Source organism: Urtica dioica, chromosome 9, assembly GCF_054948205.1.
Source record: "Urtica dioica subsp. dioica isolate 48M chromosome 9, U.dioica_male_clone48M_v1_H2, whole genome shotgun sequence".
Lineage (NCBI taxonomy): Eukaryota > Viridiplantae > Streptophyta > Magnoliopsida > Rosales > Urticaceae > Urtica > Urtica dioica.
The window spans coordinates 21,493,154-21,556,179 of record NC_142764.1 but is presented as its reverse complement, the minus strand read 5'-3'; the positions used below and the strand labels follow the sequence as shown (position 1 = coordinate 21,556,179).

Genomic DNA, 63,026 nt, shown 5'->3' with positions numbered 1-63,026 from the left:
AACTGGTGTAGATGTTGCTAAATAGTAAATAGTGTTATATTCCCCTTCTTTTACCCTTTTTTTTTTGTTCTTTTTCATTTTGCTATATGATTTCCAATACTGAGTCCCTACACTTTTTTTTTTTTTTTTTGAGATCCAACAATCGATGTGTCTGGGGATGGTTCAAATAATCAAACCCTTGCAGTACATGCATTGAATTTCTCTTTCAACCTACCAACCAATATTTTTTGATATATAATATCTAGGGTTCCTTCTAAATAAGAAGTTATGATAAATAAACAAAAAAACATATATGCATAAAAAAAATCTAATTGATATTTAACTTCAATATCGTTAAAATTAAAAATTTGTGTATCTTTCACTTTTTGGACAAAAATATCTTCCAATCCAATAAATTCTTATCGTTTTTCACAATAAAATAAAATAAAAATTCTTTCTCACAAGCATCGTTTTCCTCCCAAAACCCAAATTTAGTTTTGTACGTAGTCCAGCATTATAGTTTATACAAATTTACTCAAGTTTTATCATATTCAAGAACCAATTTCGAGCTAATACATAAAGTTTTGTCCAAGTCACGATGAATGAAAATCATTAGTAAGTTTGCTTTGTCTTTTTTTTTCATCTACTGTATCACCATATATCGAATTGGTGTACCACTAAAGATAAGATTGAATTTATTTTTCTTTTATGTAGATTTTATTTTACATTTTAATTATGTTCTTCACCAATTGGGAGTGTTGAACAGACATTTTGATATAGTGCTTGAGAGTAGAACTATCAATTAGTCCGACCGCTCAAAGACTAATTGGCTTGACCTTCTTTATAGAGGTTTTAGACTGGATCGACTCTTTTCGAAAAAAAGACGGACTAAAACAGGCCCGTTGAAGGGGCTTGGATTGGGCCCTAATTAGACATGATATGGCCCAACCCTTTTTAAATGAAAAAAATATTAGTTTTTGTTCATAATATATGCTCTTATCTATAAAATGTGTTTTTTACTCTAATTTTATTATTAATGATGTAGAATTTTTTAATTAAAATTTTATATTATTTTTAAGTGATTTTAGTTTGGATTTTTTGAGGCCTAATTTAGATCATTTTCAAACTTAAGCCCGGCCTCGATCCCGAGGGTGAGAGCCTAGTCCTGGGTTGGGATTGAATGTAAATATCAATCCATATGGTTTTTTTCGACATATTCCTGCGATTGGATGTATACTATTTTGTTTTATCATATTAAATTATTGAAAACGGCTGAAATGCCAACAGAAAAATAGAATTATTGCGATGATATATATTATGAAGAAGAAGAAAAAAAATCAGCAAAATTTTAGAAATCCCATCCAAATTTCAAATCAGTACGACAATCATCAGTTCTCATCAGCCGTCGACACTTCTGCAAAAATTAAACCATCAATTAACCATCCATCAGTGACATATTTAAATCTTGGTTCATATAACGGAAATGCTCTGTGACACGGGTCACGACAACGAACGACCCACACACATTTTGACACGTGGCATTGTGCTGCCACGTGTCAAAATGTGAGTGGGTCGTTCGTTGTCGTGACCCGTGTCACATAGCAATGCTCTTCATATAATAATGGCCTCCCATTCATTCGATTTGTTTTCCTTTTTTATTTACTAATGGACTAAATTTGTTTGCTAAAGTTTGTCCTACAAACATGACTACGTACCGTGGAAAATTTGGTAGATGTTCTTGGATTATAGTGTTAGACACGATGTCTTTATTTTTCCCTACGCATTATGACATTTTTGCTGACTGAATACCTGAGTTATGGGCTATCATTTTCTCTGAATAATTCAACCCTAGTTTTGTGTCGGTGAAATTTATTCAATTTATTTCCTTTGAATTATTGGTATTTGGTACCATTCACAATCTTTTAGTCTAGATCTTGTCTGAATTTCAATTGTCTAGTTTAATATTTCAATGGATGACATTTTCCTCCCAAATAGAAATGAGTTCAAAAGCTAATTTTAGAGACACGAACATGGTTTTTTTTTGGGGTACTATATTTAAGGTCACTTTCATTGTTGTTCCAATTGGTGATAGGTTCCTAAATGTGTATAAAAGTAAATTAGTTCATGCTAGCTACTAGCTAGCCGGGTCTTTTTAATTTTATGTGGGAAAGCAATGCGGGTTGAGAAAAAAAAATGTTCTAACTTTTTAGTGGTCTTACACTGAACATATGATTGGCATTTACTGTCAAACCAATTATTGAAATAACATTTGCAGTTAATTTCTTCCATTTTTTTTTTATTTTATGTGCGTAGTGAAAACTTGCATACATAGTCTCGTATATATGATGAACCAATAATTTTATCCCAAAGTCTAAAATGTGATTGTTAAAAAAATTAAATATAAAAAATATTCGATAAGCCCAGTCCAACAAGACAAATTTCAGCCCGAAGCCCGTCGACTCAAAAGTGCCTTGTCTGGCCATTCCCGCGAGCAACCACGTTTCCTGGCCATGACCGAGGACCAATTTTCTCTATCTTCACCCAAGAGCTATTTCATCCAAGCCTCAAAAATCCTATAAATACAACTCTCAAACACCAGCTTTGAGATAAGTCATTTTTCACCAAGACAAATCTTTATCAAAACTCTATCTCTCGCTCCTCATTTTCTCCCCCTAAAGTTCAAGAGAAAATTTAAAGCCCCGACTTCACATTTTCATTGCGACTAATGTCAAGTGTCGGAGCGCACGTCAAAGGAAATTTCTCTACAGACCACGTTTTCATTTTCTTGTTTAGGTGACGAAAATCGAGCACCTGACCACCCGATGAAGGATAGACCGAGACCAAAATCACCACCACTTCAGTCGTCCTTCCCTGGGATCTTTGAAAATCGTGGCATTTTGGATTTCACCCTTCACCACCACGGTCTTTTCGCAGACACCCGAATTGACTTATCATCCTCATCGCAATTAAGATCCTCTAGAGATTATGATATTCGGATTCACCTTTCATAGTCACGATTTTCTTGAGACCACCGGAAAAACAAAGTTGACAATCTCAAGCGACGTACCTGACAAGCCTCCGCACCAACACATGTATTATTAGTGTTATCCTAAAAATCGCATTAACGATAACTCATAAACTTCAATGAACAAGATTTTTTTACATTAATGAGAAGCTGACTTACATTCAAAGATGCTTCAACTTTGAATGTATAACCTATTGATACACTTTTATATATTTATTATTATTATTATTATTATATATATATATATATATATATATATATATATATATATATAAAATTGAAATATGTGAAGAAACTATATAAAGAACTCGATTGTTCTTCCAACCATTGATCTTGCTCTTCTTTCTTTATATTTTGTGAGGAGTTAACCGCGTTTTTTGGTTGACATTTTAGAACCGTTTGTGATTCGATCTAGAATCGGACCCTATGATCGCACGTAGGTTGGGTGTGGTGAAATTCTTCTCTTCTCGTCGTCTTCGTCTCGTTGATGAATCTTTTCTGTGCATCTTGTGTTTGGCATGGTCGTCACATTCGACACATGTATTAGCCACATCACACTTCTAAATTGCACTGGACAACCCCCAGCACATTATTTCCTTGTCAAAATTCATATTAACAAAAGAAATGATACAAGATTAATTACCTCTTGTATTGAAGACTTGATATCAAATTCGCAACTTTCACTACACAAAAATTTAATTTAATTACTTTCTCTAAAGAACATAAATTGAATATGAGAAATGAAATTACAACTTGAAGCAATCGGATCAAGGATTGAGGCTACAATCAGATGCAGAAACAAGTAGTGATGCATCAAGAAACGAAACCTGTTTTCTTCTAATTGAGAAATACTACATAATTCATTAACATATTTACTCATTAAATTAAAAACACAAAAAAAAAAAATCATAAGTCAAGATGAGTGTTTCCCATCCATTGATACATTTCAGATTCAATATCAATATCTGCTACAAGATTGGTACAATTTGTATTCAGTGACATCATGCTTGTATAACCTATAATTTAGTTTAGGTACCATTTAGAGATGATTACAAGAATTCAAAAATTAGGCATCATGCTCCGAGACTTTGCGCTCAATTTGTGGAATCTCTCTGGAGTCTTGCCTTCAACCAACCTCTCTCGAACCCTTGCCTTCGACCCTTGATCTTCTCTCCAAATCTTCACGTCCTCGTGTTCTTCGTGGTCCTCATCGAGTTTCTTCTTCATGTGGCCTTTAACCCTTTGATCTTCTCTTCGAATTTTTACGTCTTTGCATTCTTTGTGTTCTTCAATGGGTCTTCGAATCCTCACACCTTCACTTGAAGCATAAGAAAATATGAATCTAGAGGAAACGCTGAGGCTTTTCTCTCGGCGCGCGCTCCGACGCTCAACATTAGTCGTGTTGTATTGTGTTCTTGGTGAACGATTTGTGCTTATCTCTATCTTTTCTAGGGAAGAGAGAGTTGTGGTGTGAATTTGGTAAGAGTTTTGACAAGTCAAGAGAACTTACCTTGAGAGTGAGGGAGAGATGGGTATTTATAGTGTTTTGGAGATACATGAGAGGTTTGGAGTCAAAGGCAAAGGAAGGAGCTAGAGGCGAGTCTTTTCCTTGTGGCATGTGGAGTAGGTGGCAAGACCAATCCTGGTGGGCCTAGATGGCAGCAACAAGGAATGGGGGTTGGCGGCAAGTGGGTTGCGGCCAGGAAGAAAAGTAGGCGGCAAGGTATCTTGAGCTGGTTTGTGGCAAGGAACTTTGGGCAGTTTGGCGGCATGGAGAAGAGAAGGAATTGGCGGAAAGGTGGGGGTTGGCGGCCAAAGTGGAGAAAAAAGATAGTTTTAAGGTCATTTGGGTTGTCTTGAAGGTCTTTGTTTGTGAGCTTGTCTCAAGTGTTTTTCTTGAGACTTTGACATAGAGATTTTTTTCAAGGAAATGAACTTGAGAACTTCATTTTGAGAGCTTGTTCGAGAGATGTTTTTGTGAGTCTTAATCCCGAGCTTGACACGTGAGTTTGTGAACTTGATTTTGAGTCGCTTTAAGGACTTGTGAACTCGACTCGTGGTCTTGAGAGCTATCTTTTTAAATGTGGTCTTGAGTTGTCTCGTGGACTTGAGAAATGGCTCGTCGACGTGATCTCGAGTCGTGACTGGTTGATGTGGTCTCGGGATGTTATGAAGACTCGCGAGATCATTTCTCGTCCTCGTCTTCAGTCGCTTTTATAAACTCTCTAAACAATTTCTACGACTCGATTTTGAGTCATTTCGCGGATCTTATTTCAAGATTTTGACTCGAGATTTGACTTGAGCATTTTATTCATGGGCTTGGACCTTGCGTGTGGACTTGATGTGTCGTTTTTTGCTCTCGGGATGTCATTTTTACCTTGTGAAAATGACGACATAACATGAGGTATGGGGACAAATTAAGAAGTATCAATGGGATATGATTCCATGATAGTATCTAAAAAATTGAAATTAATTTGGTTGTATTAAATTTAGAACATCCCAACCATAGTCCATGATAGAGGTATGTTGTTAGAAAGGAATCTACTAAAGCCCATAATTGAATGACAAGGCCTATTCATCCAGATATCAAAGATGATACAAATCATGTCCATTATCTACTGAGACTTGTAGGACCTTCATTTTCTAGTCTTGCCTTGCCACTCTTTGTATCTTTCTTTCCTTCTTATTTTGGTTTTTGAAAACTACCTATCTTTGTTGTTTTCTCGTTATGGAAAATGACACCTGTTTCATCAAATAATATATAACAAGGTTATATGTGAGCCAAGGATGAGATTATATTTTACGGACACAATATTGATGTATCATGATGAGACATCTAATTTTAGATCTAGGTAAAATAAATTGTTGCGGAAACTCAACTTTATGTTAAAATCTTAAAATTTTCAATCTACATCAAATATTGAACACTATAAATAAACGATACTTAAATAATGAAATGAGTTTCAATACTAAAAAATCTCTACATCAAATTCAGTATTTTATAACAAAAAAAAAAAGATTGTGTCAAAAAAAAAAAAACAAAAAAAAAGATATTCAATACTAATTTTGTATTATTTAAAATATCAACTATTTATTTCAAAGAAAATTAAACGGTGTATCTTAAATTCATTGTCCAAAAAGTCATGGTATATTTTAAATGTATGAATAAAAGAATATACAATACGAGGTATATTTTTGTTTCAATTTGAAAATTAAATGTATAAAAAAAAAGTATAATTGTATATAATTAAAATGTGCATGTTTCATTTTAGGGGAAGATTTGTGTATTTTAGTCAAAAACGATGACGATTGTGTTTCGTTTGGTTCTTAAGCACTCAAGTATACATAGTATTTTATTATTCTTATAATTTAGGTATTCACAGGCATTCAACGGTTTCAACCAATGATCCCTTTATAAATAAATAAATAAAAAAAATCCTTTTTAAAAAAATAAATAAATAAATAAGTTGACTTGAAGCCAAACTATGAAAGTAGTTGAGTAAGGTGGCAAGAATGACTAATGAGTTTCTTATTTTCTTGACAATTATACTAGCGGCTATTAAGGTTCTTAATGTTATTATTATTGATATTATTGATCCTATTAGGAGATTATATTAAATTAGACTGAGACTCCAATTTTCTATGAGATTAAACACATTAGATTATCAGAGAAGCAACTGATTTTCTGTCATCAACTTCTTTGCTAAGTTAATTGACTGGCATGGCATATGTCGTCTTTTGGTTATAGCAAGCACGCAAACGACGACATAAGATTTTAATTTAATTTCCATAGCCTAAAAAATTATTTCACGCAATTCACGTTTGGGATCTAAGCAGTCTTTTTCAAATACATGAAATTTCTCCCTTATCCCTTTCAGATGATAATTTTATAATTACATTTTTGTAAGCTTTTAAGATAATTGGAATAAAATTTAGTGCGAATTTTTCACATCATACAGATTTAATGTAAACGGAAATAGACGAGGTAGATCTTTCCGATATACAACATCGACACTACTAGAATAAGGGACTTCAACGGCGTCCTAAAAGCGCCTTAAAATGTATTTTACGACCCCGGGCCCACCAAAGCGACGTAGAATCGACTGCCGTTATTGGTTTTTGAAGGCGTTTCACATTATCGCGATCAACTTTTTTTTTTCTCTTTCAAACAAAATTTTCATCAAAACAAACACTGATTTATTTTTTATTTTATATATTTCTTTGTTTATCACATTCACAGTACTGAATTTTTTTTATTATTCTCATCAAAGCTTTATTTTATAATTAACTTTACATCAATTGAGAAACTTAATTGTTCAATAGTATGGTTTTTTTTTTTTTGTTATAGCTAGCATAGTTAATTTTTTAATAATTACTCAGAAATATAATTTAATGTTTAATGAACCTCTAAAATGAATAATTTAGTGAAATTAAAATTTTAAAATATGTTCGATGTTTTAATAAAAAAATATTTTCTAAAATCATCATTAAGAATCGGCAATGTGAATAAAGGTCCAAAATAAATGAAACTTGTGGAACTTATGAAAATGTAAAGTTTTACACCACCGAACAAATATAATAGCATTGAGTCTTCTGCCAAACTCTGTCATGCAAATTCAAGTTTCTATAAAATACAAAACCAATGAGAACAAAATAATCTTATAATTATTTTTTAGAAAGTGTCGGTGGCGGGTCAAAATCCTATTTCCATCAAGTTGAGACTTCTTTAAAGTTTTAACGACGCACCAAAAGAAGTTGTTATGAATGAAAAATATATATTAAAAAAAGCCTCATGAAATATAGAAGAAATGCAAAGTTAGAGATGTTTCAACTGTCTAAGATAGTTTACAACAAATTTATGTTTGCACTTGTTATCAATATGTTTTGTATGTGCTTGTATATTTATGCCTTAAACATTAAATAAAGTTATCTTCGGAATTTGCATGGATTGTTTAATTATTACAACGTTCAACGACAATATAAAAAAGAATTCTCAAGTGCAAACTACATGTCATTGATAACAACATTTAGTTTATTTTCCACTTGCACCAAATTACGATGACTCTTGTAACTTTGTCTTCTTTTATTTCAATGGGAGATTATGGTACCGGACTTCGTCCATGAGGCAAGCCCAAAGATAAGTAAATGCCAGCCCTACTGGCGAGGAAAATAGAGAGACGGCCTAGCAAGCGTGACAAAGAAGAAGGATGTGGCAGAACACCTGAGAAGATTGCCTAGCTCGATGAGGCATATTTTTGAATTGTAAAAATCGATATAATTAATAGGGTTCATTATTTATTATGTATCAAGAAAATGAATATTAACGTACGAAAACTACACAATACTGTTGGTATATCCACATCAACAATAAGAACACACGTCTTTTTCACACACGGCCACGATGATATGAAGGGATGAAAGTTACATATATAAGATACATGAATGGTGATAATGAGAAGTGGCTCGATTCGAAAAAGGAGATCAGCGATCATCTCAACATCTCATAACTTGTTTCTTCTTTCAATCCTAGGTTTCAAATGAGTTGGAAGGGTTGATTTATCCAGTCCTCGAGGATACATGAAATGTAATATTCTTAGAGGCTTATCTCGACTATAGTAGCGGTGCGTACGATGTGAAAGATGAATGAGTTTCCGGTTGGGCTTCAACATAATGCTTCAAGCAAGAGCACAATTGTTTATAAACTCTCGGTAGTATAAACAATCATTAAGTGTACTATATATATATGATGAGTTATAAAGTTATGTGTCGAGAAGAATGATATGAAGAAACCATCCTAAACCAACCCAATTATTTTTTGTTTAGTTTTGTTTGATTTTTTCTTTCAATTAGTTAGTTTCAATTTTATAAATTTAAAAATTGTTGCAACAGTTGGAGTGATAACAAATGAAAAAATTGATCAAACCAACCCGATTATATGTATGTATCTAAAACCCCAAGAACAAAGCTAAAATCCAATGTGTCATAAGCTATTTTGTGTCTAGTGAGATAATACGCCTTTTAGGGTAGTTTCATAGCCATCTAGGCTATTAAACTTGATTCACATCGACTCATAAAAGAGCAAAAACAATACATCAAAACGCACAATCATCAGTAGTGAGGCATGTTAGTTCAAAACTCGTATTAGTGTCATGCGCTCACTACATTATGGAAAGTATAGTGTCGCGCTAATGATTGTATTGTAGCGCATTGGCACACTTATTTCTTGCATTTGTGCTCTGTGGCCTCCAAAGTGTTTCTAAGATGCTTCTAAATATTTATGTTAAGTCTCAAACACCTAATCATGTAAAAAAAACATTAAAATTAAGATAAATAAATAAAATATACAAAGAACATAAAAACTCTCTAGGACTTACTACAGTTCGAGCTCAAAAGATACTCGGTAAATGTGAATGAAATACGCTTATCACTAGACCAAGCGAGCGACTGGGGGCTAGCGCAATCTTATTGTCTCTACGCTAAAAATAATAATAAGTAATATGCGTGTTTCCTTTTCGGAAATTTCAAAATAGTGTCCAACATGAGCGAAATTCGCAAAGTTTTAATCAGGTAGTCATTATTTATACCCTTTCTGCAATTTAGATGAGGAAACACGTGCATTTTTTCTTCACAAGTCTCATATCAAAAAAGTGTTGGGTTGGAGAGGCCCTTGGATGTTGATGGAGCTTTGCAACTGATATTGATGGAAACCATTTGATACACAATTACTCTTAAGAACAAGTTCTTCAAAGAAGCAAGATGGGAGACATGTGAGTTCTTGATGGATGCAATGATAGTATTGGATGGAGTCTACGAGGGAAAGCGGAGGAAAGGACCTACGAATCATCAAGTTGGTGGAAGCCTATCCAAATTTTAACAAACTACACTAAACATGAAGAAACAATCGTAGTAAATGCGGACATCGCGTTCAAATCGCACAAAGAAGCAATTAGTATAATCGCAAATTCGCAAAGAGAAGTCTATTGCATTGGATTTGTGGCAGAGTTCTATTATAGAAATCTCGAGTTGTGAAACATATATATATTGAGAGTTTATATAGCCTTGTTTGTTGGCTAAGTTCATAAACTAATAGCTTATTGTAGTTGAATTGGGTAAGACAAGCTTGTTTTGGATAGTTTTCCACGAGGTAAAAACGGTTTTATAGTGGTATTTTAACTCCTCTATATGAATTGATTTATTATTATGCATATTATTTTCATGAGTAAATTTATTTCATATAACAGCCTCAAATGATGAATGAGTCGGTTCACCACCTATGATAGGGATATTTAACCAAATTGAAGATATATATATATATATATATATATATATATATATATATTGTTACGTGTGTTGTTGGTTTATTTTGTATGGCAAGTCTGTTCGGCAAGATGTCTTGCAAGATGCTCTAGGATATATTGAGACATCTTGGCCACTGTGTGCAAAACTGTATTTTTGTCAAGTTTCCGTTTTCGCCAGAATGATTCGCGAAAGACCTTCTACATATATTTTCTCCCCGCAAATGAATAAGAAAACCCTATTTCGACTTCTAGAGGTGTTGACTGCTATAAAAGAAAGAGGTCATGACATTAGTAGTTTTGACGCATTCATTCACACAATTAGGGTTCTTAGACGTGTAAGATCGGTGGACTGAGAAACTATTTATGTGGTATGTGTGATGTGTCTCTCTAGATGTTATTCCAGATTCATTGAGCGATAGAGAGTTGTTTTGGATTTATGCTTTCGTGATTGAGGATTCACGAGTGTTGACGCCGGAGATTACCAAACACTTGAGAGAGTGTTTGAGAGTGGAAGTGGGTGGATCTCAGATTCAGGGAGAGTCTGAGTTGGAATTCACGGGGTATTAATAGGAAAAGAGCTTTGAGACTGAGATCGTTCATATAAGACCATTGTGTACTACTGACTACTTTTCATACAGTTAATTTCCTCTTCGTTGGGCAAACTGCTCTCCAGAGTGGATAACGTTGCACCGAATTGGGTTACCATTCTTTGTGTCAGTTATTTTGCGCACTACTTTACATTTTTCATATATTGCATTGGAACATATTGTCGCATACAATGACTCTACATTGTGTGCGATATTTTGTCTCTAACTAAACAAAATTTCAATATATATGCGCTAGTGTTTAATTAAAACTATTTATTGGTTTTTTTTACAATGCATTGTCACAATGTATAGTAAGTGTTTGTTTGAGTAATAATTAAGAAGAAAAACTTAGAACAAAAAACATTCAGCATCTTATATATATATATATAAATATTAAGAGAGCTAAACATATGATCATTTTTGGACATTTTACGTTAAAATTATAGTTTAGTTAAGAAAATAGCTCAAACTAATACAATAAATATGAACACTATATCATGTGAAATATATGCATGAATTGGATTATTCTTTTAATATTATGTTAAAATTATAATTGAGGATTTGAGAATATCTATTCGACTATTTGAATTAATTTTTTTTCTAAAAATTAATTTGATTCACTTATAATGAAAGCAAACATATATTACATTTCGTCTTGTTCCAGTTTTAAGAAAAGAAAAGAAAAAGAAAAAAATATGACTTTACCAAAACAGTTGTGGCTGGAAAGATGGGACAATGTATAATTGGATGACAGAGTGAAAATATTAAACAAAAAATAGTAATAATAAAACTAATAAAATAAGTGGAAGGTGAGGTGCTGCATAATTAGGTGCTTATTTGACTTTGATTTTCGTCAATGATTGAAGAGAAGGAAAGAGCCAAAGTAAGACACTTAGACGATTAGTTAGCTTGCAATTGAAATTCTATGAGTTGTAAGAATTCTCTAATGTTCTCCTACGCTAGGATCTGGCACAACCACAACCAGGTTAATAAATTCTAACATTAACTTCATTTTATGAGTTATCCTCTTAATTAGTGTGACGGTTTCCTTGACCACGTGGAGTCCATTGGTGTTAGATCTTAACAGGTGGCAATAGCCTTCACACGTGGACAACGATTGTGGGCCCATCAATGAAAGAAATAAGAGTCGGCCCATCCCAAATCAGTTACGGCGGAGACATCTGTGTTCGGTTGAGAGATAGTGTAGTTTTAACTTTCAACTTCATTTTTTGGCGCGTTTGTTTCACTCTCTCTTTCGCTCGCTATTAGAAGTTTGCTTGATTTAATTAGCATGTGATGTGCGTTATGCTTTCAACTTTGTAAGGAATTTAATTAAAAGCTAATTTGACTCGTTAATGAATTCATCTTATAATATGATATATAATACAAATATATGTACATGTCATATATATCAAATGGTTATGAAAACCAAAGAAATAACTAAAAGCAAGAACTCTTTAAATACTAATAATTCAATACAAGAAATTTAGAAAGGAATATTGGTATAGCTTAATAATAGAGCAGATCACATTTATTCATAATACTCCCCTTGAGTTGCTCATGATATTTACGTGTTCATGTTGCATCGTTAAAAACTTAAAAAGAAAAACTCAGTATGATAAATATGATAATAAGAGAAAAATAGCACGGCCACGTAAAAACTCTCATTGATGCTGACATGTCCGCGTTCCTTTATAAATCTTGCAATTTATGCATTCCAATATCATGAACATATTTTTTGAAAGTTGAAGTGGAGAGCGCTTTTGTGAGGAGATCAAATGAGTTCTCACAAGAACGAATATATTGGATGTTGTTAACATTGTTATTTTCCAGCTCTTGGACGAATGAAAAGAACTCTAGTGGGATGTACTTTATATATTCTATCGCTCTTGATAAATCTTTCTTTCATTTGGGCAACACATGTGGTATTATCTTCATAAAGTGTGATTGGATCCTTTATTGTTGGAAGACCACTGGTGACTCTAATATGTTGTGCCATGGATCTCAACCATACACATTCACAACTTGTTTCATGTAGTGCTATAATCTCCACATGAATTGATGACGTGACGATGAGCGTTTTCTTTTGAGAACACCAAGAAATTGCAGTCCCACCACGTGTAAACACATATATGTTTTGGGATCACCCTTTGTGTAGATCTGATAAGTAACCTGCGTCTGTATAGTCAATCAAAACTGGTTTCGCATTGTTATGATAAAATAATCATAAATCAATCATTCCTTGAAGGTAAAGATGCACATGTTTGACCCCATTCCAAAGTCTCTTCGTAGGAGCTGAGCTGAATCTTGGTAATAGATTAAATGCAAAAGTTATATCATTTATTGTTAATTGGAGAAACATTGCTAGGGTTTCAGAGCGATTGCAGACCTTAAGTTATGTGATTGCTTTATTGTTTTGCATCTTCATTTATTATTTTTAATTTCAAAAAAAGAAAAAAAAAATAAAATGGCAAAATTGGAAGTAAAAATTTGATTTAATTGCCACATCATCAGAATTAGCTAGTTAAACAAAATATTGAAGCGTTGGCTATTTTATTTTTAAGGTTTCAAATGGCTTAGTTCGCCTAATTTTTCTTATTATAATCTTATCGATTCATATAAAATAATTGAAATGCGTATATTTTAGATTAGACATATAGTTAGTAAATAATTAAATTAATTACTAAAACTATAATATTAGAATAATTTATTTGATGTAAAATATAGCATATATTATAGAAGTAAAATTAAAATTTAGTATAAAAATTATACTATATTTAATATAAAAATTGCATCAAAATAGTAATAGCATTAAAGATGCCATAAATGAAATTAAATAGACTACACCGGATAGAAATCACATATATAATTTTATTAGACCGAAATAGATATAGTTAATATAGGATTATATAGTTGCACAACCTTATAAAATTTTTGAATTTGAATAATAACAAATGTTCGATTAATTATAGTTAATTAGGTATTGATTATATTAATAACAATTAATTGACAATTTTGTCCAAATAATTTCCGTCCATTTCGGTCATTGACAATTAATAAATGGGATTTATTTTGACAAAATTACCAATTAGTTATTATTAATAGAATCAATGACTAATTAATTATAGTTAATAAATAAAAATTGACTATATAATAATTAAAAAATTTGACGTAGCTTAGTTACTAATAAATTTCATTAATATACATGCGTAGTACCAAACTTGATAATTCACCTATTATAGATTAGAAGTACGCATATAATTACTTTTGCGAGCACACGTCTGGTTGATATAGTAATGTCCTTAGTATAATTTGCCATTGCATAAAAAAATCATTATTACATTACATATATTACTATACTCTATACTATAGTAAAACAAAACAATCCATAATAAATTTATCAAAGTCACGCACATATATTATGCACTCGGCTTAGAGAGAGAAGAGAAAAAATTCATGAAAGTACAAAGTAACATCAATATGAACCTTTCACTTCTAAAACGTAATCATTATTATTACCCAAAATAAAAAAGCAAATTCCATAAAGGTTTATTAATATATATATGAGGTACACAGTTTTGGTCATATAGTATGACTCATACTCACACTCACCCATCACGCGCTAAAATAAAGTAGAGAAATCGGTCATATTTACAAATTATGAAAATGCAACGCAACCAAACAAACAGCCTTTAAGCGTAGCTGTCCTCTCTCTTTCTCTCTAAAACACCCAAACACCAACTCTCTTTCTTCTTTCACAGCTCTCTTCTCTCTCTTTCTCGCTTCTTTCCTTCACACAATATAACCACTCTCATCTCAATTATCCTCTCTAATCAAAATCCCCTCTCTCTCACCAATCCCTAACCCTAAGAAACCAAAACTATCCACGATGACCGACAGGGTCTATCCGTCGGCGAAGCCAGCGCCGCCGCCGGGATCCATCGCCGCCGGCGGAAACGCAAACCCCGCGTTCCCGGCGACGAAGGCTCAGCTCTACAGCAACGCCCGGCCGGCGTACCGCCCTCAGGCTCGGCACCGCCGCGGCGGACGGTGCTGTTCCTGCTGCCTCTGGACCACGGTGGCGATTCTCGTCGTAATCCTCCTCGTCGGACTCGCCGGAGTCGCCTTCTACCTAATCTACCGACCTCAGCGACCTTCCTTCTCCGTCACCTCTCTCAAGCTCTCGTACCTCAACCTCTCTTCCTCCTCTCAGCTCTCGTCTCGCTTCGATGTCTCGCTCACCGCTCGGAATCCTAACAAGAACCTCGTGTACCTTTACTCTCCGATCTCCATCAAGGTCCTCTCCGGCGCCGGAGTTTCGCTCGCCGAAGGTGCGATTCCCGCTTTCTCTCACCCGAAGCGGAACACCACGGCACTGAAATCGCAGATCTCGTCTTCGAAGCGGACGCTGGAGAAACCGGAGGCCACCGGACTTAGGACCAGTATGAGGAGCAAGGCTGGGGTTCCGATTCAGGTGAGGATGGAGACGAAGGTACGAGCTAAGGTCGGATCGCTGAAGACGCCGAGGATCGGAGTCAGAGTTTCGTGTAACGGAATTAGGGCTACTGTACCGACCGGGAAGACTCCGGCGACGGCGTCGACTGCGAATGCCAAGTGTAAGGTTGATATCAGGGTTAAGATCTGGAAATGGACTATTTCATGATGGTGAGTAGTAGAAGAAGAAGAAAAGAAAGACAAATAGAAGGAAAAGAAAATTCAAAGGTGTTTGTTGTTGCGAGTGAAGAGTTTTTTTTTTTTTTTTTTGCAAGCTTTTACTCTTTTTTTTTTTTTTTTCCTTTTTAACTTGTGATATTATTATTGTGTTATACTTTTGTTTGATATTTTGACGTGTTTATTGTTTTTTTTTCTTTGATTTTTTTTGTAAATTGATGAAGATATATTGTTGATTTGGAATTTATTGTATTATTAGAGAGGATTTGTTGGTCGCTAATTGCTATTACATATATTATATATATTTGATTTCCAAATTTAAAATTCTTCTTAACACAATATGTCCTGTAAGTTTAATTGTTTTTTTAAATAAATAAATAAGAGTTAGAATAGATTATCTCCTTTGTATAAATTTTTATTTATGTATTATTTTTCATTCATTTGGATTCGATTTTTATTTTGTCAATAGATGTGGATAATCATTTGCATAGTTTTCAGCACTCAACTCATTGGAACTTGAAACATGAACGTCGTCGGCCGTATGAGTTTTTTCGCTGACGTAAACGTAAGGGAATATATTATTGTCTCAATATTTACAGAATTCTTGATTTTCCGCTGGTTCTTTATCCTATTCCTAGTCTTTAAAGTCGTCTAAAATTGAAGCTAATGCGAGTTTAAAGTTTAAACTATTAAATGTGGTCTTAAAAAGTGTGTATATATATATATTTGAGTCTATGAGATAATTGTCTCGTCAACTTTGAGTAGATTTAGAGTAATGTTTATTTCAGTCAGCATATTGTGCTGAAATATTTTTTGAGCAAAAAATAAAGTTTGTGCTGAAATATTTCTTTTATCATATATGTAAATGCAGTTTTTTGCGGCTCTTTTACGAAGTGTCCATGGACATTATGTTATTGACGCCTTTTTTTCGTTTGGTATAGTCTTTCACAAAACATGAGAATAATAAAATAAAATAAAAGGATGGCTCTATTAACAAATTTAGTTTTCGCATTTTGCTTAATTGAAAAAAATAATAATATGCCGCTTGAATTTGTGCAAAAGATTTTATTATTATCCAGTTGTCGGTGGGGGTATTTTTGGTGGGCAATAATTTATTATGGATGTGCATGAAGTAGGACCGTTACCCAAAATGAATTTTATTGGTGAAAATTATTCTTCTGGTGAACATGACTTTACAAAACATGTGTAGCACTTAGTTTTCTTTCCGCCAATCAAGACGCAGTGCCATGTGATAACGTGCATGTGAGCAAACTATAGTATTTTTTTTTGCAATAAGCTACATAACATAGGTTAGCTATAGGGTATTTGTGGATGCAGCCAGAAATGAAATGAAATTGTAAATTAAGAGAGGTTAATATGCAAACAGAATAAAAATAAAGAGGTTAATTTACACTTTTTAAGGTTAAAAAAAAAAAAAAGAGTTAAAACTAACAAAAAGTATTAAAACAAAAATTTGAGGGGGTTATAGTCTCTCTTGGCGTTGCATACGAGTTATAGAAAGATCTTATAGTTATGCCAAAACTTTTCCAAAGAGGAAAAACAACAACCCACAGCCAAATAAAAAACTGACAGCGGAAAGAAAAAAGCGCGAAAATGAAAAAGCCCATTCGCAATAGCCCAAGTGAAAAACCAAGCTTTCCCCTCGGACAAGGCCTCACCATTTATCTCACGGGCCATACGCCCAAAAGCCCACCCGAGAGTCTACTCGACCAACGTGCCACGGCTTCACAAAGGGATCTCGCCCAAAATAGACTTCCCACCTCGTGACAGCTGCGCATCTGGTTCCAGGAAAAGACCTTCTCGCTCGTAGGCTTAGCTTCTCGCTCGGCCTATTAAGAGATCACTCTCGCCCAACACGAAAGCTTTTGGCCCGCGAGCCCAGACTCTCGCCCTTGCGCCCAAAAGAGCATTTCACCGAATGCGAGGGCTTCCCGCCCGCGACCAGCCTTTCAAGAGCTTCTCGTCAAACACGATAGTTTCCCGCCCGCGTGCCCGGCCTCTCGCTCACGTACCCAAAGGAGTTTCTCGGACGAAGAACAAACTCCTATTTCGAGAGGAGTGTTCTCGCCCGAGGACCCAATCTTCTCACCTAATGGCCCAACAACTTGCCCAATGACCCATTTCTCGCCCACCACAATGGCAACTTGCCCAGAAGAGCTTCCATACTCGCCCTTCACCAAATCCACTCGCCGAAAAGCATCCCATCACTAATCATGGTCAGTTACGACCGGGGCCCACAAATTAACCCAAGTCTTATCAACACAACACCCCAAAACACTATAAATAACACCTCATTCACTCACTTTGAGATCTCTCTCTCTCTCTCTCTCTCTCTCTCTCTCACTCAATGCAAAACTATGCCAAAATCTATACTCATATAATTTATTTCACTCAATTACACTTGAGACAGCAAAGAACAATTAGATCAAGGTCCATCTCCTCTCATTGTCACCAAGACTAATGTTAAGCGCCAGAGAGTGCGTCAGGGGAAAAAAAACCTTCGTGCCCTAATAGTTCACTCTTCTCTCTTTTTCTAGGAAGCAATAACGAAGAGCTCACTTCCGGCAAGAAGTTGACACGAGGAGTCAACGCCACCAGCACTCTTAGATCTCTCCCTAGAATCGTTGGTTAAGTGACGTTTCGGGTTTAAGACCTAAAGTGTTCTCTCTCTCTCACATCTTCAAAAGTAGTTAACTTTTTCATTGATTGTGATTCAAAGGCTATCTCGGGACTATTGGTTATTCGGGTTTACACTCTAATCTTCTTCGAGCTCATCAAAGTCCACCAAAACAATCCAAGGCCCTCTAAACAGAACACGTGTCAAGGCCCACTCCTGTTAGGAATATTGCCCACTAGAAGATGATGATTACTAAATAAGATAAGAAGTTACTTTATTAGCATCATATGATTAGTGGGTTGAGGTCTGATAACATTCAGAATCAATAACAACGGTCATCCATAGTCTCCATATCAAACTGAATCGCATTATGGGCATCCGAGATCAGACGATGAACTAAAACTTGGTCGATGACTGATATGCGCCAGGAAAGCCTTATCTAAAGTCATATATGTGGAACATGAGTGAGGGTTGATCACTCAGTGGGAGCATTATACACTTGCAGAAGGTGTACGACCTGGACAAACTTTGGTTTGGATAGATGCGTCGTTTAAGGACCGTTACGATGCACTAGCCGAGGCCGCTTATGATGGTCACAGTGACACTTGATCTAATATCCTGAAGTAATCATGGACTTCTAGATCATGTTACCGACTTCTTTGACTCACCACGTTAAAGGCTAGTTATACGCTGATCAAATAAGTGTCTTGGGAAGTCAAGACATGATTGTAGAAGAAAAAGTTTTACAGATACGGAATCCAGCCTTCCTGAAAGAAGGTTAATGTTCTCTCACCTAAGGGTTGATTCCAGAACCGATTGATTGTGCACACTTCCGAAGTTGGCTTACGTTCGATTGAATCTTTCGCTGGGGAAGCAACGATGCTTAGGGCTTGTATGTAACGAGAAAAGTATAACGGAACAAATTGATCTATCTTGATACGGGCATAACCTAGAGGGTCATGATCACGTACTGACTAAATCAGTTGACACTCGTTACGGTGAGTAAATATAATTCTAGTATCAAAGTTGGGTTCAGTCATGGATTACACGGTGAAGTATTGAAAGGGACTGGACAATTTGATTAGAAAAGAAAGAGGAATATTTTGTCTTTTATCGAGATTGTTAAGCTTCTACTACTAGGTTCATCGTCCCCGATTCGGCTTCGATAAAGGTGGATAAGAACGTTAATATAATAGTATGTATTATTATTATAATCTCACTTACTGTAATAGTTATTGACAACATTAATTCGAAAAAAGGTATTTTGGGAATTAAATATATATTTATAGTAAAGCTGTTTATTTATTGCTAGATCAAGTAAATGAACTTATTATTTATTGTTGGACAAGTAAATAAGTGTTTAATGGGCTTAAATCTATTGGGCCTTGAAAAAGCAAAAAATCGCCTACCCCCTGCGGTGTTGGACGTTTTTTGCACTGGTGTGGTAACCAGTATTTTTTCTGTTTTTCTGTTCCTAAAATATAGGAGATATATTTTCCTATATTCTCTCATAATATTTAGGCTAAATATTAGGAGGATATTTAGGAGAAAATCTAGGAGAATATATTTTCCTAGATTTTCTCAATAGCAAAATATTTTATACTGTTGTATAAAATAAAATCCTAGATACTGATCTGACTTATGAGAGAAAAAATAGGATTCATTTGTTGAGATCCAATGGCTAAGATTTAATCCACTAGTGTGAACACAATAAAATGAAATAATATGTTTTAGAATATTCTGGAATATTCTATAAAGATACATTTTAAACTGCTATAAATAGAGGGTTGATGTGAATCAAAATTTAACCTAATGGCCAAGGAATTTCGTGGCCTCTCTCCCATGAATGTGCCAACCTAATTCATCTAGTCTTTCCACTAGGAATTGCTTCAATTCCGTTCTTGGAAATAAGAGAGAAAGATCGGAAACACCCCGTTTTCAGATCTAGTGAGATATAACGAGGCCCACTCTTTTATCTTATCTTCCTCGAAGATTACGTTTCGGAAGACTTTGGTGTCATCACATCGAGTCCTTGAAGGAGGAGTTCCAGATCTGATCGTGTGGAGGGTTGTACGTTCAAGACGAAGACGGATTGTGAAAACTTTCGGTTCGTGAACCAAAAACTGTAAGTTTTCTTAAACTCGTCTTTTATCTTATATGGTTGTTTGATGAAGTTTCTTATGATTAATTAATTAAATAATCTAGATCTTGTTTAATAACCATGTTAATAATTAGCTCTCACTTATGTTAAATATGATTTTCATCAAACATAATGGATCTATTTTTTGAAGATCTCGGCGCCACAAATCCGTAGGATTTGGAATCAATCAATTTCGAGTTCATATGAGATATATATGGATTTTTGAAGTTTTTATGAAAAAATGTAGGAAAGAAAGTATGACAGAAAAAATGACGAATTCAAAACCAAGAGAGATAAAATGGCGAATTTAAAAAACTAAAATCATAAAAATAATTTTTATTAGCTATCACTTATGCCACCTAGGCTGTTTAGCTATTTTTTTCAAAAGTTTGCAAACGTTTGATATTTCCAAAACATGAATATTTTTGTTAGCTATTAAACTACAGTGCACATTTTATTATTTAATTTTAATTTTAGGCTATTTTACTTAAAAAATTGGAAATTTAGAAGTTAGGGTACTGGTTTGGATTTGATTCGGTTTTTCTTGTATAAGAGTTAATATCAATGAAAGGGAGATTTGTAACACTGTTATCCATTTCATGGTATAATTTCGTTATTTTAGTTAAAAAGATAGTATAAAATCGATATTTTTGAAAATCAAAGGTTAAATTCGACATTTAACTAAAACACAGGGTTTATATGCGTTATTTTCCTTGTTTCTATCTAAAGCCTAAAATAAACGACGTCGTTTAAGTTGGAGCCTTAAACCCTACAAATCAAGATTTTTTTTTTTTTTTTTTGCTTGTAAAACCCAGAAAATTCCGAACTCTTCTTTTTCTTCTTCTTGAACCTTTTGTCTGAGAAGTCTGTGTATTGTGATCCTCGATAATCATGTACCGTATAGCTTCCAAATTGGCTTCTTCTTCATCTTCCTCTTCCCGCAAACTGGTAATCACTTCAATTATTTCTCATGTATTCCTCTCCCATCGCATTTCTCTCTTCGTCGCCACAATAACACTGCGATTAGTCCAATGAGAAATACTCAACAGACTGACTTTCTGTTTCCTTTCTTGGTGGTTGGTATAAGATCTATGGCAGCAGGAATTACATGGCGAAAGATATCGGATTCGGAGTCGGAGCTCGCGCGGCAATGCTGCAAGGCGTCACTGAGGTCGCCGATGCCGTCAAAGTCACCATGGGCCCAAAGGTGTCCTCTTTTCATCCTTTTTTTTTGTATCCTCGGGTCCAATTCACAGTGCCAGTCCCTAAATGTCTGGATTTAGAAAGATGGCTGGTTTTGAGTACTTTTTGTTTCTTCTTGTTCTTCTTCAGGGTCGTCATGTGATTATAGACACGAATCGCGGGATTCCGAAAATAACGAAAGACGGGGTCACCGTCGCCAGAAGCATCACGTTCAAGGACAGCTATAAGAATGTCGGCGCAGAGCTCGTGAAACAGGTCGCTAAAGCCACTAACAATGGTGCTGGAGATGGTAAACTACTAATTACTCTCTCTCTCTCTCTCTCTCTCTCTCTCTCTCTCTCTCTCTCTCTCTCTCTCTCTCTTCACTTGGATGTAAAGCTATCAGGGTAGTTCTGAGTATAGCTCTGTTAAGTATCATGGATTTCCATTTCAAAACCTATCATCAATAAAAGGAATAATCCATGTCCTAGTCGTAAAACCTTGTGCAATTTATCTGTGTCTTACTGCTTTTGAGTTTATTGCAAAAAAAAAGAAGAAGAAGTTAAGTAAGAAGATATGAGTTGATTGTGGTTTCAGGTACCACTTCCGCAACAGTTCTAACGCAGGCAATACTGGTAGAAGGTTGCAAATCGATCGCTGCCGGGACTAATGTGATGGATTTGCGAACCGGTATCAACTTGGCGGTCGATGCCATTGTTACGGATCTGAAAAGTAGAGCTGTGATGATAAGTACTCCGGAAGAAATTACTCAGGTCACGAATAATATTAGGACAACCTATTTTTCGAGTCCTCCTTCCTCAATTTCTTGTGTCTGCAATGGAGAGTGAAAATATTGTAGTCGTTTGTATGTATGCACTGATTAGGTGGCCACTATTTCTGCAAACGGTGAGCGTGAGATCGGAGAGATGATCGCGAGAGCAATGGAGAAAGTTGGAAAGGAAGGGGTTATCACTGTGGCTGTGAGAATCTTTCACCTTTTTTTTTTTTTTTTTTTTTTTTTCTCTTCTGTGCGATGTTTATGTTTCGTTAACCTGGCAGGATTCTGATTTTTCTTTTGTTAATTTGGATAATTCCAGGATGGTAACACGTTAGATAATGAGTTAGAAGTGGTGGAAGGAATGAAACTGGCGAGAGGCTATATTTCTCCTTACTTTGTTACCGATGAGAAGACCCAAAAATGTGTATGTCTTTTTTAGTATGTACAAGTGTATGGATTGTGTTATAAAAACCTGTCCTATTTGTGATGTGTTACTTCCGTAATTTTATAGTACATCATTTTATTTGCCTCGAACAACTTCACAGGAACTCGATAACCCATTGATCCTCATTTGCGAGAAGAAAGTTTCAGACATGAAATCGCTTGTTCGAATCTTGGAGTTGGCTGTGAAGGTATTTCTCGTGTCCACCGAAGAGGAATCTCCGATTTAATTATATATTGGGTCGAGCTCATTCCTCTGATATGTTGGTATTTTTTTTATGGTACACAGCACCGCAGACCATTACTTGTTGTGGCCGAGGACGTTGAAAGCGAGCCACTATCTATGCTTATACTTAACAAGCATCACTCCGGTCTTAAGGTGATGATCTGTCCAAGCTTTTTCTTTTTCTCGTTCGGATTTTTTAAGATTATGTGACGCCTTTATTAATTTGAGCCATGTTGTGGATAGGCTTTTGTTGTGTACTCTATCTCTCTCTCTCTCTCACTCTCTCAAATAGAAACAAAAGTGCATGTGTATGCATATGGGATATGCACTTGCAAGTGTAATCTGGACTTTGGGCAATGAAATAATGACCTAATTGTTTAGGGGAAGAAATACGTGTAGAATGTGGTCTATAAATATAGATACGAGCTAGTCTATGGATAAAGATAAGAGTTGGTCTATAAATAAAGGTAGGAGATTATTTTTAGGGGGAAATGAATCAGTTGGTTAAGTCTTGGCCTTTTAGGAGGGTTTCGGGTCTCTCAGATACTTGATTATCTTTAATTATCTTCTCATTTATCAATACATTTAAAAGATTGTCATTTTACATAAAGTGGAATACTTTCAGAGATTTAAGGACTCCATTTTTTTTGGCATATGTGTAGGTTTGTGCTATCAAAGCTCCTGGTTTTGGAGAAAACAGAAAGGCTAATATATCCGATCTTTCAATTTTCACCGGAGCAGAGGTAATTCATTTAAGTTTTATAGATCCACTGTTTAGTGTCGTATGCCGTGCAAGTTCTTACATGAACACATGCATGTAATGTATAGCTTATCAGTGAAGATCGTGGATTAACTCTCGACAAAGTCCAACTTGAAATGCTTGGGACTGCCAAAAAGGTATGTATCCAATAACCCTGTAATTACACGATTTTCTTCTTCATTAAGAAATGTGACATGAAGATGGCTACTATACACTATACAGGTCACTGTCTCGGTTGATGATACGATCATTCTACATGGAGGCGGGGATAAGAAGCTGATCGAAGAAAGATGTGGAGAGGTATGTTCATGGACAGCCATATAGATTTCTTGTCCAGGTTAATTTGGTTTTGTTTTCCTATGTTTAGCTTGTTTTGTTGTGGTTATCCAGCTAAGAGCGGCAATGGATGATAGTGATGCTTTGTTTGACAAAGAAAAAGCTCAAGAGCGGCTAGCGAAGTTATCCGGTGGTGTGGCGGTTTTCAAGGTATACTTTATATTTGAATTTAGGTTTTCTAGCGCAAATAATCACCGAACTAGGTTTTGGTCCCTAAATTAATATTTGATCGAAGTGGTCCTCAAGCTATAGCTTTTGTGGCATTTTACTCTTAAATTTTTTTTATTCTAATTTATGAAATCCAATACCTGCACAACTAAAAAAGTTATTTACAAACTTGAAACTTGCTTATAATTTTATAAAGCACTATTAAAAAGAAAAGAAAAAAAAAATTCAAAATTGTTTTAACTTCTAGTAAGTTTGTGCTAGAATATAGTTTTTTGTTTCATAAAATTAACAAGTTACTTAATTTGAGAAGTATAATTTGGTTCGTAAAATGATTAAAAATGCCTACAATATCAATAGTTTTAGGACTATTTTGCTATATTTGTTGTTTAGGTGACCAAAATACCAGTCATACAATCGTTTGTGGACATTAAAGCTTAAAAACCTTGAGTTTAATCATCGTAATAGCTCTCAAACTCTTATTTATAATGGGATAACGGGATCCAGGTAGGCGGGGCCAGTGAATCAGAGGTTGGGGAAAGGAAAGATAGGGTCACAGATGCCCTAAATGCCACAAGGGCTGCCGTGGAAGAGGGCATCGTACCAGGTTAATTTTTCTTTTAAAATAAAAATTAAAACCTTAGTTTTTTTGCATAAGAAATGAATGTCTTGTCATTCTGATAATATTAAAAAAGAAGTGTTTATTTTGGGTTCGATTAGGTGGTGGTGTTGCTCTGTTGTATGCCTCAAAAGCCTTACAGAATCTTCAGACTCGAAACGAAGACCAAAAACGAGGCGTAGAGATAATCAAGAGTGCCATTAAGGTTTTTTCTTTTTCCCGCTCTTTTACGGATTTTTCTAATCGGGCTTCCATAGTTTGCTGAATTCTACCCGCTAAACGGTTCTATTTAATTTGCGTGCTTAATTAAGGCGCCCACGTTCACCATAGTCAATAATGCCGGTTTTGATGGCGCGTTAGTTCTTGGCAAACTGTTGGAACAGGATGATCATAATCTTGGTTATGATGCCGCAAAAGGTATGTTTTATATTTATATTTATATTGATTTATTATTATTATCCAATACCGATGATTGGCGATTTCAATTGAGCAGGCGAGTATGTTGACATGGTCAAAGCTGGAATCATAGACCCTCTGAAAGTTGCGAGAACGGCCTTGGTTGATGCAGCCAGGTAAAAAAAAAAAAGATTTAAATACACTAACCGATGCTGCGGATCTATTTTTTTTTTATTATTTTTTATAAAATTGTTTGCTTTAAAACAGTGTCTCGATGCTGTTGACAACAACTGAGGCGGCTGTAGTAGAGTCGGCGGAGGATGAGAAACCTCCCAGTCGAGTGCCCGATATGGATGACATGGATTTATACCAATAACAACAATAATAAAAATTTATTATTGTTGTTATAATAGAAATGAGTTTTGATCGACATAACATACCTTGTTTGTGCTCGTTCTTCTTGAGGCCATGGAATACTTGATCAAAACAAAAAGTTAAAATGTTGAAAATTGACTGATTTTTTGGTGTTTTCTACTTGTAATAATCGTCAACTTGCATTACAAGTAAATGTAGACATTTGTTACTAATCAAAGAGAACTTAATTGAAACATTTGTTACTAATTTTTTCAACTTATGTGATTGGAAGATGGCAGAAGTAATAGTACTGAAATATTTGTATTAATTAATTATCTTGTTCTTAAACACTGTATAAATTAGTTATCAAATGTTCATCAATTAAGAATGTCTAGTTACTATTTTATTTGTTATATAATAATTTGTTTCCCTATAAAAACATGATATTATTACGTACAACATTTAAATATAAAGAATATTACATTATAACTGCAGAGATTTAGATAGATGGTTAACACCGTTCTGCTTATCTTTTTTTTTTCTCTAGCGATTACTCGTACAAAGTTTAGAAGGCAAAATATATATATATATATATATATATACACATATTGTTTGGCCGCAATACGAAATAAGAGTATTTTTCTAAAGTTGATTCACCGACTCATATATATTTAGCTTTTCGTAACATAGAAGTCATTTCTTTTCTTCCGAGAAGAAGCCGTTATCAAACAAGCCTTGGGTTACAAGTCACATTCACACTAAATGCTAAGGCTCAAAGTTTCACTGTATAAGCCTCGGCGTTTACATCGCTCACTCTCAACCGCCATTAATTTCCAGAGCCATGACTTTCCACAACATGCCGATAAACAAGTTCTTGATTTCTTCGACTCTCTTCTCAGAACCTGCAATTCCACAAAACCATGCAGACAAATTCACGCCCAAATCCTCGTCACAGGCTCTCACCGCTCACCCTTCTTGGCCTCTCGCCTCGTCGCCGTTTATTCCAATCTCGGCACCGTTAGCGAATCCAAGAGAGTCTTCGACGCTTTCCCAATTGAGATCGTCAGTTCAAACAGACTCCTGTGGAACGCGATCGTCAGAGCTCACGTGACTCACGCGTTTTATGAGAAAGCACTCCAGCTGTTCGACGAAATGCTCAGACTAAGAGTTTTCCCTGACGGCTTCACTTTTCCACTGGCCGTCAAAGCGTGCTCGTTCGTCGGCGATTTCGGCACGTGCAAGACGGTACATGGACACGTCATCAAGATGGGTTATCAGAACAGCTTGCACTCGGCGAACGAGCTGATTGGAATGTATGGCAAGTTGGGTCGGATGAACGAAGCCCGCAAGGTGTTCGACAGAATGCCGAGCAGAAGCCAGGTCTCCTGGAACACGATTATCTCGGGCTACGCGTTTAACCAGGACAGCAACGGAGCTAGAGAGGCGTTCTCGAGGATGGGATCGGAAGGGTTCGAGCCCAACCCGGTGACGTGGACCTCGCTATTGTCGAGCCATGCTCGGTGCGGTCGGTCCAAAGACTGCGTCGAGATATTCGGCTCGATGACGAGGTCGGTCGGTCCAACCGCCGAGTCGCTCGCTGTAATGCTCTCCGTTTGTGCCGATTCCGATTTCTCCAGCGCCGGGAAGACGATCCACGGCTACGTGATCAAAGGCGGGTTCGAACGATACTCGTTCGCCAAGAACGCGCTGATCAACATGTACGGAAAATCCGGAGACATCGAGAGCGCCGAGAGGTCGTTCTCGGAGATGGCCGCCGGGACGAAGACCCTCGTGAGCTGGAATGCGATGATATCGTCTTACTCCGAGTCCGGACTCTGCAGCAAGGCCTTCGAGCTTTTCGCAGAGATGACAAAGAACAGCAATAATCCGAGACCGAATATCGTGACATGGAGCGCGATCGTCGCCGGTTTCGCCTCCGCCGGAAGAACCCTAGAGGCTCTAAATCTCTTCCGTGCAATGCAAGCAAAGAGGGTAACGGCCAATTCCGTGACCATTTGCACTGTTCTCTCCGCGTGCGCCGAATCAGCCGCGCTGAGGCTCGGCCGGGAAGTCCACGGCCACACCATAAGAGCCGAGATCGACAAAAGCACCCTCGTCGGAAACGCCCTGATCAACATGTACGCGAAATCGGGGAGCCTCGAGGAATGTGGCCTCGTCTTCGAGGGCAGCGAAAACAAGGACGCGGTGACGTGGAACTCGATGATCTCCGCTTACGGGACCCACGGCCTCGGCCGGGAAGCCCTCGGAATCTTCAACCGGATGACCGAATCCGGGCTCGACCCCGACGACGTGACCTTCGTCTCGGTTCTCTCGGCCTGTAGTCACTCGGGGCTCGTCTCCGAGGGCCGGTCCGTGTTCGAAAAAATTCCCGATCCTCGGCCCGAGCACTACGCTTGCCTCGTTGACCTATTGGGCCGGGCCGGGCTCTTCGGCGAGGCGGGTCTGGTGGCGAAAAAGATAAAGCCCAACGGCTATGTTTGGACGGCCCTGTTGAACGGGAGAGTCGAAATGGCAGAGGAGGCGGTTCCCGAGGGTTTGGGTTTGGGTTCGGGCGGTTTTGCGCTTCTTTCGAACGTTTACGCGGCCGAGGGGAAATGGGAAGAGTCGGCGGGGATTAGGGTTTCGGCGAGGTCAAAGGGCGTGAAGAAGACTCCGGGGCTGAGCTGGATCCAAGTCAAGAACGAGGTCCACGCGTTCTCCGCCGGGGATTTCGACGGTTCGGATCGTCTCACCCGAGTTCTCCGAGAGTTGCACGGCCTCGATGTTGATGAAGTCGACATGGACAACGGATATAGAGATTGATTGAAAATCTCATAAATCATATGGAGTTATTGATGATTTGATTTATTATTACAGAAGGAGATATAGAGAGAAAGACAACTTTATGAACTAAAAAGAAGAAAAAAAAAAAGGTCTGATTAACATAGCATTAATATCCATATGTGTAATGTATAAAAATATTTATTTTCAAGTGCTACAATCAGCAAGGGAGAAATAATTCGCGGCGTCTCTGAAACCACCGTCGCCGGCGCCGGAGCCGTCGTCTTCTTGGATCGAGAAACTCTCTTCCTTCAAAACCACATCTTCAGCGCCGCCATTGCTGCACCAAATAAACAAACATTCTTATCAATGCCAAACAAAATTAAAAAACAATTATTAGGACAAAATCATGACCCAATAAAATAATTCCACTACATTCGATATAATCTACCAAACTTGTTATCCCAACCAGAGCACATAAATTAAAAATAAAAAATAAAAAAATTCGGTAAGAGGAGTGACCTGGGAGAAACGTGATCGGAGAGGACCCAAGAGGAGAGAAGAAGATCGTCGGGATTATTCAGAAACGACGACGAAGACGACGCGTTGGTCGCAGAATTCGCTCTGAGAATCGCGAGGTGGTGATTCAGTGACTGCAAATGAGCAGTGGCCAAATCGAGCTGAAGCTGCAAATCCCTAATAATCCGGTAACAACCTCCGACGGGATCGGAAGCCCTAGCGTCGGACTGAAATATAATCGATCGCATCGCGTGCTCTCTGGCCGTGGGATCGTCGAGGCTCCGAATGACTTTCGTGATGTTGCTGACTCCGAAGAGCCTGTGCGCGTTCAGGAATTGCCTCTGCCTCTCGTGAGGAAAGTACGGCGCGAGAGGACAGTCCGCCGCGCATTTCCGGCGCTGGTATTTGCACGCCGCGCAGGCCTGAGAGGAAGACGACGACGACGACGAAGAGGTTGACGATGGCGTCGCTGATATCGAGGAAGACGATGGTGAGGCTGTCGATTTTATCATCGCCTTTTTTTATAAATATAAATGTCTTATTATATGGTTTTTTTTTTTGGGTGGGAGAGATATCGGATGCGTTGCCGTCGGGTGTGGATGCTTCCTTTTATTTTTGAATGTTCATAGCTTCTTTGTTGTTGTTCTTGTTATTGTGTGTATAGTATATAAATATATACTCCTTGTTTTTCTGTGAGAGAGAGAGAGAGAGAGAGAGATTCTGTTAGAGGGATGGGGGTTCTAATATTAGAAATTTGGAATTACGTGACTTTTTGGAAATGATTTTATTTTGTTAAAATGGGTGAGTTTTTAGTGAGATCTGTTAAATTTAGGAAATTGAATTAATGGAGGATGTTTAATGGCCGCTAATATTTTAGGCTTGTTTTCGAAAGCAGTATGCGTATAAAAATAAAATAAAAAAACAAATTTGAATTGATTGCTGGGATTTCTTTTTTGACTTTTTCTCCATCTTGGGAGGGTTTGTTTTTCTTATCATCCTTTCTTCATTGTTTATCTGTTTAGTTATAATTTACTTTTTTTTTTATTTACGTGGCATTTTATTATACGATATTTGTCTAGTTACTCATGATATAAAATTGTATTTGAGTAGCATTGTAGGCAATTCTTCTTCTAAAAGAATTCTCGTTTATATTATATATATATATATATATATATATATATATATATATATATATATATATATATATGTATAGGTTCCAAAACAGAAAATAAAGTATTGATTTCGCTAGTTGTAGATAATAATATGGTTTGTAGAAAGACCGGAATGCAAATGAAAATTTAACTTTGTCTTGGAATGAGTATTATATATACCACATTATCTTCACGCGTTTCTCATTCTTAAATACCAAACAAACTAAAAAATCTAACGTTTGGATTCTGGAATGGTATTTCTTCATGAAATAGTTTATTGTCAAAGCCAATAATGATTTGAGCATAAGTTTGTTCGTCGACATTGTAGCGCAACTGTGCATTTGTCAATTTTCTATACGACTCCTCGAGTTATTATCGGAAAGAAAATTAGTAATTTGTTACGAATCTTTAATAGTTATCTCCTTGTATTTTGTCAATTATCTCTAAATAATATATCATGTGTATCTATAAAAATAATAACTTCAATAAGACGTGGAAGATAATTCAGTCACAAATTTAGATATTAATTAATCACAACTACTGATACCAAAAATCATATGTACAGCGGAATAATTTATTTTTATGAGGATGATGATTATTAGCATTTGTTAAGTAATTTAATAATAGAACGAATTTGTAAAGTCAACAGTGAAGTGAAATCTGTGTCGTAATTATATTCTACCCATTACTTTTATTCTGCCACGTATGACGATGATATTACTATTAACAACAACAAATCAAGAAGCAACTCAAAAGGTCATATAAGTCGATGTTTTATTATTAAGATGATCTTTGAGATCCTAAGACAAAATAAACATATCGCAACTTCTTTCCTCAATAAAAGGCAAACCTACTTGCAAAGATATTGATACAAATGTAACAAATCTGTGCATAAAAATGAGTATTGTTTCAATACAAATAAATGAACACCAATACACTTCACTATATTCATATATTTATGGCGTGGATTATTAAAGGGGAAAATGGACTATTAACAATTCCAAAACAAAGATAATGAAAATTGATGCTATATCAAACCAATCCAAAAACATTATGCTTCTAAAGGGTCTAATTGTTGCCACCGTGGACCAATGGTACATTATCATTAAGCCACATTAGCAAGGCTCGGAGACTTGTACACAGTTCAAATCGTTAGTTAGTTAAGAGAGCTACAGAGATCTTGAGTGAGAGAGGGAAAGAATTCTTGATATGAGGATTATCCAGAGGCTTGTTCATCCATGATTGAAGTTCTTCATCAGAGTTTTGTATTCTCTTCAATTGATTGCTTGATAGTGGTTCAGAAATAGGGTCTCTCACGACATGACTTGGATTATGATCCGTTTAAATCTGAACCAATGATAAAAATCACTGTGCATTTTATATCTCTGCTCTTGGCGCCTTTGGGGCATCCTTCATTACTTGTGCATAAAGTTATTGTTGGTTTTTTGTTTTGATTCATTCCAACCGTGTGTTTTTTAATTATATATCTCTAACAATCACAAATCACAATATATATCTCAGAGAAAAAATAAATACCCCAATAGATAGGCGCTAACCAAAAAAAAAAAAAAAAAAAAAAAAAAAACCCCACCAAGTCTCAATCAAGTATGGTTGGGTTAGAAGAAGGGAGACTTTCAAGAACTAGAAAATACTTCACTGCAGTCATAAAACAAATTTTCGTTGACAATTCAAGAAGACTATGGATTATCCGATCACAAAAGCAACTTGAGACTATATTTGGAACATGGATTTACGACGGAAAACGAAAATTAAAAAAAAAAAAAAAAAAAAAAACTGTGACGGTAAATCATAATCCTCTATTGCAGGGAAAAGAGCTACACACTGAGAACAAAATTCCTTCAAGTGATCGAATTTAATTTAACTTCCATTTTCCCAACAAACATGAGTATTCACAATTCCCCACATAATTTATTTCCCTTGATTTTTCCTCATTTCAAATCACACAAGAAATATACAGCGGATTCTCATATTTTTTGCCTTAGATTTTCAATGTTCCAAACATACCCTCAGAGCAGTTCCTCTCGTTCACTGACGAAACAGCAGGCATATCTATGGTTCAGACTTCACGAGTTCGTTAATGGCTGTTCGATACTTGATATTCATATCCCTGAGACCAAACACCATACTCAAAACCCATGTATTGTATGTATGTATGTAATTATGTAACACAGAGAAGAAAGTGAAGCAGCCTCAACTATATACCTTCTTTGGTTCAACATCTGCTCAGTCTCCTCTACCTTTCGCTTCTGTCCTTCTACCGTCTAAAGCCACCCAGATAATAATAAATAAATAAAAAAAAACATTATCCAAAATTGTTCAACCATATATTAACTACCTTTTCATGTCTAGATGACTTTGTTTCCATACAGAACTCCAATGATACAGCTTAAAACATATGTACAAGTATAGTACATCTTTACATATTTAAAATTTGCAGTCCCGTATGAAAAAAACAGTAATGAATCTTACATTAACGATCTTTACTTTTGTGTGTCTTTGTTTTTTTTTTATTTATATAAGTTAATATGCAATAATATATTACATATAATAACAGCAGCAAAATAATTTCTCATAGTTTTTTTATTCCAAAACTCACCACGGACTTGGAGGTAATGGATCCAGCAATGGAGTTCAACAGTTGCTGGCATTTCTCAAAGTGGCTGGTGACGTCATTGATCTTCAATTCGAAAACCCTAACTCAGTCGCCGGAAAATACAAAAAAAACGACGAAATTGAAAGAGAAAACAAAGGAAGCGGCGATACCAGAGCGTCTAATTGGGGATCTCTATTCCCGCTCTCGGTTGCCTCGGCCAATTTCTCCACGAACTGTGCGCATTGAATTAACGAATGGTCAGAAAATGAATGTCTCGAGAGAGAGAGAGAGAGAGGATTTGGGGGATTAGGGTTACGGGGAGAAGATGGAAGTGAGAGGCGAGAGATTGGTGTTGTTGTTGTTTCTGTTGCTGTTGTTGTTGTTGTTGAAGAAGAAGACGTTGTTGCTGTTGATACAGCTGTTGCGATTGTGGAGATTGAAATTGTTGTTGTTGTTGTTGTTGTTGTTGCTGTTGAGGTTGAAGGAGGTACAAGTGATCCTGATTGGACGGCGTAGAGGTGTTACTGTGGGACTGCACGTTCGGTACCATTTCCCAGTTTCCTACTCCGACGAACGGATTATCCATTTCTTTCTTCTTCTTCTACGCTCTCTCTCTCTGTCTCTCTGGGGAGGCTTTTTACGTCTGTAATTTGCGTCGTTTTCGGTTTAAGTCGTCGATTACGATATTATTGTCGTTTTCCTTTATATTCCCGTGTTTGTCGTCTTCAGGTTTTTAATATGGGCCTGGCGGGCTCTGCGAAATTTTTCTCGCCTCACGAGCACGACGTCGTTTGAGTTTCATCGTACATACAAAGAAGCTCTTCGAACTAAAAAAAAAAAAAAAATCACAGAGACTGATTCATAGTTTCCGAGGGAGAGAGAGAGGCGAAAGGATTTCGAATTACTTCTGCAAGTTACCAACGAACGAAAACCCAAGCTTTATCTCTGTGATTGAGGTTCGTTCCAATACTATGGTTGATTTTCTCTTGTTTGTTTACGCTTTGATTTTGATTGCTGGTGATCGAGTATTATTAAACTTATAGAGCACAACTAATCTGAGTACTATCTTCATCTGGGTATCTAAAACTCAACTCATTTTCACCTGCATCTCTTAGTTTTACGGTAAATAGATAGGACGTTTTGAGTTCTAAAGTATAAAAAGAGAGCAAATACAAAAGCTTGGTGTTGAAACATTAATACACCAAAAATTGCAAATTAGTGGTAGCAATTCCTTATGTACTAGCATACTTGGTGTATAGAGTAGAAGTTCAAAACGCCATTTTTTGTAGTTATAACATATTATATTTCCTTGGATTTGAAGGAAACAAAAGAATGGAAATAAAACCGACGGTTGCGTTAAGAGCCATACTTGTCGGAGGAATCGCTGCATTTGCTAAAATCGGTGCTGTCATGAAGGCCGCCGGCGGCGCCAAGATCGGTGTTGCGGCAGCCGCCATGACGGCCGCCGCCACCGCAGCCGTTTCTGGGTCCAAAGAAGAACATAAAGGCACCACCAATAAATAGATTTCACCCCCAGTTTTTATTTATCTTTCTTGGCACTCATTACCAATGTTGTACTAGAATAAACAGAAACCACAGAGTTGGTTTGCTTTGATTTTTTTTCTTCAAAGTGGTAATGCCGTGTTTTTCTATTCTGCTCATAAATACCAAGAGAAAGGAGACAAATCTGTGTCCGGTTTCCTTTCCTCTCTAGATTTGAATACAGACTGTACTGAAGTGAGAAAATGGATATTTGGTTTTTACTATTCTCTTTTGAATTTAGAGTTGTTGGATGTTTGGTTTGCTTGAGCCGCAAGTGAAGTCCGGCTGATCAACGAAGCTTACTGTGAGTTCGGGGTTCGGAGACTCCAGCTCAAATATTTCCTGCGCAGTTCAATGGGATCTAAGTTGTCACCATCAAGAAAATCTCCATATATAAATTGAGAAGGAAATTGAGCATTCAGTTCCTACCACTATATTATCCTTGGGCTTAAGGATCGGAGCAGGTACATAGAGATTGCATTGCGGTCCCGCAGACTGAAAAGAAGATAGGTGATTCTCGGGAGATAATATCATAACATATATACATATTACACGAGGAGTGAAATTTATGTACCGGCCAAAATCTTCCGATATTGAAACCGTTGATGACAGCAATTCCCTTTCCCCACCCATTCAACGATAGGAATGTGTCTTTAACTTGTCCGTTCTTAATGTAGAATCGACCCGTGTAAAATGCTGGTTCTTTTGAAGAAGTCACTGCATAACGGAATCGAATAGCTTATTAGGCTTAGATTGTGGCAATATATAGTTCAAATGATGTTCGAGAATGTGTATTTTGCGTCATATACCAGATTTCTCTTTCAACTTTTTGCGAGCTGATTTGTCGATCAATCCAGAATATGAAGCCTGAAGAATGGTGTTGGTTTTTGGACTCTCATTAAGGTTGACCAAGGGAATTTTATACATTTTCCACTTGTCAAGAATTTTCCCATCCAGATGAACTGAAGATAGAATACCCTGAAAAAAGACAACTATACCACTGTAAATTAATGTGATAGATTTTTTTGGATAGTTTAGTAGTACATGCTGGGACACGGAAAATAATTATCAGGAATTATGATTAAGACAAAATGTTTGCAAAATCTTGAGGCCCTTTATTAACTTCTTTGAATCCTGTAAGAAGTCGGGGTAATTCTGCTGTTGAACAGGTAAGATTTCAGTTTTGGTCTCAGAAAATGACTTTACCTTCCTATCGAATATGTATTGTCCATAATTTAGACGACCCATATTTTCCACCTGCAAGCAAATAAATTATGAAGTTATAAGCGACCCACGTCATGGAATTTAAAGCAGTAATTTTGAACAGAAAAAAATGTAACGCTTAGCTATATTTTTCTTTAACCACCTCTTAAGCTTTATATTTGGTTAGAACAAGTCTCAGGCCTCATTCAACTACCGATAAAGGATATATGATTATACCAATATAAATAAGCTGAGGCTTGAGCCACACTCTATATTTGGAAGGCTAAGGCCTTGGCTTGATTGTCTTTCGATCGTACCAACATAAATTGGCCGTCTACCAATATCTTCGGAGGAACAAGATAAAAGCACTTGAGCTCTGTCATGTACCTGCAACATTTGAACAAGATTAGTTTTTCTCTGTAAAAAAAATTCCTTATTGTTTTCCTGTCAATGTATGGAAAGGCATGAAGTGTTTTTAAGTTTCAAGGACACAGATCCACCTTTGTTATAGATAAAATTCTTGGGCTGTCTTTGTCTTTGATATGGTATTTAGTCGTGTACAGCAAGAATCCAAACATCTGTGAGGAAAATAAATTTACGAAGGAGAATGATATGTGAGTTGGATCATAAGAAAAAATTACAGTACTCTTCTATATGTACCTGTCCCACAGATTCCATTGGTAGTGGGTTTTCAGATTCGATAACCTCGAAACTATGAAGCATATCAAGTAAGTTTCCTTTCTTCAGCAAGCGGACTGATCCATATCCCATCCTCTCGTTATCAGATGGAACTGAAGGCAAGGATTCTTCGCTGTATCGCTCTATAACTCTCCGCAACTCTGAGAAAGTACAGATATGATGGACTTTTTGAGTACCGAAATTCAAAAATAAGATCCAGAATATTATGTCAACCCTGATGTTTGCCAATACCTCTAAACTTTGCATTGTGTATATTGCCCGTCTCTCTGATTGGGGCATCCTGATGAAAAGAAGACAAAAATTAGACTTTTGTTTTTGTTTGGTTCAATAGATTACTAATCAATCAACAAGTTAGAAAAAACGAAAACAGAGAAAAAAGAAAAAGCCTTACATAGTCGTAGGAAGTTAGATCTGGCTTGTAATCAGACTCAATTTCTCCAGAATTTGCTCCATTGTAAAATCCAAAGTTTGTCCCACCATGTGCCATCTATAATCTTAAACAAGACTTAGTCAAGCTCAAACCATTACAAGTGGTATCACTTATTAAAATACCATTCTGAAAGAATTGTGTAACATACATAAAGAACAGCAGACCCGTTCATCGCAAAAATCTTTTCCAGAGCAGAGGCTGTGAAATTTGCACCTGTTTGCGCATTCTTTTCCCACCAATGTGTAAGCCAACCGGTGTAGAACTCGCTGAAATAAAGCATTAGCGATCACTTCAAACTACTGTATATATACACACTGATACTTAGCTGTTCAGATTCTTACGCTGAAAGTGGCGGTGATTTTCCGGGAGTGTTGTATCTCTTTTGCATCTGAAATATTGGCCATGGGTTATCGCCAGTGGTGAAGTCAACCGCTACAAGTAGGAACAATAAGAGATAGACTATGGTTAAGATCAAAATTCAGGGATCATTTCTGATTTCTTTCGGAAAGAAACACAGATAGAAAAACATGGAAGGGTTTCTCTGGTCACAATGCTGTTCCCAACTATAAGCCAGTACACAATGAATGCCTCCTTCTGGCTCAGCTAGATCCAAATTACAGGTTATACTCTTATTGGACAAGTAATGGACTGTACTTATTTCAACTATATGTGAATAGCTTGGACTGTACTTATTTTAACTAGAAAGCAATAACAAAAGCGTGGAGCCACGTGAAACATAAATCAGAATGGTCAGTGAAAAAAGTAGCATAGATACTTAATAATCTGAACTTTACCAGTAAATACATCATTGCCTCTGATTGTTCCTTTTTCGAGATTATCCCTTGAATCTGTAGTATACCTGTAAGACCAAGTTTACATACATAACTTAGTACCAAGTTCTTAAGAGAAGGCGGTCACGACAAGGATTCCATGGACCAGGCCTAATAATTCAAAGTACATGAGTTTAAAATGTCTTACAAGATCACATCATCCCCAAGATGACGTTTCGCCAATTTGACAAGGTGACGAAGATAAGCCTTGTCACTTCCGTACGAACCGTATTCGTTCTCTATCTGCAATCCAGTTTTCAGTTTAACTTCACTTTAAACCACTCCACATCCAAGAAAGTGAAACCCCACCAACCCTCTTACCTGAACCATTACGATCGGGCCACCATTCTCATACAGAAGAGGAGCTATCTTCGGAAGCAGGACACCCCACCATTTTTCTACCTTAAATGGATTAACCGAAATCCTGCATTAGCATTATAAACACTTGAAGAAGAAAAAAAAAACACGATAAAGAAAGAAAGAAAAAATTGAGAATATAAATTAACCAGTCGATGCCCATAACATGAGAAAACCCACCAGCTGAAGGTAAGCATGGTCGGAGGATCTCAGTCTGAGAGCCGGCTCGATGGAGAGTAGCCAAGGAGGAAAACCCCCCATATCCCACTCTGCATCACAAAGGTAATGACTAAAATCTTAACCTAATCCATTTTTCGAATAAACTAAGAGGATAATTATAATAAAATTAATCTTATAGAATTTGACGTTCCAAACCTCCACATATGTACGGTCCAGGCCGGAGAAGAACAAGCAAGCCTTGCTTCTGGCAGTGCGTGAGAAACGACACTAAATCTGCGATTCCGTCGAAATTAAAGGTTCCGGCGACCGGTTCATGTAGATTCCAAGGGACATAAGTTTGAATGGCATTGAGTCCCAATGCCTTTGCTCTCAGTAACCTATCTTCCCAGTACTACCAAAATCACAGCGTATAATGTTTGTATAATCAGTTCACCAACAATCATTTTAAAGCCGCTATCATCACGATGATTGGCCAAAGAATACCTCGGGAAGAACTCGAAAGTAATGGATATCGCCGCCGATGATTCTAAACGGACGGCCGTCTTTCCAGAACTTGTCCTCTGAAATCTCGAACTTCCTAGAAGAACCAACCTGATGGTAGAAACACGGAAATGATTCAGCCTTGCGATCAGTGTGCCTATAACCTCGTCTTTGAAACACCTCTCAGTCCAAGTTCTACTCCAATTTTAGACTTCCAGTTAAAATTGAGAATCGGAACTTACAGCTTTCGGAGTAGGACGATGGTGATGGCGAGAGCGGGATGTTAGAGGAGGGACGAAGGAACCGAAAGCCACAATAGAGAGGAAGAAGAAGAAAAAGAAAACGACGACGAAGAAGAAGAGTCTGGGGGAGCTAAAATTGGCGGCCATTGAAGACCAATTGGAGGTTCGGTTCTGGTTCTTCTTCTTCTTCTTCGTCGTCGTCGTTGTCTTTGAGTTTATTGCTAATCTCATTCCCTTTATTTATTTATTTTTTTCTCGACTCGACTACCGTTTCACTTATGCAACCAAAGAGTTTTTTATGTAACCATTTGTTTTCTTTTTTTGAGGTTGATTGTAGTCAAATATGTCAAAAAAATTCAATAATACTTGAGTGCGCTCAACTGCGGTCGGATATGTAAAAAAAAATTAATGCCAAAATGTAGTTTTATTTTCATAAAAACATTCAGTTTTACAATAAAACGCTACTAATAAACAAAATACAACGAAATTGAAAAACACAATAACTTAACTGATTGGACATTTAAAGATGTCACCTGAGAACCACCGGAACATCAACATAAGATTAGACTATTTGAGATTTGTCAAAGCATCTCCTTATCTCGTAATTAGAATCGGAGATAAACTCTTAATTAAGGATGTCACTCACTCGAGCAACAACCAATCATACAATGACTTCTAACTTTCAATGGAGGATCATCTCCTCAAATCCAACCTTCGTAAATTAAGCGGCCCATCGCAGTGGGACCTCAAAGGCATGAAGCCGACAACCAACCAAAAATCTTCATCTTGAGTGTTACATGCATGAGATTTTAGGAAAAGCTCGGTAGAAGATCACGCAACAATGAGACAAAGATTCAGCTAATTAGGAACCAAATAAAAAACAAACCATTCAGAACTTAAATGTCCTAATGACAAAAAATAATCTAGATTAACCAACACAAGAAGCAAACTAGCTAGCAGCTTCAGCAATCAAGTAACTACTGAAAATAAACTCAACATATCCTCTACGAAAACTCATCCTCGAGAACAAGCAACAACATTCACCGAAACTCTGTAAGACACGGCAGACCAGAGCACAAGACTTTGGAGATGCAGAGAGGCGGGTAAAAAGGGCGGCCATAGAGACAACCAACCAAGTGATGATACATGACTGGAAATGATGTAGGTGTCGTGCGCGGAACATTTATTTAAGATTTTTTTTATACTAATTAAATCTTCAAATATTGTTGTGCATATTTATTTAATTAAGAGATTTTTTCTCTGCTATTGCTTTGCTTGGTGGTTCTCGTAGTTCATTCGAGAATTTATTAAAAATATTAAGTAAATTAAATTATCAACATATTAAATTTAATTTACTACATAATGTTATAATGAAATAGTGTGAAATTATTTAGTCTAGTGGACTATTTTTTTTTCTTCTATATATATGATATTTGGAATAAGTATTTTTAAAGAGATAGGTAGACGGGCCAATGCATCTCCCTATCTCGTAATCAGAATCGGAGATAAACTTTTACCTAAGGATGTCAATCACTAGAGCAACAATCAATCATATTATGACTTCTAATCTTTCACTGGAGGACCATCTCCTCAAATATGACCCCCGTAAATTAAGCGACCCATCGCAACAGGATCTCGAAGGCATGAGGCCGACAACCAACCCAAAATTTTCATTTTGAGTGTTACATGCATGAGATTTTAGGAAAGGTTCGGTAGAATACCATGCAACAATGAGAAAAAGATTCGGCTAACTAGCAATCAAACCAAAAACAAACCATTCAGAACTTAAATGTCCTAACGACAAACAACAATGGGAAAATATCAAGAGTATCCTCGTGTTTAATCGAAATGCGAGATTTACCCATTCGATTTTTAGAAATATCAGACATATCCATTCAGTTTAATATAAATGACATATACACCCCCTAAAAAATGTTATATTACAAATATCACCATTTTCTTTTATTTTTTACAAAAAAAATAATCTGAACTCCCCAAAATACCATTAATGAAATAATTTTTTTTAATTTTCTATTCTATATACAAAAAAATTAAATTAAAAAATTTCTTTATAAAAAGTTAAGGATTTTTTTTATAAAGAGAGATTTTGATTTTTTTAAAATAAAATAGTAAATAAATATTTATTCTATTAAGGGTATTTTAGGGAGTTCAAATTATTTTTGTCTAAAAAATAAACGAAAAAGGTGATATTCGTAATATAACTTTTTTAGGTGAGGTATATGTCATTTATATTAAACTGAAGGAATATGTCTGATATTTCTAGAAATCGAAGAGATAAATTTTACATTTCGATTAAACACGAGGGATACTATTGATATTTTCCCAACAATAATCTAAATTAATAAACACAACAAGCAAACTAGCTACCATCTTAAGCGATTTAAAGTAACTACTGAAAATAAATTCAACATTTTCTACAGAAACCCATTCTCGAGAACAAGCAACAACATTCACCGAACCTCTGTAGGACACGACGGTCCAGAGCATAAGACTTTGGAGATGCAGAGAGGCGGTTAAAAAAGGCGGCCACAGAGACAACCACCACGCCAAGTGAGACGTGACTGGAAACAATGTAGGTGTCGTGTGAGGAACATTTAATTAAGATTTTTTTATACTAATTAAATCTTAAAATATTGTTGTGCATATTCATTTAATCAAGATTTTTTTTCTTCTCTGCAATTGCTTCACCTGGTGGTTGTCGTAGTTCATTCAAGAATTTATTAAAAATATTAAGTAAATTAAATTATCAACATATTAAATTTAATTTACTACATAATGTACTAATGAAATAGTGTGATATTATTAATCTAGTGGACTATTTTTTTTTTTTCCTTCTAAATATATGATATTTGGATAAGTATTTTAAAAGAGATAGGTAGACGGGCCTAATTAACTACCTGTCCCTAATTATGTATAAAAATTTCATCACATATTGGAACATAGTACAACGTTGTGAGGTATTTCATTAGAAATTATCACCAGCTTATTATTATATGGACCTTTTGAGGTACTTCACTTGGAAGCAACGAATATATTTTTTTATTTTATTTAAAAAATGATCAGTTCTCTCATTCACATATCAAACCACGCGGCCAGCATCAATTATATACATCTCACATCCCACAGTACAAATATTGGGCGGAATTAATCATGTAAGAGTATGTTCTCTGATTTTATTTTTTTTGGTCACAAGTATGTTCTTCTGATTAGTTCTTAGGCAATGTATTTGAATAGAACTTGTAAATATAAGACTTTTCAGCCGCTTAGGTAAAAGTTAAAATTTAGAATGCGTGACGTCAACACGAGTTTTCTCTTCTACTTAAACCAGAAAAGAATTTGATAAAGATATATTTTAGACTTTTTCTTGATATCAAACTCTCCACCATGCAAAAATTAAAACTATAAATAAATAACCCTATTTCCATATACTTTATTCAAATTTTGAAGACATTGCTAAGAAAATAACTTCAAAGAAATCCTTTCTCTTGGAAACTCTTAACGCAATCGTCAAGCATTTCCTCAATTGTCTTGAAATTAGAAAGTCCAAGTTGGGCTATTTTACTTGTGTCCATGCTATGCCAAATATTATTTCCAACCTGGTCACTACACCTGAAACATATTACACAAAAGACAAAATGACACCAGCCTAATAAGCTGTTACAAAAAATAAAAGGAGAGAGCCTCTACGAACAAAATGTAATTATAGCTAGCTAGAGAGAAAACTCACTTGCTCTCATAGGGGTAGGATGGGTATTTTGCTCTTAACAACTCAACGATTTGAGACCAATGAGCCACTGAGCTTGAACATATAAGCCTGCCTGAAGCCCTAATCTCTTCCATTGCTAAAATGTGAGCCGCGACGACGTCGTCGATGTGAACAAACCCGAAAGTCATGTTCGGGTACTCGCCGCTCAACCCTTTTCATTTGAATATTCTCAATTATCATATAATTATTAAATGGGATCGAATACAAAACATGACCAAAATTTTTAGTCATACTAATGCTGACATTTTCTATTAATATAGAAAAAAATATAAGTATAGAAATCCGAGTACATAAACCCTAACGTACTTTTATAATTAGAGCAACTTTGATTATTTAGAAAAAAGAATATTAACTTAAAACCTATGCAAGCATCAAATCCGAGTACATAAGAAATCGTAAAGTATGTTTGATTAGCGAAATTTTTTAGTAATAGAAAATAATAACCAAAACTATTTCCAAGCATCAAAATCCAAGATGATAGCCTTAACGACGCAGATTTTATTTACGCAATTTCAATTGTAATAAAAATAATAACTGAAATGCACATGTAGGTATCAAATTAAAGATATCTACTTTTGATAGAACCAATTAATATTATTTTAAGTATCAAAATTACCTTTGATTAGGGCGAGTACCATGAGGAGAGTACTTGTTGGCTTCGGCGCTAGCAAAGGGCCAATCACAAAAGAAGGGTTCACAACAACTAAATCTTGTCCCGTCTCCTCAGCAAACCTCCACGCCTCTCTCTCCGCCGTGGTCTTCGCATAAGCGTACCAAAGCTATACATTTTCAAGCGATAATCAACTTCTTTATATTTTGGGAGAATCGATATCTTTTATCAAATGATTTTTTTGACACTACATACATTGTATTGTTTGCAGTATTCGGGATCCGACCAATGTGACTCATTGAGAGGAGAGATCTCTTGAACATCGTATCGATATCTTATCGAAGAGCATGAAGATGTGAGCACGATCCGCTTCACGCTATCCGATTTTGAACATGATCTCATCACATTTAAGGTCCCGTTTATAGTCGGATCAATCAAGTTTGACTGCAACACATACACATAAGCTTACGATAATAGTAAATTTCCAACATATGCAAAAGCTATATAATTACACCATGATACATTAATTTACAATTTGATCACGTTATTTTAAATCAAATGAAAAGTAGGAAAATATAAAAATAGGGGACATAGGTTTTAAATTAATCCTACTAATAGTACGTAAAAAGCATAAAAATAAACATATTAGTTTTCAATATCCTAGACTACACATTAAAAGAGTATCCAATAACTGATTGATTTTATCAAATAGTATTCCAAATAAGGAAATATATGAAGTTTCAAGATGGGTGATGGGTTGAAACTAAAGCATAGAAAGTTTAGCTTAATATATACTTCATTCTTCTCTTGGCATGAAATAAATAAGTAAAAGAATAGATGACTTCTATGCAAAAACAGGTAGCAATTAATGCCTGAATGTTGTCATCGAAAGGGACGAGCACAGGCGAGGCAGTGTGGAAGACGCCATGGACGCCTCGTATTGCCTCGTCAAAGCTTCCTTCGTCATTCAAATCAGCTTTGAATATCTTAAGCCTCTCCTTAGCCCCCTCAAACTCCCTCAAAAACCCTACTTTGCTCTCATTACCTACATTTTTCATAATAATAACAAAACACAAAATAGTCTCAAAACTCGTCATGTTATATACACTAATTACGTATTTGCATGCATGCAAATGTATGGTTGAAGCTATGTACTTGGATCTCTCACGGTGGTCCGTACAATATGTCCTTTCTCTAGCAGCGTTTTCACGATGTAACAAGCTATGAAGCCTGTTCCTCCGGTGACGCAATATTCCGGCATTGTTTAGTGCTCTCTCTCGATATATCTAAATTGCGTCACAATATATGTCCTAAATAGTGAGATGAATTTTGATTGTTTTCGAGTCTAAGGCGGTTGAATTCGATTATGAGTGTCACGTTTTTTGTTTGTTTGTGTATTTTTAGTTATGCTACGTTTATTTTTGTAGTTGTGTCATAGCAAACGTGTTGTGGTAGATGACTCATCTCATTGATGTTGCTTTGCGCTGGCTCAAGAAAGATGAAATCAGGATTTAGTTTGGACATACACAAAGACACACTTATTTCTCAAAGATATTCACGGTACCATACATTTCAGCACTTGATAATTTACAATGAAAACAACGTATATATTTTTGTTTGTTTTCTTTTTCTGTCGAGAAAGACAAATTACTATATTGACTTGCACTCGTAATTACATGTTTAAAGGCATAAAACCCAATTCTTGTGTTCCCTTGATTAGATATTTTCATTTTGCGTATTGGGTTTTCAATAATTATTGATATAATAGAAATTGCATGATATATATATATATATATATATATATATATATATATATATATATAAAGGAAATGAAGTGAAGACAAAATAGAGAATAATGTACAGTATAAATAATAGATACAAAAGGCTGGCATGCACACGGGTTGTCTGATAAAAGCAAGGGTCAATAATTGAGATTAATCAACTGTGCCTTGACTAACAAAAGATATATCCAATAATCTTTTTTTTTTTAATATTTAATTTCCTAATAATCCGATCCCTATGCTATTTTTTTTTTTGTTATTAGTGCCAACTATTAACAGCGATATTATCGTCAATATTTTTTTTTTTACTTTAAATTTTGAGGTGCGATGCGAATGGTGCGATACATTTATTATTAATGATTAATAAGACCACTGATTGATTAACGAGAGAGAAATTGAATTTACTTTTCGAGGTAGCTTATATATTTTGAACTTCTTAATCAAATAGATTAAAGCAAACACTCGGAGCCAATATATCCCCAATGGTTGCAAGAAACATTTCTGTCTAAATGTGCAATTGTTATAAGAATTCTTTATTATTGGGAATAAGATAAAGTTTGCCGTCTTGGGTCCACCATTCACTTCTTTTTTATTCTGATTTTACTTGTTTATGAAATTCTTGAATTCAATTCATAGACAATATTTGCAATAAAAATATTTGTCGGCCGGACTTATTACAGAAAAGCCACAGTGGTTGAAGACTTGAGGATCTGGGTATGCAACTCGCTGAGAGATCCCAATGGAAATAAATTAGAGAACTTGGCGGAACCATAAGACTAAAATAAGAAAACGAGTGCTAACTAAAAATATGTTCGTTTAAAGTCCCACGCAACTCAACAACTGAATCCCCCAGAAAGATAGAGCGAGAATTTACGAAACATAGATGAACCTAAACTTATAGGTCGATCAGGTCTTATAAAGATAGAGCGAGAGTTTAGAAAAGAATATAAAAAATTTCCACTAAAAACAATGATCCTTGTAAGTTTAATGTTTAAAATATTTTGTTTTTGGTGTTAATGCCGAATATCGGATCAACACTTGGGGCACAGGTAGTGCGGGATGGACTTGAGGTGTCATATACACCGTGGGGTCGTCAACATCGCTTTTTTGGTGGTCTCGAGAGGACAAATGGAGAAGATGGGTAAGCCTGAAATGCCACGATCTCTCAAGAGCTCTCGGAATCACGAAAATGACAATGACTATGTAGAGAGTTTTGCACGCTACGACGTTCAACATTAGCTTGAGTGAAAAATGTGAGGTAAGGGGGGTCTAATTTCTTCTCTTGAGTTTAGAGAGAGAGAGAGAGAGAGAGAAATTTTTTTTTACATTTTCTCTAAGTTTGGAAAATCTCACTCCTCCAAACTTGGCTGATGCGAGAATTTGAGAGGTGTGTCTGGTAAGAGACACACGCTTGTCAGCTCGACGAGGAGGTTGGTGGCTCGAGCAAAGCTGCTCATGCGGGTGGCTCCAGCCAAGCGGGACCAGGGCTAGCTAATCGGCTGGCTCGACCAGAACCTAGGCCAGGCACTCAGACTAGGCGGCTCCTACAAGTGGCTAGGGCCAGACGGTTTGTGCAAGTGACTCGGGCTAGACGCCTAGGCCGGGACTATAGGGTTGATCGGCTTGTTAGGAACTTAGACCAAGTGACTCCTACAAGTAGCCCACGCTAGGCGGCTCGTGAAAGCGGCTCTGGCCATTCGGCTAGGCAAAGACCAAGGCCGAGGGGCTCAGCGGGAACTTGGGCCAAGTAGCTTGCGCAAGGGGCTGGAGAGCCAAGTGGATAGGCGGGAACTATGGCCAAGTAGCTTGTGCAAGTGGCTCGAGTCAAGCGATTCGCGCAAGAGGATTGGGTTAGTGCAACGAGTATGAGATTAACCACTTTCGCTGTGAAGTGTCATGTTTTTTCGGTTGAAAAAATGACACTATAATATTTAGGATGTGTGCTGGTATTTGTTAGTTGGATTAGACACGCAATTACTTAAAATTTGATGTCTTAAGAGAACATTATGTTTAAAGTTGATCCATGTTGTATAGTTACTAGATGTGTGGCGTTTAGGTTCGGGTTATTCGTTTCTTGTCATTAATATTATATTACATGCCGGGGTCGATTTAATTAGGTCTAAAATTGACAACCCTCTCTAGTGTATTTCACATGCCCAATCACTGTTTGACAGCTCAAAAGGACACCATTATTAGGAAACTTGAATAATGTTGTGTTTACTCAAAAGTCAAAACAACAAAAGTATGTAACAAACTAATTTATATATATATATATATATATATATATATATATATATATATTGATTCAACGCGCAGATTTTGTTCCATATTAAGTTATATAAGGTGTAAACAATGTATTTTTGTAAGCAGATTATTCCAGGATTCGTTGAAAACGGTAGAAGTTAGAGGAAATGGAACAATACAAATGTAAATAAACTGGAAAATTAGTTGTTTTCTTTATATTATCAAAATAATAATCATTATTATTACCACTAGTTCTTTAATCTTTGGAAATTCCTCTAACTTTCTTTTGTCTGAAATTGGCGTGGACTCATGCGCAAATTAAGAAATTCAAACTTAACCACATTGTAAGTTAATATAGCTAGAAACGCTAACTAAGTTCAGTGTCTGTTTACAGCTCTCTTCTCTATCACGTGTTTTGTAACAGCAGATATATTGATAGAACGGACAAGCATAAAGATTTCCGCTTGGAATATATATATATATATATATATATATATATATATATATATATATATATATCATACATTATAGCCTGTAGATTACCCAAAAAAAACGGCAGTTTTTAGTTACTAGTTTCAGGCTTTCAGCTAGGGTTTCTAAACAATGTTCAATTTCTTAAAAATATACGCTAATATTTATAAAATAAAATAAACATTAACCTCTAATTATTATGAGAAAGGTTAACACAGTAACTAAAACAAATGGCATTATCAAGACAGCTCACAAGGTCGCTCGCACTAATCCCAATTCTATAACGCAAAAGAAAATGATATTTTCACGAGTAACAGCTTTTACTTTCTCGAAGGTGACTCCTAATGAGGACCTAACAATAACCCTGTAGGTTATCATCACATATTGGGCCACATGTACGTGTGATTTTAACAGAGAAAAATGAGAAACACTTTATTTTTTTTGGAAAAAGCAAATTAAAGAGAGAAATAGAACTAACAGCTAGGCCTTTAAACGATTTTTTTATTTGTATGTTTTTGGAAAGCTGTGTGAATGATACACATACGGGTCAAATTAAAAAGGCGGCATTATTATTACCACAAAGCTATAATAATAATAATAATAATAATAAGCTACATAATCTTTTACAATGACAAGTCAACTGGATGTGTTAGGCCACGCCAAAACAGCCTCAAAATACACACACACACAAAAATATAACCATTCGTTTCATCACTCTTTCAAACTAGTCTTCTTGGGCTTGAAGCAAAACCTCAGCTTTTGTTTCTTCATCACTATCAGCTTTTTAGTCCATACATACACCACCATGATGATAAACTAATCTCTATGAATCTCGAATTATTATTTTATATTATTCTTTTGTATAGTACTGTCTTTTCCTGTTCTCCTTTGGTAGCTAAATAAATCCACAAGACAAAAGAGCATCAATTTGGGAACTGCTCTCTCTCTCTCTCTCTCTCAATTTTTGTGAACAGTATGTTTGTCTCATACACTTTTACCCACACTCACAGATATATATATATATATGTTAATAAATAAAGAGAGTTGGAAATGGCAAACATCCCTACATTTCTGATGATCTGAAATCTGCAGGAAAAGGAAAAGAAAGAGTTTTCTATTTTTATTACTGTTCACTTTCATTTTTTTAAAAGGAAATGACAAACATGCTCTATCAACCCATGTCTATCATGCAATTATTCAATATTAGAAAATAATATTGGTGTGTGTGTGTCATATATTATAAGGCATTTTTTCCTTCTCCCTCTACAAAAATATTAATAAAATATAAGATTAGAAAAGTGGGGAGATCAAAAGAATCTCTTATGTGCACATCGTATGTATATATTTTTATTATACTAATTACTTTCTGAAACCAATGAAAGGACAAGTGCAATGACCACTTACTGAGAAATTACCTAAAAGGAAATAATATTATATAATTTATATTTACAGACCTAAGGCTTAGGAATCTTGGAGATTTAATTATGCATTGAACACGATCTACCCACACACATGCATATATACGCATATACACAGACTGATCTTCTTTAATTTAGCTTTGGTATTAATTTATTTGATGTCTTTCTTTCTCTCTCTCCCCCCGGATCTGATCCACTTTTTTGTATTTGCATGATAAGCTAATGATGCCTTATTTGATTGTACTCATTATGTCGATCCGATTAATGCACGCACATAGATTAACATGTATAACTCTCAATCAATTATATAAGACAAATATACGAAGTAGTACGACTCATTCTGTCAATTTCCCTTTGTTTTTGTCAATTTCCTTCTTTTTTTTTCTTTTTTTTTTTCAATTTCCAACTGTTCACCATGTGATAGTTTATTTTGTCAATTACTTCAATGATGTTTTGGAAACAACACACATTCTCGTCCATATAAATAATTTAACATTTTTTCTTTCTAAATGTTGGAAAGAAAAATATACCTTCTGATATTTTTACATGTTTGATTCATCATGTCATTCATGTGATAGTTTATTTTGTCACTTACTTCAATGAACATTTAGAAAATACTGGCCAGATATATATCTAATAAGCTAAAAAAAAATAAGCTATGCTGGTTCGATTTTCTGGGTTCTGAACTATGTAATAAACCAATATTTTTTTTACCTAATGGTTGAACTAAAATATAGTGTCATTATAAAGAGAGGCGTTGATGATAAATAATTAACGCATAAATAATAGTATAATACTCACAAGTTTGTAGCAAAACTTATACCTAGGGATTGAATCCCCACTTTCACCCATATTAGGTGTCAACGGGCATCTCTTTATAATTATTATTTTTCTTCAAATAAACACTGATATCTATAAATAAAACATCCTCACCATATATAAGAATCTTTCTTAGAGAATCCAATGCCTTTTGTCTTTGTATATATAATTATATATATACAAATTCACCGTATATCCTTCTGTCTAAAAATATTATAATTAAATCCAGTACATATATTATATTAACAAGCATATACTAGAGTATTTATAGAGATTCTAATTGCTTGCATGAAAACTTTAAATGTTTTGTCAATCAAATAACATGCGTCAAACAATTTATCTTCGCCTTTTTTTGTTGTCCTTTTTTTTCCCTCAAAAAATCACCTGTCGGATTTGGACAACAGAGAGTCCAATGAGCTGGTATATGCATTTTGTTTCACATAAAGAGAATAAATAACCTCCAACTTTTTCATATAAGCAATTAAAGGGAAGTAGCGAAGTCAACCATTTATAAGGTAATAATTTTCATCCCAAAAAAAGAAAATAAAAGTTCCGGTCATTTCAGATTAGCTAGTTTCTCGCTTTTGTTCTTCGTGACTTGGAAGTATTTTTGTATCAAAAGTAGTGAAATGGTTACGGCAGAATGGTCAAATTGACATTACCTATGTTCTTTTTAGAACTTAACGATCAAAACGAAATTAAATGTTTTATAAAATATTGCTTTCTACCAAATATATTTACATATAACAAGAACTACGACGTCATCGTCATGCATTGTAAATTACCGAACTTGGCATTTGACTTGCATTTGAATATACATATTCTTAATTTCTAATCAGTATTTTGTACGTACGTTTAATATTCTAGGTTTAATCAACAATGATCGAATCGCGATAGAAATTTTAACCTCTAAATTATCTAAGTTCGAGCTGAATAGTATATACTAGACATAAAAAGAAAAAAGATATTAAATACTAATAACATTTTTGTTTATTTCGTGTTATATGAGCTGAATAATTCGAGTGAAACCCCTATTTAGTCAGAAATGACGAGCCTGATAATTAAGATAGAACAATCATTGATTAAAAAAACAGGATTAACACCGTGAGAGCTCTAATCACGGGAATTGCATGCTGAAGTGAAACTCCAATAAAATAAATATATAAAATAACGAGGCTAAAGGGGAGACTCTAAAAAAAGATAGGCATTTAGATAATTATTTTTATTTTTTTAGTGTACCCTCATATTAAACAGTTAATATTTTATTTTGTTATCATTTTTCGTATCACTCCAAACCCAAATAAATATTTAAATTGAAATGATTAGCTTAAACAGTCTTAGATCTTAGTCTTAAATCTAATATCTTAAAATTTCTTCTCCAATTAGTTGAGAAATACCTTGCAAACGGATAATATCAGACGAAAGAAAAAAAATTACAAAAGAGGCTTTGGAATGTGGGATGTTGCAGAGAGTGACAATGCTATTGCTAATCCTCTCTTCGGGAACATAATCAGCAAACAACGAAGATGACAAAAGATAAAAATGATATTAAATATATTTAAATTAAAAATCAAAACTGTATTCGTTTGATATAATCATATAAATGACCAGAGCTAAGAGAGAAAGAAATGGATATTTAAACTTTTAAACATTATATGGTCCATAAACTGTATATTGCATATGTAACGAAAACAGGCCATACATGAAACCTTACCAAGGCTTGTGAAGAGTCTGCTGATTGTTTTGATGCTCATGATGAGAGATATTGATGGTGTTTCCAAGACCAGCGAGGCTGAGAATATCGCTGTGCGAAAGCGCTCTCAGCCCTAGGAAATCCCTAGTCAAACCAGCCTGATGATGATTATGATCGCCGCCACTATTGTTCCCCGTGCTAACACCGGCGCTGATTTCCCGGTGAGTTTTCGCCGAGAACCCGACGCGGTCATTAATCCCGTCCCCTCTCGGCGCCGGAGATGAAATCGAGGACGGCTCGTCGGAGCTCATCGTGGCGCCGATCTGAGCCGCCTTCTGGAGCAACGCCGTGGCCGACATGTGAGCCGACATGACCGGCGGCTGAAACGGCGGAAGCCGAGCACCCGCGGCGGAGCCGGCATTAGGGTTAGGGTTAGGGTTTGGCGAGAAATCACGCTCGTCGGTAGAGAAATCTTGGAGGCCCGAAAAGATGTGCTGATTGTTGCCGCTGTTGCTGATTTGGTGGTGGTGATCGAAATGCGACGGAGCTTGATTCGGTCCGGCGAGCCACGGCGGCATCAACAGCGGCGAATTCGAAGAGGAAGAAGAACCGAATCCATTTTGCTGTTGCTGCTCCTCTCTCTTCATCAACAAGACCGAATTGTGTGCTGTATTGGCACGGTGATGATGATGATGATCAACAAGCATTTGCATATTATTATTATTATTATTATTCAGAAACTGGTTGAAATGGTGGCGCTGAATCATCGCCGACTGAACCGGCATCGGAGCCACCGGATTCGTGGCCGTGGTGATGACCGCTCTGGCGCTCTCCTCCGCCAAGGCGTCGCAGAAGGCTCTGTGCGTTATGAAACTGTCTCTCCTGGCGAAGAAATAGATATAATGTTAATTCAATTAATCAACAATTAATTAGTAGATTGATGGATGAGTGTGTGAAATTGACGAGGATGATGATGATACCTGGAGAAGATGGTGCCGCAGTCGCAGCGGTACTCGCGGGTGCCGCAGGTCTTGGAGTGGGCCTTGAAGTCGGAGTGGACGGCGTAGCGCTTGGAGCACTTGTCGCACTTCCACCGCTTGTCGCCGTGTTTTCTGGAGAAGTGCTTTTTGATTCCGGTGAGGTCTCCCAGGGCGCGGGCGGGGTCGTGGTGGACGCACCCGGCCTCCGGGCACACGTACACCTTCTTCCTCGGCGGCGGCGCGTCTTTCCCGCCGGGACGCTGCTTCAGCTTCCACGGCAGGTTGTGGCCGCGCCGGTGGAGCTGCAGGTTCTGGTCCCTCTGGAACCCTTTTTTGCAAACCTCGCACACGAACCGGTTCGTCGCCATCAGCGTCTTCGGCGACAAAGCCACCACCTCCGCCTCCGGATCTGCTCACCATCCCATACTTAAATCTAGTTAATATATTATATATATATATATATATATATATATGTATTATTATTATTACCTGGGTTTCCGGGGAGGTTTCTCTTTTTCTTATTTGGTGGCTGCTGAGGGATTTGAGGCTGTTGTTGGAGAGAGGAGGGAGAAGTGAAATAGGGAAACTCCGGGGGTTTGTTGCCGCCGGAAGAGCCGCTGGCTTCGCCGGAGGCGGTGGTCAGATTAGACATGCTCTCGTCGGCTTGCTGTTGTTGCTGGTTGAACAACATCATCTCTTTTTTTAATTTTTTTCTCTGATGATGACTGTGGTGGTGATGAGGATATAATTATATAATATTCATGCAATTTATTTTTTAAATGATGGTAGGTATAGGTTTTTGATGGATATGGGGATGGACATAGATCTTGGTTTTTTTTTTTTTTTTTTTGTTGACTGAATCTGAAGAGTGTTTTTGGTGGGATCTAATTGAGACAAAACTTAAGAGCCAAGATGTGTGTGTGTGTGTTTTTGTGCTGTATAGAAAAGATATTAAAAACAAATAGTAAAAACCTTGTGAAAGAGAGAGAGAGAGAGCGAGAGAGAGAGAGAGGAATCAATAAGCAAACAAATAGAAGAGAGGAATTCAAAACTTGGTGTGTCACAAGAGAGCAGAGAGTACTACTAGTTCTGGTAGTCTATGATGAAGTTTAATAAACAAGCCATGAAATGAATAAACTAATTTTCTCCACTATACACACTCACACACACATGGACACACCTGTGGTGGCTTCTTCTTCGTTTGGCTCTAGCCCAACAGACAATTTTTCGTTTTTGAAAGCTCTAAAAGATACAGCACAGACTGTGATGAGAGAGAGAGAGAGAGAGAGAGAGCTTTAAGTGGCTGAGACAAGAAAGAACCAGATCTTCTGTAGCCGCTTTTCTTCTTCAAGGCTGAACAAAAGAAAGAACCCTATATGCTGTTTGACGATACCAAGAGGAGATAAAAAAAGAAAGAAAAAAAAAACCCAATATCTGCACACAAAATATGAACAAAAAAACAAAGACCCGGTTTTTATTTTAATTTTGTAAGAGAGAGAGAGAGAGAGAGAGAGAGAGAGAGAGAGAGATGTGGATGAGAATGATTTCATACCTCTCTGTAGTATGTCCAGGCAGTCCAAAAAACAACACTCACAAACCCTACGGCTAAATCTGACGTAGCACTTTCTGTCTTTTCCTCTGTTTTCTTTCTGAAACCCCGGGAAAAGAAAATACATATATAAAACAGAAAAATATATTCCTTTCTTTATTGGTGTAAATCTGCTTTCCCTTCCCTTTAACAAAGTTTTTTCATTTTATTTTTCTTCCCTGCTAGCTACAACCTTTTTGTTTAGTCACCCTTTGCTCTCTCTCTCTCTCTCTCTCTCTCTCTCTCTCTCTCTCTCTCTCTCAACCTTTTTTCGCTTATAAAGTAAGTAAGCAAAATGAAAATGTAAATTTATGTGCAAAAGCAATAACATGTAAAAAGAGAGTATGATTTTCCATAATGTTCAAAGTGAACATAGATGATTTTTATTTTATTTTAATTATACATATATAATCATGGCCGGTAGACCCATCACGGCTTTTTCTATAAATATATATTACTCACTCCCTTTAAAATGATTGATCCATTGATTAAAATTCAACTATGTTTTTTTTCCTTCTTCTAATTATATCATATCATTATATTTCATTGTCAGCAGAACTATACCCTCCCTTATGCACCACGAGAGTTGAAAAATCGGACAGATTTGCATGGTCTCACAAATAAAATCAAATAAACAAATTAATTTAAAAATCAGAGGGTTATCTTCTCCGCCGGCCTGCCTAATGCCTAAAATTTATTTAATTATTTTTTTTAGGAAACCGAAAAATCTATTTTCTCATTATAATAATGTCTGTTTTTATACAATAATTAAATAACTATTTATGCAAGCCGTCATTGTCACTCCCAATATTTGATTGTCTCTGTGTAAATTTAACATAGTAGTGCTAGTGACACCCAATAAAAAAGTAGATTAAAGCTAAGACTTCGTTGACTTCGTAGTCAAGATAGAATAGCTGGAGATAACTAATGTACGTTTAACATATTTATCCTCGTAATCAATTATAAGTTGGAGTTCAATGCGTATGTGCATATATTAAATATATATTGCCTACGTACATTTATTGACGTCGAAGGTAATAATTATTCTTATAAGACTAACATCAAAAATGCCTAAGCTATTTATACTTTTGACAATTGTGTACGAATTACAAGTCTCTCTTCCTTTCTTATTCTTTTCCTTTTTTTAGGTTCTAGCTTATTATGATAGGCCGTTGGTTGATTCCGTGTAAAATTCAACTCACGGGTAAAAGCAGAAGACTGGATTTGCATAAAAATAAAAAATAAAAAATAAAAAATAAAAAAAAGCTCAATAATTAGAATTTAGCTTATTCATTGTATGAATCATTTAAAGCATAAGCTGGAAATGAGCATACAATGTCCAAATAACATTACTTGTGGCTATAATACAGAGATATGATTGTTACGACTGAAAGTATACTAAAGGCTCATGTGGGATGTTATATATACCAATAATATCTATGTCCAAAAACAGTAGAATATATTATTAAGATTTTGAAAGAAAAAAAAAAAGTCAATATAGAACCCTGAAGTAATTCACGCAAATTTAAAGAAACAGACATAACATATAGTTACCGGACTCGGGTGCCTTATTTTGTTATCCTTTAGCCGGTAATTCTGGTTTTTGGGAAACAATGTATTTGAGATTTACTTTTGAGCAATAGATTTTTATACCTTATTTTATGCTTGTTTTTAAATCAATGATAATTTTTGTATTAAATCATCTATAAATATGAGGTATTGTTAAGAGAAAAACATGAAAGGGGCATAAAAGCTTATCATCATAATAAATAAGGGCAATTCATGCAATATTTTCTATAGTTTCGCATAATCTGTTTGTATTCGGCTCTACATTCAGTTATTACCTATAATTCGATTTGAGGTGAAGTAAATTACATCGCAGTTTTTTAATATACATCTCCAACTAATATAGTAAAATTAATGAAAATCAAAGAGCAATCTCAATTTCATTGATTTCTAAATATTTAGGAACATACTATTGTTTAAATCATTTAAAAGTTTGCTACTCGATCTATGCTATTTTCTAAGCTTCTCGGGCTTTGCCAAACTTTTGTGTCTTTAGCCTTTCTTGCTCAAGAGCTTCCTTAACTAATTTAATGTGATTTTATTCTTATCTTCGGCCGGCCCCTTAAGTCGGGAAGGTCTCTCTCTTGCTCGATAGACTATGGGATTGAGAGGACTCTTCCGCCACACTGCTGGTCGGTTTGGGCTTGACCTTGTTAATTAGTCAAATTCTGATCGGGTCGAGACTTGGGGGTAGGGACAATAAATTAAGTTCACTTTACCTTGTTCTATTGATGGCGTGTGACATGATTTTTGTAATGATGTTTTGGGTGTTGAATAATTTTGAAAACCAATTTTAATTGTGTTTTCATAAATGAATAAATATATTTTAATTGAATAATTTAATACTTCAAATTTATAAATCAAGTCAATAATAAACATAAAAGCACACATATTATATTATTGATATTTCAAACAAAGTTAAAATTACACGTCCAAACACCATTTTTGGAGCAAAGCTAGTGCAACGTTCGTGTGGTTGACGCTACTAAAGACAAACTATGAGGATATCATAGACATGATATTGACATTCTATGATTTTACTAGTTTTTGTGAAAGAGAAAGCGATAAATTTAGGAGTTTTTATATGAAAATTTTGGATTAGTTATTTTTCTTTTCTTTTTCATTTCTCGTAACAGCGTTGGTATTAAGCGACTCTATTTTTTTCCATTGGATCTTCAACATTCTCTAACCAAAATTTAGATCTTAGGACCATCTACAACCAATTAAGTTTTATGTGGCATGGTTTTCTTAAATTTGGAAAAACATTTAAGTTGTTTAAGACTAAGTATTCAAGACAATCGGGTCACTGGGTCAACATGTTCTTTCCCGTGCGAATCAAACTTAAAGGATAATTTTTTTAGTTCCGAGATATTTGGAGACACGGTCGAGTTTGATTTCTCAATCTACTGATTCGCAGAATGTTCTATTATTGGCTTTAATCAAACTAGCCTAAGATTTTTGTTAGGTCAATCAATATTTTAGTCGCACGCGATCGACTTATCTATTACTTGTCTCTTTTTGTTTGAGATTTCAATCGACAGCTTGTTCAATCAGAGGCTTGTTAGAAACAAGCATTTGCATTTATTTTGCTGAGACGATCTTCGAGAGAGGGTCGAGGTGAAGAGAGAGGGAAATCTGATCCAAAGGGAGCTTAGATTGTAGTTCAAGAGATTAGAGGTGACAACAGCTTGAGAAAGAGTTTGCAAACCCCAGTTCTTGTACTTCTAATTATTATAATGAATTGCTTTACACCACCGGCCTAACATCGTCCTCCATATTAAGTGTTTTGTCATTGAGTTGAGTTACCATTTCTCTATGTCGACCTTTATTAATTTACTACTTTGATGATTGCTTACTTTATTTACCTTCCATTCAACAAGAAATTACATCTATAGTTGAACAACCATTTCATTGCACGTTTAGTGATTTCACAATAAAAATGGGGTTTGGATTAATAAAATAATTAATTGAGTAATTAGGCCACCAAAATTTAGAGATTTGTTAAATAGTCAATATTTTGTAAATTTTAAGTAAATAGTCATTATGGTGATGTGGCATCATTTGAACTTTTTTAGGATTCTATTTATCCCATTCGAGTCTGATGGTTATTTACAATTATTCATGAATATTTACAACTATAAATGTCTTTTTTTGACTTTGTTAATAAAATCTCATGGATATTTACCAAAAAGTTGATTATATTGAAAAAATTTGAGTTTTCATATTAATATATATCTAGAGAGCCCTTAATAAAAAGGAACAGACTCGTATTAATCCAGCTTGCCCAAGTTTAAATACATGCGAACACACATTAAAAAAATGATTATTGTCTAAAAAAATCAAATGTTAAATGCTATATGAAGAAACTCCCTTAAATCCTGTATTCTAAGTTACAATCGCATCTATTCATTAAAAATAATTGATTCAATAAAATTTCATATGTACCCATAGATTCAGTTTGCTCTGTTAATTAACTAGAGAGAAAATGTCTTATGACAACCAGATACATCAGAGAGCATGGTTAATACACTAAGAAACCCTAAACGCTTCCTCTCTTTCACCGCCCCTATGGGTTCCATGCCGTCTCTGGGCTGCCCAGCGACTTGGCTGCAGCCCGGGAGGAGGAGGGCGTCTTGTTCTCAATGATTCCGACGACCTCTTTTCTTTGTTGGCGTCCTCTTCGACAGATCTGTTTCTCCGGCTGGCCATCGCCTTATTACTCGCCTGCTCCACCACCACCAGATCCGCCACGTGCTTCGTCTACCGCCTCTTTTCCCGGGCCTCTGCGTCAGCCCCTGCTTCGGCACGCTTGCCGACTTCCACGACACGTTTGTCAACTTTAGCGAGTTCGTCGAGCTTCTTTGCTGACTCTAGCGAGTCCGTCAATGTGCTTGTCGGAAGTTCTCTATGCCGTGGGTTGGAGGCGTTTTTTGGAGAGCCCCGGCGAGATTAGGTGGCTTTGGGTCCTTCGTATAGGTGGTACCCTCAGTGTTTTATTTAGGATTTTCTTTACCTTGTTTGCTTATTTATTTATTTATTTATTTGTGTTTTTAATTTTGTGTTATGTTTTGTTTTGGAAACGGGTTAGCCGTCTCCATTCCCGCTCAAAAAACTATGTTAGACGATTGTCTATACAGACCGAAGACATGTCTGCACTCTTGTCGATGGACTGAGGTTGGTTGGATCTCTCAACCATCCATTAAGGGTTATTTGAAAGAGTTTGAGTTATGTTCTATTCTTATTTTGTCTCTTGTGCACATTTCGGGCTATTATATGTTCTTGACGTTAGCGTTATCGGTAAAAAAAAAAAAAAAAAAAATTCAATCTAAGCCTCCATTGTTCTTTGGATCAAGAATGTCTAATGTTGAATTTGCGGGCTTACTCCCATTCTTTACAGATGGCTCCAACTTTTTTTTTTCATAAAAAAATAAAATAAAATAGTAACTAAATAATTTAAAAACTGTTCATTGCTATCCAGGCATCATACAAGAGAAAAGTTATTAGCAATTATACTTTCACGACTGGGAAAAAAATCTGAACAAAGTGAAAAGTAAGAGTTAGTAAATATTAATGAGGATAATAATTTACTACGTGCACACTAGTACTAGTGTCTGTTTGTTACGTGCCAAACTTTCAGAGCTTAGAAAAATAATATTTATAATATTAATAATAATAATAATAATAATGATGATGATAAGGAAATATGCGCGTTGTTTCACTTGTAAATATGGAGCTACAATGTCCTTCAGTTTGTTACATTTCCAATGTATACATTTATGTTCCCTCTAACATTAAGAGATAAAAAGGATAAATAAATAAATACACAGTTTTGTTTTGTCATTTTCTTGTTTTATTCTTCAATGATTTGGATTTTGAAAACGGTATCTTGTTCGACCAAAGTCTCAAATATGCTTTCCCAGCTCATCTTTCTACTAAAACAATAAAATATACGTAAAAAGAGACTCATGAACTGAACATTGTAACTGGAAAAGGAATAGTATATTCACACTCACTCACAAAATATCCGTATTTGCTTATTATGTTAAATGTTTGGTCTTGCTTGCTATAAATATTCAACTTGTCATTTTCACTTACGTGACATGTCTAAGTTTGATTAGCCTCTATAAAGCAAAATTCAAATACAAAACCAGAATTATACATATATGTTGATCAATAATAGATTAACATATGTGCTTTTTTAAAGCCATCTATTTGACACCCACGGCTAGCTGGACTAAAATTCGAATTTAAGGCCAGAGGATATTCTATGAATCAATAGGGTCAAGTAAAAATAGAATGGACGAAAAAAAAATAATAATAAAAAGGCTAATACAATATAGGGGCAATATATGTAGATTCCAAAACAAAATAAAGAAACCTACAAGATACAGAAATAAAATTTTAAAAGTGTAATATTTTAAAAGTAGTGAGTGATAATATTTTTAAACGGAATATTTATTTAAACTGCAAACAATTATATTCATCATAAATAAAATTATAAACAGGAAACAAAGATAGAGCCTGTAACAATTTAAAATTCTTGAAAAATAATGTGAACATAAAAAAAAAAACCATTTATACGATTTGAAAAATACTATTTTCACGATAAAAACTCAAAAAATATGTTATTTTTGCGATTGGTTTAAAAGCAGTGCTACCACAAGTAATTTCCTCTATAGCATATAAGTGTAGAAACTAATGCTTTCTCTTTGATCTTATTCATGATTTAACTGGCATTTTTTTTCTCGTACAGCTTTACATTACAAAAACACAAATACTTTTTAATCACAGCTTTACATTACAAAAACACAAACCAATAGATTTCTCTAGCTAACTAGGAAAATTGAAACAATGATTTTAGAAATAGCCAATGTTTGATAAATATTGCTAGAGTGATTATTCAAAATCATTAATAGCGTGGCAATTTTTGAGAAACAAAATTTGATTATTATATTTGACTCTCTCTCTCTATATATATATATATATATATATATATCTCTCTCTACCAATGATAAACAAATTTGACTTTATTTATATCCCCTTCTTTTTCTCTTTGTGACAATCACACCCCCGAAATCTACAAGGGAAATTCCCATATCGCTTAGCGAAGGTCAAGTCATGATTTCGATGATTTGTAGGTATGTGACTACACAATTGAGAAGGACCTAAATGGAATGATTGGTATTATTTATTTCAACAAGATGCGTACTTTTCGGAAGCTCGGAACTCAAAAGTTAGGCATGCTAGATCTGGAGTAGTTCTCAAGACGGATGACCTCTGGAAAAAAAAAATCTAAGAATCATTTGAAGAGGACAAAGCATGCACAAAAGAATCATGTTTGTTTGCACAGTCAATCGTCAATCCAGGAAGCAACCATGGTTACGTTTCATGTATAAGAACCGCAAGACCGTGAGCCGATACCCAATTAAAGCTTGAAGCGGGAGCGTTACATTTTCTCACTCTTCTATATAGACAACAGTTTCTTAGGACTAAAATATTGGGACTTTGGTTTCCTTAATTCCTTATCCCCTCTCTTGCTCTCTCTATTTTATTTCCTCAATTTGTAGCCCATTCATGTGTTTCTAATAGTTTATAAGAGTTAATATCAATATTATTCTCAGTTAACTTTATTTTTTATACCACGAATCTTGTTTATACCAATAACATTTCGTGTTAAATGCAGATTATAGTTCTTAAAATAACATAAAAACTAAGACAAACCCAAATGATGAAACAAACATATTCAAACAAACCCAATTCAACTTTTAATTATACATCAAATGTTTGGTTACAAATGGATTGAAATCGGAACACTCGATACACTTGTACATTAACTGCGTATCTACAAACAATGTGACAAAAAATCGAACATCCAAACCTGAGCATCAACACATCGAACTCGGCGCGACCTTGCTATTGAGCCGAGAAACTTGATGTAAGTCCATACAAAAATAAAAGAAAAAGAGAAGAACTAGAAAATAACAATAAAAAAGTGTAGTTCAAAAAATTAATTAAACAAAAAGCAACAACTAACTAGTTTATTTATGTTTGTTGTAATTGTCATTTCTAAACAAATATGACAATTAAGCAGTATACTTACTAACAAACTTAATAAGAACTACGTGACTAAACTGACAAAATAATGGAATTTGACGTCATATAAATAATAAAAAAAATCAAAATCAAAAGCGTCATACAAACAAAAAAAGAAGAAAGTAAAAATAAGCTAAATACCGATTGCATCTGTCGTAAAAATGAACAAGCCTCGTAAAGAAATTCAAATATGATGATCTCTAATAAACAAAAAATACTCAAAATACAATTCAAGTTAAAAAAAAAAAAAAAAATAGGATTCTTTTATCGATGCTAATACTTGTCTCTTACAAATGTGGTTTATGCCATCACTATTGCAAAACAATTCCGATGATTTTTTTTGTCGCTGATTGTTTAAGAAAATTGAATAAATCATAAAATAGGAATTAATTCAGAAAATAATATTTGGATTCAATGCCACGGCTTCAATTTAACTATTCAATAAAATTTAATATTTTTAAAATATTAGTCAGAATGCAATTCTCACGTTTAATGTGACTTAACTAGTTATAATTTTGTAAATTATATTGAACATATATTAAAAGCATACAATAAAAATAAGAATATTTATAAATTGATACATCCACCTAATCTTAAACTATATTACAATCTTATATAACTTGTTCACTAACTGTTGGGGTTAAAGTTGAGTTGATTAAGTTTGGTATATTGTATATATTACTCATCATTGTCCACTAGTTAAGGCGTGTACTTAGTTTTATCATCCCCTAGATATATAAGCATATCAAGCTCCAAAAGTTGCTAAAAAAAGTAATACTATTTCAAAGATTTGTTGATAATTATATAGCTATAATAGAATATGTGAAGATTCAATGAATATTAATTAACATTTTAGTATATTTGTTTGCACCAGTAGAAATGCAAGGACAAATATTCTAAAGATTCGTTGGTGGTTAAAAATATATTATTATAATCAGCTGTAAGATCACATTAAAAGAATTTATTAGATCGAATACATCAGTTGAAGTCACTGGACTCTAATAACAAGCACTTTATGAAGGTCATATTTGAGAACAAATACTGGTACCATAATGTACAACACCCTGGAATTCAGACTCCACCAAATCCGAAAAATAAAAGAGCTACAACTTTGCTGAAAAATATATGCGTAAAGAGAAGGAGAAGAGAGATATTTGAATGACTGAGTAAATAAGACTTTCGAATTTCTCATGAGAGGCGGAGATGCAAGTTGAGTATGTTGCGGTTCTCCTTGTCGAATTTAGAAATTTTTTAAGGAGATTGTAATCGAAAGGGACAACAAAAAATATTATGAAAAGTTTAGCGCTTAAAATCAACTGCCCGTATTGATCCTTGTTGTCACTCTTTGGATAG

The 63,026-nt window shown here is 35.5% G+C and overlaps 9 protein-coding genes across 11 annotated transcripts; 4 read left to right on the top strand and 5 right to left on the bottom strand.

Moving 5' to 3' along the window:
• Positions 1-14,551: 14,551 nt before the first annotated feature.
• Positions 14,552-15,825, top strand: LOC149385768 (Late embryogenesis abundant (LEA) hydroxyproline-rich glycoprotein family). Its single transcript, XM_089626986.1, has one exon. The coding sequence runs from the start codon at positions 14,779-14,781 to the stop codon at positions 15,550-15,552; it is 774 nt and encodes a 257-aa protein (XP_089483112.1). The 5' UTR covers positions 14,552-14,778; the 3' UTR covers positions 15,553-15,825.
• A 5,312-nt stretch (positions 15,826-21,137) lies between these two features.
• HSP60-3A (heat shock protein 60-3A) lies at positions 21,138-25,983 on the top strand. Its single transcript, XM_089626075.1, has 17 exons — positions 21,138-21,286; positions 21,426-21,545; positions 21,671-21,830; positions 22,118-22,293; positions 22,405-22,500; positions 22,618-22,722; positions 22,844-22,930; positions 23,029-23,118; positions 23,628-23,708; positions 23,794-23,862; positions 23,948-24,025; positions 24,116-24,211; positions 24,734-24,833; positions 24,947-25,050; positions 25,157-25,262; positions 25,339-25,417; positions 25,509-25,983. The coding sequence occupies exons 1-17, from the start codon at positions 21,230-21,232 to the stop codon at positions 25,615-25,617; spliced, it is 1,713 nt and encodes a 570-aa protein (XP_089482201.1). The 5' UTR covers positions 21,138-21,229; the 3' UTR covers positions 25,618-25,983.
• Positions 25,984-26,310: 327 nt separating this feature from the next.
• On the top strand, positions 26,311-28,657 carry LOC149385766 (Pentatricopeptide repeat (PPR-like) superfamily protein). Its single transcript, XM_089625081.1, has one exon. The coding sequence runs from the start codon at positions 26,358-26,360 to the stop codon at positions 28,416-28,418; it is 2,061 nt and encodes a 686-aa protein (XP_089481207.1). The 5' UTR covers positions 26,311-26,357; the 3' UTR covers positions 28,419-28,657.
• On the bottom strand, positions 28,525-29,607 carry LOC149385765 (LOB domain-containing protein 4-like). The gene is made up of 2 exons (XM_089625082.1): positions 28,899-29,607; positions 28,525-28,716 (listed from the first exon to the last, which is right to left on the bottom strand). The coding sequence occupies exons 1-2, from the start codon at positions 29,405-29,407 to the stop codon at positions 28,584-28,586; spliced, it is 642 nt and encodes a 213-aa protein (XP_089481208.1). The 5' UTR covers positions 29,408-29,607; the 3' UTR covers positions 28,525-28,583.
• A 2,293-nt stretch (positions 29,608-31,900) lies between these two features.
• On the bottom strand, positions 31,901-33,315 carry LOC149385764 (mediator of RNA polymerase II transcription subunit 9-like). The gene is made up of 5 exons (XM_089625083.1): positions 32,977-33,315; positions 32,831-32,893; positions 32,664-32,744; positions 32,270-32,328; positions 31,901-32,174 (listed from the first exon to the last, which is right to left on the bottom strand). Exons 1-5 carry the CDS (start codon positions 33,244-33,246, stop codon positions 32,117-32,119), a joined length of 531 nt encoding a protein of 176 aa, XP_089481209.1. The 5' UTR covers positions 33,247-33,315; the 3' UTR covers positions 31,901-32,116.
• Positions 33,316-33,982: 667 nt separating this feature from the next.
• On the top strand, positions 33,983-34,442 carry LOC149385763 (uncharacterized). The gene has a single exon (XM_089625084.1). It carries the CDS (start codon positions 33,993-33,995, stop codon positions 34,182-34,184), a length of 192 nt encoding a protein of 63 aa, XP_089481210.1. The 5' UTR covers positions 33,983-33,992; the 3' UTR covers positions 34,185-34,442.
• BGAL17 (beta-galactosidase 17) lies at positions 34,299-38,923 on the bottom strand. Its single transcript, XM_089625080.1, has 19 exons — positions 38,624-38,923; positions 38,385-38,492; positions 38,097-38,292; positions 37,902-37,990; positions 37,686-37,766; positions 37,513-37,607; positions 37,329-37,393; positions 36,876-36,966; positions 36,683-36,800; positions 36,496-36,591; positions 36,336-36,384; positions 36,066-36,244; positions 35,906-35,983; positions 35,643-35,792; positions 35,409-35,459; positions 35,012-35,180; positions 34,777-34,919; positions 34,632-34,697; positions 34,299-34,544 (listed from the first exon to the last, which is right to left on the bottom strand). The coding sequence occupies exons 1-19, from the start codon at positions 38,852-38,854 to the stop codon at positions 34,440-34,442; spliced, it is 2,160 nt and encodes a 719-aa protein (XP_089481206.1). The 5' UTR covers positions 38,855-38,923; the 3' UTR covers positions 34,299-34,439.
• A 3,111-nt stretch (positions 38,924-42,034) lies between these two features.
• On the bottom strand, positions 42,035-44,281 carry LOC149385761 (tetraketide alpha-pyrone reductase 2-like). 3 transcript variants are annotated; one of them, XM_089626910.1, is made up of 6 exons: positions 44,176-44,281; positions 43,877-44,065; positions 43,276-43,484; positions 43,027-43,189; positions 42,372-42,561; positions 42,035-42,253 (listed from the first exon to the last, which is right to left on the bottom strand). In XM_089626910.1, exons 1-6 carry the CDS (start codon positions 44,279-44,281, stop codon positions 42,112-42,114), a joined length of 999 nt encoding a protein of 332 aa, XP_089483036.1. In that variant the 3' UTR covers positions 42,035-42,111. The 3 variants fall into 3 exon arrangements, with proteins under 3 accessions (XP_089483036.1, XP_089483038.1, XP_089483037.1); XM_089626912.1 differs by having other exon boundaries at positions 43,276-43,458; positions 43,887-44,065; XM_089626911.1 differs by having other exon boundaries at positions 43,276-43,464; positions 43,893-44,065.
• A 6,999-nt stretch (positions 44,282-51,280) lies between these two features.
• On the bottom strand, positions 51,281-54,121 carry IDD11 (indeterminate(ID)-domain 11). The gene is made up of 4 exons (XM_089626599.1): positions 53,979-54,121; positions 52,916-53,102; positions 52,427-52,835; positions 51,281-52,328 (listed from the first exon to the last, which is right to left on the bottom strand). The coding sequence occupies exons 2-4, from the start codon at positions 53,076-53,078 to the stop codon at positions 51,464-51,466; spliced, it is 1,437 nt and encodes a 478-aa protein (XP_089482725.1). The 5' UTR covers positions 53,079-53,102; positions 53,979-54,121; the 3' UTR covers positions 51,281-51,463.
• Positions 54,122-63,026: the final 8,905 nt, after the last annotated feature.

Coding starts and splice junctions, on each gene's coding strand:
- LOC149385768 (XM_089626986.1), top strand. CDS start 14,779: ATGACCGACAGGGTCTATCCGTCGGCGAAGCCAGCGCCGCCGCCGGGA.
- HSP60-3A (XM_089626075.1), top strand. CDS start 21,230: ATGTACCGTATAGCTTCCAAATTGGCTTCTTCTTCATCTTCCTCTTCC. Junction 24,212..24,733: donor GTGGTGTGGCGGTTTTCAAG/GTATACTTTATA, acceptor AACGGGATCCAG/GTAGGCGGGGCCAGTGAATC. Junction 24,834..24,946: donor GGAAGAGGGCATCGTACCAG/GTTAATTTTTCT, acceptor GGGTTCGATTAG/GTGGTGGTGTTGCTCTGTTG.
- LOC149385766 (XM_089625081.1), top strand. CDS start 26,358: ATGCTAAGGCTCAAAGTTTCACTGTATAAGCCTCGGCGTTTACATCGC.
- LOC149385765 (XM_089625082.1), bottom strand. CDS start 29,407: ATGATAAAATCGACAGCCTCACCATCGTCTTCCTCGATATCAGCGACG. Junction 28,717..28,898: donor TCCGATCACGTTTCTCCCAG/GTCACTCCTCTT, acceptor TATTTGGTGCAG/CAATGGCGGCGCTGAAGATG.
- LOC149385764 (XM_089625083.1), bottom strand. CDS start 33,246: ATGGATAATCCGTTCGTCGGAGTAGGAAACTGGGAAATGGTACCGAAC. Junction 32,894..32,976: donor CTCACTTCCATCTTCTCCCC/GTAACCCTAATC, acceptor CAATGCGCACAG/TTCGTGGAGAAATTGGCCGA. Junction 32,329..32,663: donor CCATTACCTCCAAGTCCGTG/GTGAGTTTTGGA, acceptor GGGTGGCTTTAG/ACGGTAGAAGGACAGAAGCG.
- LOC149385763 (XM_089625084.1), top strand. CDS start 33,993: ATGGAAATAAAACCGACGGTTGCGTTAAGAGCCATACTTGTCGGAGGA.
- BGAL17 (XM_089625080.1), bottom strand. CDS start 38,854: ATGAGATTAGCAATAAACTCAAAGACAACGACGACGACGAAGAAGAAG. Junction 37,991..38,096: donor TGGACCGTACATATGTGGAG/GTTTGGAACGTC, acceptor TTTGTGATGCAG/AGTGGGATATGGGGGGTTTT. Junction 36,592..36,682: donor ACGGGTCTGCTGTTCTTTAT/GTATGTTACACA, acceptor TTAAGATTATAG/ATGGCACATGGTGGGACAAA.
- LOC149385761 (XM_089626910.1), bottom strand. CDS start 44,281: ATGCCGGAATATTGCGTCACCGGAGGAACAGGCTTCATAGCTTGTTAC. Junction 44,066..44,175: donor GACCACCGTGAGAGATCCAA/GTACATAGCTTC, acceptor TGAAAAATGTAG/GTAATGAGAGCAAAGTAGGG. Junction 42,562..43,026: donor GGTACTCGCCCTAATCAAAG/GTAATTTTGATA, acceptor TCAAATGAAAAG/GGTTGAGCGGCGAGTACCCG.
- IDD11 (XM_089626599.1), bottom strand. CDS start 53,078: ATGTCTAATCTGACCACCGCCTCCGGCGAAGCCAGCGGCTCTTCCGGC. Junction 52,836..52,915: donor AAACCTCCCCGGAAACCCAG/GTAATAATAATA, acceptor GATGGTGAGCAG/ATCCGGAGGCGGAGGTGGTG. Junction 52,329..52,426: donor TGCGGCACCATCTTCTCCAG/GTATCATCATCA, acceptor TTTCTTCGCCAG/GAGAGACAGTTTCATAACGC.